Source organism: Castanea sativa, chromosome 12 (assembly GCF_040712315.1).
Source record: "Castanea sativa cultivar Marrone di Chiusa Pesio chromosome 12, ASM4071231v1".
In the NCBI taxonomy this organism is placed as follows: Eukaryota; Viridiplantae; Streptophyta; class Magnoliopsida; order Fagales; family Fagaceae; genus Castanea; species Castanea sativa.
Genome location: NC_134024.1, coordinates 34160537 through 34232625, shown reverse-complemented (window position 1 = coordinate 34232625; position 72089 = coordinate 34160537). Strand labels below are relative to the sequence as shown.

Sequence of the window (72089 nt, the reverse complement as noted above, 5' to 3'; positions counted from 1 at the left end):
TAATTCAAAATTGTATAATTCATGCTTATCCGGAGTTAAAATATAAAGACTATCTACAATATTACCAGAACAGATAAACATTTTATCCTTCTTTATTATAACATTGTCTTTCAGGATAACACAATATCCATGTTTACCTAAATAAGTTGCAGAAATTAAATTCCTACGAACATTAGGTACATACAAACAGTCTTCTAATATTAAAACCCTAGATTCAAAACATAAATTAAACACTCCAATAGCTACTACTGGAATATTGCTCCCATCAACCAAAATAAGAAACAATTCCCCTTCATTCAGCTTTTTGGTCTCTTTGAACCCCTGCAAATAATTGCATATATGATTAGTATAACATGAATCCACACACCAAGAATTCGTAGGATTCTGTACCAAACATATTTCAAGAAGGAATGAACTTTTCATACCCTTATTCTTGGCAGCTTTAAATATTGGACAATTCCTCTTCCAATGTCGTTTCTCACTACAATAGAAATACTTTCCTTTGGTTTTCTTTCCTTTGTTGGCAACTATTAAGACAATTTGTTTACCATTTTGCTTGGCGAAGTCCTTCTTCTTCTTTTTTACCCTTGCCTTTCGAGTTAGGTTGAGAAGTAGAAGCTTCAGCCATATTGTGATGAGAATCAACAAGCATTCAAGGATCCATTGCATATTCCAGTTGGGCCTATTACAAGAGCAAGATCCAAGAAGATCAAAGAAGCACTTAATGGGCTGATTCAAGAGATTTGGGCTGATTCTAACGCAGGACATTCCAAGCTTGGCCCAAAGGAAGCTGAAAACGTAATAAATTTAATTCAAGCTATTTAGGGCTAATCTGGCTTAATTGCGAGTGATTTATGGCATGAATTAATGGCTGATTGACTTTCTAGCTCTATATCAGTTAAGGCAGATTTTTTCCTATTTTGGATCTGCTAATTTCAGACCAAATCAACTTTTATTTAGGGTTTTATTAATGATGCGAACCTCAATCGACATGCTTTGAGACCCAACAAAAATATTGGAATACTTGCCCAAGAAAGCTAAAATTTAGATTTTTGATAGAAACCCTGACCCAACGTTTATAAGAGAAACACGAACCAAATGTATAAGTTGACCTTGACCCAATGATTATAAAGAATCACGAACCAAAGGTATAAAGTTTGAATGCCACAAGGAAGAATCCCTGATAAGTTCACAGTTCTTGAAGAACCAAAAGAAGAGCAAAGCCTCACATTTTCTGATTTTTATTCAATAATATTATCAAAAACGTTTACAAACTTCAGAGCCTATTTAAGGGCTCCATAAAACTTGACAGACAAGAAAATATATTCTAAAATAACTCCTAATTGATACCTTACCATATCAGGAATCAGATTTTGACCTAAAAAGCATTAAATGCACCTAAAAACAAAGAAAATACCAAAAAAAACGTACTAAATAATAAAACCCTAAATAAAAGTTGATTTGGTATGAAATTAGCAGATTCAAAATAGGAAAAAATCAGTCTTAACTGATATAGAGATAGAAAGTCAATCAGCCATTAATTCATGCCATAAATCACTCGCAATTAAGCCAGATCAGCCCTAAATAGCTTGAATTAAATTTATTACGTTTTCAGCTTCCTTTGGGCCAAGCTTGGAATGTCTTGCGTTAGAATCAGCCAAAATCTCTTGAATCAGCCCATTAAGTGCTTCTTTGATCTTCTTGGATCTTGCTCTTGTAATAGGCCCAACTAGAACATGCAATGGATCCTTGAATGCTTGTTGATTCTCATCATATTGGCATCAACACTAGAAGTACCAAGGATGCCTTCCGCCGCTACCAACTCATTCATCAATTCAGACAATGAATAAATCTTTTTGTTCACATTATAATTAATTCTGAATTTCTTGAATGATTCTGGTAGTGACTGGAGTATCATATTCACTTGGGATTCTCCATCAATATCGGCACCTAAAACTTCCAGTGTATTCAAATTAAAGATCATCTTAAGACAATGCTCCCTCACTGAAGTATCTTTAGCCATTTTGGTATTATAAATTTGCCTCATAGTTTCTTGCATTGCAAAACGGCCTTGTCTATCAAACATCTCATTCAGACTTAGCATTATGTCTAAAGCTAGTTCTACATCCTGCATTTGATGCTATAGAACATTTGAGATAAATGCTAGGATATAGCACTTGGCCATCTCATTAGATTTCTGCCAATGATCATATCGCTGTTTTTCTTCAAGAGGAGCATTTAATGATGGAAAGTTAGGACAAGATTGAATTAGCACATACTTGTACTCTTCAGCTGTAAGAACAATGTCCAAATTTCTTTTCCAGTCAACATAATTGGATTTAGTTAGTTTATTTTGATTAAGAATGGTAACAAGTGGGCTAAATGATGCCATAATTTAAATCTGAAAATAACAAATATGAATATAATAAGTAAACCGGACATTATCAATTTAGCATATAAACATATAATATGGAACCTTAATAAAACCATAATATAAAATATGCAACGACAATCCAATCTCATGTCTATAATTCCTTGATAGCAAATGAATTATAAATACTATGATTGATTGAGAACTATTCTCATTATTAATATTATCATGATAACTCTTATCAAACACTAATAATATGCCGTATTTCCTTTAGCCTCTAAGTAATAGTGACATAGCTCTGAAGGGAGGTTAACATTAAACTTAGTCTAGTGTACACGATTGGCTAAATTTGATGTGAGTCATTAAGTAACTTCACAGTAGCGTAGTCATTCTTAATGTAAAAACACATATCATTCATCATTAAGAAGTTTAATGTGCAGTACCATGAATCAAACACCCTTTGAAGGGAGCAAGGCATATACACCAAGGTGAGGTGCTTAATCATACTACTATAAACCGACAATGGAAGCCGTGAGATCCAACCTTTGTATCTCTCTCCCACTAGATATTTGAAATAAAGGTTTTTAATTGAAAATCATGTGTAATCTAATCACAAACAGCCTTGCACTTCATCCATGTGAAAACACTTAGAAAATTCAAAAATCCTAGTTTTCAATCGATCGAATCTATGTCTTGATCGGTTGAAAAAATTAATAAATTCATACTTGACAATCTGCCTGGCTCGATGGTACTTGATTATTGCTCGATCGATCGAAAAAGAAAATTTGATCGATTAGCAATCGAATATCAATCGAATCAAACAGATTGATCACTATTTCACTCGATCGATCAAAGGTAATTTTCGATTGATCGAATCTCGTGAAACTTGAATTTTCTAGAATTTTTCAAAGGCTGTTTTCAATGGTTTTTTAAGAACAAACAACCATCATATGAACATACTGGACAGAGATTGACATCAAAACTGAATTCCATTGATGCTATAGTCTTAAAGTTCAATTTAACATACTTAATCTCAAACTTAAACAACATCATAATATCAATATAAGTTTTTATCAAACGATAATTTCAACAACCATGTAGAAAATTAATTGCATAATCTTCTAACAACATGAAACTGTTGTTTCTAATTCCAAAACTCATAAAACATGTTATATAGATTCAAAATTGAAGACTGCTCTGATACCAATTGTTGAAAAAATACATGTTTGTATCGCATACAAAATATACGCAGTGGAAAATTAATGGATCTACTTTATTTGCAATTGATAACATGTACTATGTAAATTTCAAAATTCAAGATCAAGAGAGCGTACCTTAGTGTGATGAAATTCAAAACAAAAGATCAGAAGTACTTGAGAATACTTTTAATCTTCACTCCAATTCCACTTTACTCTCAAGAAGTGTGGTCTCTCAATTAGTTTCCAATGGAGAATTAGAGAGTGACTTAGGAGGTGTTTGGATTTGCTGTTTTCATAACTCATAACTCTGTTTCTATTACTCATAACTCAAAATATGTGGGTCCCACGAAAAAAAAAAGTCTGTTTAGATTTGTTTTCTGTTTTTGTTTCCATCACTCAATTTTCTGATTTTTGAGTGATGAGTTATGGAAACTGAAAATACATTTTAAATTTTTTCAGTTTTCAATGACATTTTGGTAATTAAACACATTGAAGGACCCATTAGTCAGAGGTCAACTGCAATTTTTTTTTTCCTCACTGGGTTCGGTGAGTTAAGGTCTTCTTCTTCTTCATTTTTTTTTTCCTTTCATACTATTCTTCTTCTTCTTCTTTTTTTCTTTTTCCATTCACACTAGTCTTCTTCTTCTTGGGTCTGGTCTGGTTTTCTTCATCTTCCTTCTTTTTTTTTTTTTTTTTTTTTTTTTTTCTCTTTCTTTCTTTCTTCTTCTTCTTCTTCTTCTTTTCTTTCCTTTTTACACGGCTTCATATCCAAAACCGACATCATACCTTCACACGGAGCTCAGACCCACCATCTTCTCCATCCAACCTGACTCCACCATTGGCACCATCATCTTAATCTCAGACCCATTAATCTCTCTTTCAGTTTCAAATTTTTCATCAATGGCGTCGCTCGTCGATCCGGCTAAGCCACGCTTCAATGGCGTCGCTTGTCACTAGTGGATGATCGTCGGCTTTTTTAGGGGCAAAACGAAGAGAAAATCACAGAAAAACGAAGGGAGAAAAATAGGGGAAAAACGAAAGAGAAGCAGAGAAAAATGAATGGGAGAGTAAGGGGAAAAGGAAAAAAAAGGAAAGCGAAAAGTTTTTATGACATGGGTCAGTGTGTGGGTCCCAGGTTTTATGTGATTTTTTAGTTGTATACATAACTCAGTGATATATGCCAAATGGGTAGTTTTAGGAAATTGAGGAATTTAAGTGATGAGTGATGAGTGATGAAAATTGAGTGAGGAGTGATGAGTGATGAAAAAAAAACCAAACAGCCCCTTACACTCACATACACACCATTTCACAATAGTGTCACACACATAAAAATTCTGTATGTTTCTCCCTTTGTGTCTAATTGATTATCTAATTGGGCTGTCCTTTTGGGTCTTTCCAATTGGGTTTTAGTGTATGGCTTGGAGTGGGACCAAAATGGACCAATATGACACTAACTCCAATGAGTCTTGAGCTTTTCTGTCAACTCTTGACAAGTACAAAATTACCATTAACTATATTTAATACCACTATATAAATATAATTGTACTCTAGGCCTTAAAAAGCTCCAATGGATCTTGAGCTTTTCTGACAACTCTTGATAAGTTTATATAGTGGTATTAAATATAGTTGCACTCTATGCCTTATTTATAAATTATATCCCAAGACTTTATTATACATGCAACCCCTTCATAAAATATTCGTAGTAATGCAAAGTCATGAAAATAGATTGCCACTTTGAAGATTACTACATCTTTAATCATTGAGTACCCGGTTTAATCCTTAATATTATTCATCATATATTTATGAAATCCAATTTCATAAATATATACTTTAGTAACTCCTTACTAAAGTGGCTAGGCCTAACACTCTGAATAACCAAACCCATTAAACTTATCTTAAGAGAATATTTTGTATTTTCGTTAAGAGATTATGAATTCTATCTTGAGAATATACGTTCCATCAACACTAAATGTGGCTGCCTAACATACTGAGGTTTTGATCGTGACTTTAGATCTCACTGCTGATATTTCAAAGCAACTTATACTTCATGATCAAGTCCATTATCCTCTCAGAATTAAGAGTTCATGCAAATAGAAATCGTGAGATTTATTATTCATTTGACAATCGTTAGAAGAATAATAAATCTCACAGCGGTCCAGTTCAATATGTCTTAACTCTTAAAACATATCAACATACCAGTTAGAAGTCTTCACTTCCATGATCAAGGCAAATCATCTTAGTTGATATGTTATAGTCTTCGCAGATGAAATGCCCAATTTCATCACCGACTATGAACTAAAATTCTGAATTTACAAAGAACTTGTGATTTATATCTTCTGTGACTAAATAACATAAATCACATACTATGCATTTTATGGACTATATGATAATGTCCAATATTTTTTTTTGAGAAGCATGTCCAATATTCATGTTACCATTATTTTAGATAATAATAAAACAACTTTATTAATCACAACATTAAGTCATACATAATGTCATACATAGCATCATACAATAGGATTTAAGGGCACTAATCCTAACACCTTTGATGGTTAAGTCAGTTTTCTTTCTATAACATAAGGATAGTTAGTGGATGAATAGTAAGATGTACTTTAGGCTGATGGAGTTAGGTCCCTTTTATAGAGAGCTTTTAGTGGGTCTACTTGTTTGGATCCATACCATCATGGGAGATGTGTAGAATTAGTGGAGAAAATGAAGCGGCTTTCAGGGAATCCTCCTTACGTCTTGGAATGATAGAACGTGGTTCGATTATTTAATGTTTGAAGAAAGTCCTTTGAAATTTACTAAGTGTGATTTGGTCATCCATGTCTTCTTGTGACATGGATGATTGAATTACCTTGGATGATGACAACATTTTTGGACGGAGCCTATTCATTACGTGTGGTACCTTTTATTCAACTCCTATTTTTGTGAACTAGTCTGGACGTGGTTTGGTCATAGATGATCATCATGGATTAATGGAATTTGATTCAGCCCACCATAAGATAATAAACCATTTAAATAATTTTTTGATACAATTTTTATAAAAAATATAAAAAAATTGAAAAAAAAAAACAATTAATTGTTTTTATTTATTTTTCTTTGCATTCGTAAAATTCTTTCCATTTATATTTTATTTAAATTACTGTGCGTGCTAATAAACAGGGATTAGGACCTCAAGCAAAAAACCTGCAACAGATTTAGCTCGTGACGCAATACATACATATTTAGCTCGTGACGTGTCAGTCTAATTGTAATGTATATCTCTAGACTCTAGAATATATGAATCTACCCTCCCAAAATTCTTCAAAAAAATTCAGATCTGAATTTCTCTCTCTATATATATAACAGAAATTACTTACGAGATCGAATAGCTCCGTTACGAGTATTCAAAGAAACAAAAAGAGTCGGCCATAGAACTGTGATCCTTTCTCTCTCTCTCTCTCTAACTCTCAAGTCTCAACCATGAATGCCAGAAGGTTAACTCTATTTCTATTTCTAACTCTTTATTATTAATCTGATTAAGTAAGGTTTATGCATAATAGATCTGATCATCTGCTTAGATTTTTCATGTCTGTACAAAGTAAACTCTGTGTGTGCGCGTGTGAAATTTGCTATGATCTCGTGGAAATGTTATCTTTGTTTAGTCCTCGAAACGCAAACTGCGATCAGTGTGGTTTTTCAATTGGATTGGCTTTCTGGTTGTGTATTTTGCTTTTCTTGGTTGTCTTGTCTTTTACTATCATGAATATTAGGGTTTTGGAGTTGGCTTCAGAGCATTATTATGACTTAGAAAACTAATTTAGTGATTGGATTACTTTTTTATGCTGATTATAGGATTATTTTGGTGAAATTCTATTAGTTGTTCACTTGTTTGTTTCCGAATAGTATTACTATTAATAAACCCGAAGGGATTGGTGTAGTGATTCTTAGGCCCCGCGTGATCCATGATTCTGCTTGGTAATTACCCGGTGTGTGGGAATGGGGGCTGCACAATCCAGATTCCGGGGGATTAGTTAGGTACTCTTAAGATCTCTAGATATCCACATAAAAAGAGTTTATTGATAAAGTTCGATGAAATTTCAGTTGCTTGATTGCTGTTTAGTTTAGAGTATAGACCGCTATGTTAAATAGTTTTAGGTAATTCCATCTAGATGTTGTTGGTGTTGGGTAGGCTTCTTAAATCACGTGTTTACCGACATGGTGTCATTATGATTTAGGTGGGTACTTTCTCAGCTTGTTTATGGGAGCATATTGACTGCAATGGGTGATTATGCAATCCCTGTAATGTGACCAACTAGACTAATGATTAAGTGACGAATAATTGAAAAAAGAATAAAATAAAAATCGATGACACCTCATAAGCTGAGCTATCAAACCGCAGCACAAACATGTCTCACTTAAACAGATCTAACTTTTCCTTGTAGCCAAACAAACCAAATCATTAAATCTCCATACCCATCTGCCTGCCTTCTCAGCTCCACTTGGCCGCTATGAACCCTGTCTCTCTCTCTTCAATGCACAATAAATACAAAAGTAACAAAACCGCACCTCTCTCTCTCTCTCTCTGAAACCTCCCTTTCTCTCTCTAAATCGTCTTCCATGGTGGACCTAGGGATGCGAGTGAAATGGTGCAGGTGGCATTGTTTTGTTTTTTTTATTGGGGTTTGACAGCTCAACTAATTAGATGGCATTGTTGTTCTTATATATTGATTATTATTTGTTGCTTTATCATTGGTCTAGTTGGTCACATTGCAGGATGGCATATTTACCCCATTGTGGGCGATATGCTTCCTCATGTTTATATGGTGTGTTTATATTTAGAAATGGGTGAAAGTATCTATGTTGGTCACATTGTGGTGAATTTTTTTGGATTGAACTTATTATGAATAGCGAATCAGATTTGGGCCGTGCCTCTTGTCACACACTGAAACCAACAATCCAGGATCAGTTGGAGGGAACTTTACATCGTTAGCCTCTGCCAGAATGTCAAGCTAGCAAGAATATGAGCCTCCAACAGATCAACATACCATTACTTGCAGTGGTGCGCACTGTTAGAATAAAACACACAAGGAGTTAATAACCAGCAAACTGCCACAAAGTAAGACAACTCAAGGTCTTCTTTTTAATAATAGAACTCAAGGTTCTCACTTTGGGCTGGGTCAAGCTGGGTGGCCAAGCCCACTAAGTAGTGCTCAATTGGGCTGGGTCAGCCTGACTCTAACAACGATGATGCGTCCTGAACACTTATGTTATCTGAGTATGTAAAATGTAAAATGATCTTTTTGACAATATGCTCTGATGCAGCAATGGGCTAAAGGCTAAGTTACTATTTGTATAGCGATTTTAAGTTATGAAAACTTCTAACTTTATATCTTCAATGCCAGTATCTGCAAGCAAGTGTCTTATGGTTTTAAAGGCCTTGATATTGGTTTCTAGGTTTTAAAATAGTTTTTAAGTTTTTTTTAATTTAACAAGTTATTGTTGATTTTGTAATGAGGGGAAGGTTTATAATTTTCTACAACTACTGCCAGTAAGGGTGTATTGGTAGTTGAGTAAAGTCTAAAATTTCCTAAGAGGTTCTAATTTTCATGTCTTTATTTTATTTGAGTCAAGTAAGTCTTTATTTGGGTTTTATCTTTGGTTCACTACTTTAGTTTATGAGTTACAATGCTACTTGTACAAGAAAGAGTCATCAGTCAGTACACTCAAATAACTCAATATACAAAACCTAAAGCTGTCCTCACCATGACTAACCCCAAGGTCATAACTTTTCCTATCCTAAAGTCCACCAAAAACATAGGTAGGTAGATGTCTAAACTTTTCCTATGTTTTCCATTTATATGTTTTTTGAATTCCATAGAGCATGCTAAAGGCTGCAGTCATCACCAACAAAATATATCTTGAGCATATGGAGAAGAATATTCTCTGGGGATGATAGGCTGCTTCTTAAAGGTATAGTGGCTTTAGTGATATGAATTAAGTTCTGTTGGCCATTCACAACCAGAATTTTCCAACTAGACGGTCACTAGTTGAGGGATGAGTGACTTTTTTGCAGAAAATATTTTAGCACTAATGGTAGTCAAATGAACTGTGTTCTAAACATGTTGGAAGCATGGGACCTGAACATCAAGGTCCTTGACATTGAGGAAATGGGCAAGAGCTCAATATTTTAGTTTTATGTTGGGATACTGATTCCTTAAAATTACCTAGCAAAAATGAATCCAATTTCTCCTTAGCTCACTGAGGTTGGTCAAGTTGCAGATGCCTTTCTCAGGATTTTCAAGACTTAGTCTTATAATAGACATGAAGTCCCTGATTAAAAAAAGAAAAAAAAAAAAGAACAGTGAACAGAAAGTCACAAGAATGATTCTATTTGAAATTTTAAACAATGCTTACAAGTTCTGCAAAAATATCAACTGTTAATTTTAAAGGTAGCATAAATTGTTGGCTGATACACAAATATATTGTATGATCAAACTCATGTTGATGATCCATCAACTATATTATTCATTTTTTCTCTCTATTATTGGGCCAGCTGTATATTATTATTCAATTAATACTTCAGTTATATAATGCTCAGGACATTTGGTTCTAGAAATATGGGTGGGGGTGAGGTTTAGGTTCAGGATCCATTCTTGTGCAACTTAAAAAAAAAAAAAAGAAGCGAAAGAAATCCTAGAAATTGATTTTTTTTTAATCAATTTGTATCACAATATATTCTCAAATTTAACTCGAAGGTTACTTAACATGCTGTGCTACATGAATTGTATTGGATAATGCCTTTTTTTTTTTTTATTTTTTTTTTTACCTTGAATTCATAATATAAATCTGGACTATCATTATATGATTGCAAATATATGGTTCATACTCCAAACTATGCTCTCTCTCTCTCTCAAAATTTGGTATTCGTCAAGATTTAAGGCATTACTGGCACCAAAAGGGTCAAATGTATATTGTAAGTGTAAACCCTATTTTGCTTTTAGTTTGGTTGTTTATATTCTTGTATGTGAAAAAACAGCTTGTATCAGGATCAGGGTGTTCAAGGTTTGTTTGATACATCTCCAAGAGTGTCTGTTTTCTAGAGGACATGTTTCCTTAAAACTTATTAGGACTTTTAACAATATTTAATAACATATTCAATGAGAAGTATTGGTGCTTGACGAATACGAAATAGTTATGGTTCTCCGACAGATGAGTTCATGCTACTTGGATCTCAATACAATTTTGTAGTATCTCAAAGTGCTGAGTAAATGAGTACATTTTATATATTTTCCTCCTAGCGAATTTCTGATCTCTATTGATTTTTTCCATATAAGGAAATTTATATAGTTGAAGTATATCATCTGTTCATTTTGGCCCTGATGATAAGATCCATTTGTGTGCAGAGACTACCGTAACAATAAAGCCGCTCTTTTTGATGGAATTGAGGAGGGTGGCATCAGGGCCTCATCGTCTTACTCTTCCCATGAAATTGATGAGCATGATAATGAAAGAGCAGTAGATGGATTGCAAGATAGAGTCATTCTGCTGAAGAGAGTAAGTTTTTATTGGCCCCTAAGCTGAATTATCTGAGTGTAATTGTGGGAGTTCCTGACTGGCCTGCATGTGCTTTGTTATATGGTCAAAGAATGGACTAGAGCTTTTTGTTGTTTCTTTCAGTCTGTTTACGAGGAGATGGAAAGGGGGGTAAAATGGAAATTTGGAATGGTTCTTGTAACTTCAAAAATTTGGTGGTGGTCCTCCATCTTTGCATTAAACCAAATGGAGCATCTTCCAAAAAATATCACTCTTCTAGATAGTCTCAAGATGGCCTTAAACTATTATTGGAGGAGGCCTTCTCCATTCGTTGACTTCAACATTTTACTGAACATCTGTAATTTTTAAATCTCCTGCAACTATTTAGAATTGAAGCTTAAGTGAGAATTAACAGAACAATGTTTAACTCTGTACATTCTTGGGTCCTAATAGATTTCTTGCTTTGTAAGCTTGAATATCATCCAAGCAAGTTTTAATGCATATTTTGAGAAACAGACATTCAATTTTAATGCGTGTTACCTTCAGTTGTCAGGTGATATAAATGAAGAGGTGGAAAGTCATAATCGAATGCTGGACAGAATGGTATGTGTGTGGCATTTGTAGGTCCATCTTCACTTTGATTTTTCTATTTCTAGTCTCTCTCTTTCTCTGTGTATGATGTGGCATTCTTTCCTTCAGGGCAACGATATGGATTCATCAAGGGGAGTCTTGTCTGGAACCATGGATCGTTTCAAGACGGTAATTAATATAAATAACATCTTCCTATTCCAATAAATGCCAATCTCTCTACAGTTTATCATCTTGTCTTCTCCTTTGTGGTCTTTTCAATATGGTCAATTTATGTCAGGATAAACACCTGTTGCTTCATGGCTGTTCTGATGAGCTTATTTTACATTTTAGGTATTTGAGACCAAGTCAAGCCGGAGAATGTTTACACTTGTGGCATCATTTGTTGTCATTTTCCTTGTCATATACTATCTCACTAGGTAATCGATCTGTGATGGATTTGATACAAGCTTCCAGCTTTATGTTAGAACTGGGAAGACTCATTTTCACTTCATTGCTGTGATCAATGTTACTTCCTGCCTGTAAGATATTCCGGCATGTCCATGTAAAGATATTTTCATGTATCAAATGTGTCTTGAACCAATGGGATGGTTAGCAGTTAATATGTGTTTGCATCATAATCTTTCTACATTTTCTTTGTTTCTTCTCTTGCATGTTTTGATCAAAATTGACATTGGTTTTAATCTTTTACTGTTACCAATGACCATAACATCCTCATCTACAAAGTTGAGTCAACCTTTCTGATTATTGTGAAATGAGTCGCTGACAAGATTAGTAGGCTCTTCAAGCTTTGGCTTGGTAGAATTGTCCTTGGTAGTAGAGTGATGCATGATCTGGAGGCTGGAATTCGTTTGTTCTGCCTCTCTGGAACCTGTTTTTTTTTTTACCAGTACATTCACAGCTATGATGTGACTGCTCCTTTGTTTGAAATCCTTGATTTGAGCAAAAGACTTTGTGGGGAAATGAAATATCAAAGACTTTGCCTTTAAAAAGAACTAGAAATGAGAGGAAAAACTGTGTTTCTCCTCTTGCCTTAAGTGATGAACGTGGTGCGTAAGTCCCTAAGTCAAAAATTTGAGTTTTTGACTTGCATGTGTGTTTGGATTTTGGATTAGGTTTTGGTAAAAAAAGGAATTTTTTTTTTTGCATTTAGCATTATTTTTATAATATTTTAGTTAGTTCTTTGGCTTACAAAACTATTTAGCAAACTAGCATCTCAAGTGTCTAAAACTCAAGTTTCAAAATAAAACTCGAGCTTCTAAGTCTCGATTTGTAAGCAGTGACATCTAATGTGGAAAAAAATTCATGTGGAACTCAAGTTCCACCATTTTATTTCCCTCTTCTTCTTCTTTTCCACCTAGCATCTGTTCTTTTCTAGCCAGATTGCCCAACCAGCGTCTGTTCGTTCTTCTTCGGCGTTGCAGATCTGAAGACCAGATCGTCTACCTCTGTTCTTCGAAGCTCCAGATCATTTTCCTCTTCCTCTGTTCTTCTTCAGATTTGTAGATCGTCTTCTTCCTCTGTTCTTCTTCGTATCCGGTTTTGGTTCGGTTTTATGGAACTCGAGTCTAAGAAACTTGAGTTCCACGTGGATATATTGTTCCACCTCAGTAGTTCAAACTCGAGTCTTTGGGGCTTAAGTTTGTCACCAAACTTGAGTTTCACAGACTCGAGATGCTAGTTTCCTATATGATTTCAAATTTATGCTTATTAACAAAATAGTCTCTAAAAATTATGCTAGATGACAAATTTCCTAGTAAATAAAGACTTCGAAAACCTACCCTGCTACTGCTACCACTACACATAAGCAAATAAGTTAAAAATGTTAACTTTATATTTGACTTGCCAGAACTTGGAGGTTTTTTTTTTTTGGTTTATTGATTGGAGCAACTGAAAGTTGCAATACATCTATATTGCAACCTGGTTGAATTCTTAGCAAAACCTTCCTTAAGACCAAAGTCGGGAAGTAGGACAAATTGGAATGGTATCTGGATCCATTAGTTCATCCCTGTTGGATATTTGTTTCGAAATGTCATAGTTGGTATCTCCCTGACACTTGGAAAGGGTCCAAGTCCAAGATGATAAAAAATAATACATGGAGAACAGACCAGCTGCTTTGTTGTTTACTGGTTCTGCGTGACAAATGTCCCATGTATACTAAAGCAATTACATCATAATCGTGGACATCTGGGAAAATCTTGATCAGTCATTCTCATTGCTAAACAATGTCCTTAACTCCTAATGCTTCTGTTTCTCAAAAAAAAAAAAAAAAAAAACTCCTAATGCTTCTGAGAGTTTCCTTCTTGACATGGGTCCACTTCATGTGGCACAATTTCTGGGTCCCAACAAACTGCATGGATTATTGCTTCGCATAATAGAGCAATAATTAAAATAATGAGTTGCCTACAACTAATCACTTACTACTATATTTTTTTCAAATTAAAAAAAATAAAACTAATAAACTTACTATAAATAATTTATCTTTTGGCGAAGAAATCTAAGTTATAACAACTAATTACTTACTATAATTTATTCATTGGCGGAGAAATCTAAGTTTATACCCCAAAACAAAAATAATTTCTAAATATTAAGGGGTGTTTGGTACACATATTCAAACACACATTTTCAGTTTTTAAATAATATTACATGCATTTTCATACATTTTTTTACCCACACTTATTTTCACACATGTTTTCAAATAACAAAACACATGTTTTCAGTTTTTAAACAACATTACACGCATTTCTTCACACGTATTTCCAAAAAATACAAACAACCGCCTCTAAAGTTTTAAAAAAATTAATATATAAATTAGTGCACCAGCCGGGAATCGAACCCGGGTCTGTACCGTGGCAGGGTACTATTCTACCACTAGACCACTGGTGCTCGTTGATATCGTCTTAGGTTTTAAAATATTTATAGATATTACATTATTGACAAAAATATGTTCCAATGACGCATGAATCACGTGTTTATAAAATTCTCCACTGAAAGCATATGGACATTGACATCTCTCAACGTATCATTAATATTCACAAAACGTAATAGTGACAATTTTTTTTTCAATATTTTATAGGAAAAAGTTAACAGATATTTTAATAGTATTGGTTTATGATATATGTTTTAAAAATTATTATAAAATTTTTTTAATGTTTTTTTTAATATTTTTCATAAAAGTATATCAGAACTTTTAAAAAATGGTTTATTAACAATTATCTTAAGGTCTATTAAAAATTGAAAAAAAAAATTGTACTATGGTCTTTAAAAAAAAGAAAAAGTTATAAGATATCCGTTAACATGACTCATGACCCAATTTAAAAAAAGTAAAGAAAAATATTTGTATTAAATACATTTATATCGATCATAATAGGTCGAAGCCTGGTTTCTGATCCGTTCAGCCTATCGCTCGAGGACTAATTAATGAAGAAAAATGAGAAAAACATAGTCAAAGGCTCATAATGAAGACCATGCAACCGCTCCATAAAATGAGTTTTCAATTGTTTAGTTAATTATTATGTGCATTTACCACACACGCGCACAAAACAAAAGTCCACAGTTATATATATATGATGTGCAAGCATGCATGCATGGCATGACAAATGCTGTATAGCCGTTATTCCAAGACAAGGTCAAGGCTTATTGCTGCATATCTTACCTGCTCTTATATCCTGGACAGTGTTCTTTCCCTTTCGTTAATTAGCTTAGATTCCAATATTTAAAGAAGAACAATATAAAAAAATAAAAAAAGAAAGCTCGGGTTTAGCCGCGGCTAAAAGCATAGCTTCAAGGACGATGAACCAAATTATATATGAAAATTTTTAAATGTAAACTAGTATTTAATTAGTATTAACAAAATATTAGATAGAAAATGCTAAAGTTGTAACTAATTATATTAAAAGTTTACAAACAAATGAGACAATAAACTAATCGTGATGTGGCATAGTTAATATTTATTTAGTATTAATATAGTATCAACTAGGAAAATGCTAAACTGTCAAGTAATTATGCTATTTAGCATTGCCAAGAAGGAAGAAAAAGATCCAAACTTTTAACCTTGAAGTCTCAAATAATGAACAAACAAAGTCAAACAACTTAATTAACAACACAAATTGTTTGATTAAAACCAAATAATTAACAAATATATTTTGAAGTTTACAAAAAGTAAAAAAAATACATGCACCACCCACACCCAGACACCCAGACACACTTGATCTCATGGTGCATGCATCACAGAATATGGAATGCCTACTCTATTGTTGGGTTTTTAAAATTTTTTAGGGGCCAAGTATAACTATCATTAGAAATTGTATGTATATGTGTCTATATATATAAAACTTGTTCATAAACATATTATTATATGTAAGCTTGACATGTCTAATGTTAAAGTCTAAACTTGTGCTTAATTTTGACTTGTTTGCTAGTGAAATGAATATAAATAAGTTTTTTCCCCCCTAAATCTAGGTTGGATTTGTTTTTTCCAAAACAATCCAAGTTCAAATTGTTTATAAAATTGGTTCATTTATTATAAGAGCCTAATATGTAATAGTTAGCTTGAAACATGGAAGAATACATATATAATTAGCTGGTTTAATTAACTTTTTCTTTTGATGGAGACATAACATATATAGGCTTGCATATCAAAAAAAAAAAAAAAAAACATATATAGGCTTGTACTTTGCTCTAGATCTAGGTTTTGGCCACGGCCACCTTTCACTCATTTGCACGCAGCTTGCAAGTGATTTAAATTATAGCTCTCATGCATGTCATTTTATACGTCCTCGATCCTTGAGAGTTTCATAAAAAGTAGAACAAACATATTTATTTGCTTTAACTCTCACTTCCGATTGAGATACACTCTACATGGAACTGTTCAGTTATGCGCGCAGAGCTTGCAATACTTTAGATGGACAGAGCTTGTGGACACTCTCGGTATTTTAATGTGTTCAGTGTATTAATGTACTTGACATAAGTTATGTCTAATTTAGAAGGCCCTGACTGAAATGTAGCATACTGTTCAAGTCATAGATGATGTATATTATTTTATACATTCTTCAATCAATAATAATTTCATATTCATAGTTTATAATAAAGAAAGAAAGGGGTGGCTTTTTTTTTTAGTATTCTCAAAAGAAAGGGGTGCCTTGTATACACAATACCAAATTTTTTTTTGAGAAGTATATAATATCAATTTGATATGATTAAATTATTTTTCTAATCTTGTGTATATATAGTGTAAATAAACAAGACCATACCATGCCACCTTGACAAGAGTAAGGTTTGGGTTTAGTGCCTAGTTGCACTAATCCCATTGAGATAATGTACATATGTCCACTTTGGACATGGGTCACAGATCAATGAGTCTAATGCACCTAAGCCTCACTCCCTTAATAAAGTAGATAAGGATGCTAGCCATTTTAGTAGTGTGTGCTAGACAGTTGGGAAGCCAATCAATTTAATCTGTATTAATTTCATGAGCTTAATTGATGGAATTATTGGACTGTTTTCCATGTCATGTTTGAAAATGGTGAGGCTATAAAAACAGCTGAGCGTTGTAAAAACATCAAACAGAGAAGCCTTGATTTTACAAAAATTAACTGCAAACGAAAATTAATCTTTGCCGAACTTCCTCCAATTATATATAGTTAGACAAATTCAAGATACATTGAACGTGAGCTTCAACTGCAACTTGCTGGACTCCACCGTAAGATGTGTCACCCTTGATTTTACAGGCTTTTCAATGTTCTATTTCATTGAATTAGACATTTGATTTTTTTTTTTCCTTACCTTGTCCAAAAGGGAAAAACAAATTTGAAGAAATAAGAAATTAGTAAAGCTGGTGTAAACATAGGTTAAATAAAATAACTATCATTAAAAATTGTACATATTTCTCAATGGGCCATTTTAATGCTTGATTGCAAAATCTATACTATGGACAATACATCTTATGCACTTGTTGGACACAGAAATTTGTGCAGCCATCTGATATCACTTGTGAGTAAGAGAAATCCTGTTGTAAGGTCTTGATGCCAACATAATTGAGAAGTTCTACGCCATTAGGTATTGAGCAAACGATTCTTAAAAAAAGATATTGAGCAAACCATGTATGTCAATATATTTCTCTGTACTTAATATAGGACTCAACACTTACAGAGTAATTATAATGACACTTTTCCTTAGAATTATATATAACTGCCAGTCTTAGCATCGCCCAATCTACTTGAGTACCAATATTTCATATTTCATACGTACGTAAATTATGTGGATAGATAAATAAAAAAAATCCTTCATTAATTTGTCTATCAATTGTGATATCTTTTCGACACAAGAATATATATATATATATATATATATACACACTCATGAATCTAAAAACAATTTTGAATAAGAAGTCCTAAATTTTCTAACCTCTTTTGTGTGTGTTTGAGGATTTTTAGAGGTATATAATGAAAAGGAATGATGAATTTCCATAATTCCCATGTTTATGAGTTTTGTTCAATAGAGTGTGGGGCCATTTATTTATTTTTTAAAACAGTAAATTGCATTTTTCTTTCCTCAATTTTGGGGGCATGCACGATTTTAGTTACTCAATATTTTTTAGTGTTATATTTAAGTTTTTTTTTAGTTTTGTAAGTGTAACAATTTAGTTATGCGATCAGCTTTCCATCCTAACGGGCATCTACATTAGCTAACTGTTAGCCGCGTGGCAAAATTGGGAAAGGAAGTTGACAGCAGAACTAAATTGTTGCACTTCTAAAATTTGAAAGGCTAAAATAGAACACTTGAAAATTGAAGAACCAAAGTTGCACATGCTTCATATTTAAGAGACAAAATTACGAAAATGCACTTTACCCTAAAAAAAGAAGAAAAAATAGAGAGGAAAAAAAACTAAATGGGAATGAAATGAAAATGAAAGAATAAAATCATATTCTCCTTCTTTTGTTTGAATGTTTTAGATAAAGAGAGGAATAGAAAAAAATTGACCCTTTTGTACTTCTTTTTTATCTGTATCAGTTGGGGACATAATACATTGGCAGGATTTCATTACTCAACTAATCACATTAGTCACACATGAATATTCAAACAAATCTCTTTCTTTATGTGTGAGTCTTTTACTAAGTCAATTATAGCACTTTGGTTAATCCCCACCTTGAACAAAAGACTTTTTGTTAAGGATCCAAATCCAAGTGTCATACGTACATTGTCATCACCAATAAAGTGCCATTTACTCATCTATAAGCTAGTGATGCGAACATGAGAGTTTTCTTACATAACTCTGGGAGTCAGCCACACCTTGTTGGGAAGGTAACACACATTGGAGAGATTCTATTTCATGGGTTAATAATAATATAATTTATAGGAACACCTCTTTATTCAAAAACTTAAACCAATGAGTTTGTGTTCAATTATATTATATTAATCACTTATTCTTATTATTACTATCCAATATGAGACTTCATTATTTAACTAATTACACTACTCACACATGCCAAGAGCTTTGTAATTCAGTTAGTTGACACCTTTCGATGTGTTCTTGAAATTCAATGTTCAAATTCCTTCTCTTTGTTGTAATTATCGAATTTAAAATAAATTTATTTAAAAAAATCACACTATTCACACTTGAATATTCAAATTACACTATCTTTTACCAAAATTTACCTCTTCAAACCCACCCCCTTACCAAACAAAAAAAGATATGTGATTTCAATTAATGAAAAGAACCCAGTATTTTACCCAATGAACAGAATGTTGACAGGGAAATGAAGCTGGCCACGATTCACCCATTTGACTTTAAAAGGCTTCCAAATTGGGGAATGATGAATTTCACCATTTTCTTTCATTCCATTCTCCCCAATTTTCACACTTCCAAAGATTATATAAAAGAAACGAAATGATAAAATGCAATTGTTTTATATGCATGCCTGAGTCTAAATTGTGTAGAATTCAAAGATTCCCCTTATTAAATGAGTGAAATGTCTATTTTTATCTTTCAACTTATAAAAGATACCAAAAAAAAAAAAAAGGTATGATCATATATGATAGTCAAGTCACACGTTACTTTCTTTCGTTGATTTATTTGGCTTGAACATCCAAGCAATGAAAATTAAAATAACCCTCTATTTGATTTCCTTCTCTCTTAATTCATCCATTAATTTGGTTGCACTCATTTTTAAACTCCCAAACACACTCAATTTAATGCAAAATAGTCATGGAATGATCCCTAGATAGCTTTGGTTGCACTCTTAATTTCGATCCCTTAATTTAAGAGTCTTGTCCATTGGCTGAAGAGAACTAACTACGACTTCCATGAAATCATACCTTTCAATTGGCATGCTTTCAAGACACAAGAATTCAAGGTGCATGCATGTCCGTTGGTTTTTCCCATGAGGCATGCCTTTTGACACCGTGAGAGTGTCTTTTTACCCTGGTTTTCACAACATTCATTTCCGTTGACTGTGTGGGTTTACAAATTACAGCTAGTTATCTTTCTACACTCATAGAAGCCCTGAAAAAGAAAAATGCCGAAAGATGCACATGTATTACCTAGTGGTACTAAAGCTCTCTGAATTACATTTAGGTTTAAAAAAAATCAAAGGGAGTTAGCTTCTGTGAAGAATTTAATTTCCATGAATTTATAGGCTTTTGAAAGATGAAGAATACTTTTAATAAGGGAACACAAGATAGTGACAATGAAATCCCAGTAGAGAGCAATACAAATGCATGCCGTACTAATTGATCTCAGGCTCTGGAGTCTGGATATATACCATTAACGGGTTTTCAAGACTGTTAGAAAGAAGAAGCTCTTTTAGTAGTAATCCTATTATTAAATTTGATTTGTAAGTAGAGTTAGATCTAAAATTATCCCTATAAATTTTAGTTTCAAACCCAGGAGTTAATGTCCATAAGCATGCAGTCACCACACACACACACACACACACGTATATAATGGGTTCCTCTTTTGAAAGAGAAGTGACCATATATAATGAATGACCAAACAGTTTGTACTAGAGAACTGACAACATAAATGCATCCGTTTAAAGGAATTGTTTTCGAGACCAATTAAGTTAATGCTCATGAAGCTTGTCACAAATCGTTTGAATTTTCACAGAGAATCGATTTAGTTCACATTTTTAGACATGAGCAAAGAATTATATATAGGCTTCCTTGGCGGATTGATCTTCAAGTTAGCATCAGCCCAGTTTCTTATGCTATAGCTATGAAGCTAAGTTTTCTAGAAGATCATTGGATATAACATGGGAAAATAGCTGACAAGTAATTCAAGTAAGCCCAATAAGTTCTTGCTAAAAATGGTAATAAACTATCAATAGTACTCTAGTAAGTGCAACTTGTTCGAGATCATGAAAGATTTCAAATCCATTAGGCATGAAACTGTATACAAGTATTATTTAGCTTGACATAAGAAAAACATGTACTAGGGAAAGAGGAATAATTAAGAAAAAAAAGAAAAAAGAAAAAAGAAGGGTGGTAGAGAGAAGACTTATATAATATATATATAAGAACATCTTATATATGTAGAACCCTAAATAAGTATAGGGCTTTAACATTAGGAAGGAAAAACAGTACCTTGGATATAATATTTATGGCTAGGAAAAAGAGTACTTGCATAATTTCGGCTTGAAATCCAAGTGGGAATATTTCTTTGCACCTCCTTGCATGCCCTTCCAATCAATTGCCAAAATGGTAAGCCTCAAATCACATAGTAACACATATATTTAGAGTGGAGAGATACGATTAATAACTTCTTCCCCATTTTCCAAGGAATGAAAATTCTGAAATATGTGTAAGGTATATTCCAGAGCTGTACAACGCAAGATATAATATACCCCATTAAAGCTCTTTATCGAATCTCATTAAAATATTATGGATAATGACCAAGTCGAAGCTCCAAGTCCAATTCATCATCTTCTTCATTGCCGTCTTCTCTTCTTTTCTCTCTATCATGTTCCACTACTACATGGGTTGGTCCAACTTGCAAGCTTAGACTTCTTCGCCAGTCCTCTTCGAACAGATTTGGATGCAGTGGATTATTTTGTACATGATCAGTGTGTTGTGTATTTGGGGGTCTCATATGCCATGCAGATACTGGAAAAGTTACTTGAGAACTTACTTGTACCTCAGGAGCTGTGGAATTATAATGTGGTGGATAGCTTTGAATTGATGTGTATGATCTAAGATTCACATAGTTTTCATCAGCTTTGCTTGAGACTGAAGGAACTGAACTAGGCCTTGTTTTGACTCTATCCTTCCTATGAATATTCATGTGACCACCCAAGGCTTGTGCTGTAGTGAACCCTCTCTTGCAATACACACACTCATAGGATCTGCCAGTGCCCATATCATCATTTTGCACAGATCGATCACTTTCTTCACTTGAGCTCTTTGAGTCTTCTTGGCAATTGTATTCCATGGTGAAAATTTTTCAAAAAACAAAGAGTTGTTTAATTTTTTTTTTGAGGAGGATATGGGAAAGAAAATCAAGAGGTTCTTATAGAGAAGAAAAGGGGAGGAGGGTATGAGAGAAGAGACAAAGAAAGGACATAGGCATTACCTATGAGTGTTGGAGTGTAGAAGTTGTGAGGAAGAAAAGTCTTTAGAAGTTTGCTGAGAGAGCCATTCGGTTAGCCGGCTATAGATTCGTCTGTAGCAGACCGTTTTTATTATATGCATTTTTTTTTCAATGCTTTGTCTCTCATTAGAGCTCTAGTAGCTTTCATCTAGGTTTTCTTAACACGGTCTTTAGGTTTGGCATCTCTCTCTCTCTCTTTCTACTTTTATTTATAATATATTTACCACACAATATAAAGACATATATTAACATTAGGTAGACCTGTTCACATTGGGGATTAACACTTCTACGGTTATGAAAACCACCAATTACAGTGTGTGTCACCTTGGCGTATGGAGTACTTCAAAAACTGTCATGAGAAGATATGAAAATAATCTAAAAGCATTCTTCTAGCATTTTTTTTACAGCTTTCACCTCCTTCCAAATCATTGATTCTAGACAAGTGGTGTTCATTAATTACAAAGTGGTCAAAGTAAAATTTTGAATACGAATAAAGAACTCCCATCATCTATAATTACATTTGATCAAGATTCAAGTGAGCTACAAGACTCGGCAATAGTGAATAAACTTTTGTGTCTCTTCTGAGTGATATACTAACAGTATTGCAAATTTTTACCACAAAATGAATCACAAAAAAGTAGTTCAGATTTTTATTTATTATATTGTTGGACTGACACTAATCATATTGCACTGTCACATAAATTTGTAAATATTTTTATAGTAAAACTTGTATGTAACTAGGTATAAAAATAAACTGAGCTGTTTGTATATGAACCACCTGAACTTGACTTTAGAAAACTTGTTTATGTTTGTTTATATAGCAAATGAGTTAGGTTCAAACATAATAATGTATTAGTGAATAAGCTTGTGAGTATAAGATTCAATTTATATATATATATATATATATATATATATATATATATATATATATATATATATATATATGTGCGCGCGCGTATGTGTGTGTGTGTGTGCGCGTGCGCGCGCGTATGTGTGTTTAAACATAAAATTATAATTATATAGACTTGATGTTGAATTGTGTAAGTTTGTAAATAAGTTACTAAGTATATCAAATCAGAATTGATAATTTATTAATAGAAACTATAAGTTTGTTAATGAAAATTATGTATAATTTAAAAAAAATACAAGGTTAGTAAATCTAATTTTATAGGTTTATAAACGAAAACCATTTTGACTAATTCAAATAATATAATTTTAACTATAAATGGTTTATTAATTATTAGTTTAGATTTGTCAATGGATAAAAAAATTTAGTTATATTGTTTATAATATATGGAAAAAGAATAAGTTAATCAAATAACTCATGAACAAATTAATTTGAGTTTATCCAAGAATAAAATGAATTAAGATTGAATATGTAATCTAGTTTATTGATAAGCATGAATTTGGCTCTTGATCAAAATAAATTTAAATGAATAATTCTAAACTTATAATACCTTAGTTTGACTTGTATATGATAATGCTAATAGTAGTTTTAGCTTTTTTTTTTTTTTTTGGTTCCTCTCTTTTCCCAAGTTTTAAAATGCATCATATGTGGTGACCCAAAACTTGGTCAAAATTTCATTAAAGCCACGTACGTAGATGTCCACTTTGTTATGAAAAGAGGTTGACACATATGGGAGCCTATGTTTTTGTGTTGAGGCAACAATGGAACAAAATAGTTGCGGATAATCACCACAAATTATGTTATAGTTTAGAGCTTAGCTTATAGCACTATGAGGAAATAGGAAAGATGTAGGAACCTTCCTACATGATTTACAATGAGCAAGACACCAGTACGTTAGCTTATACTTGTCCTTAGCTTTTTGAACCATGATTAATGGAAACACATCATCTTTATGTCTATCACAGTCAACATCAAAAATCATAATCATGAGTGTGTTACTGATAATTCATTTTGCCTTGGAGCTTGTAGTTTTGTTAGCGTCAAAATACAGAAATGAGATTGGAAATTCTGGAATCCAACAACTCTGCTTATAACCAAAAAAAAAAGAAAAAAGAAGCCAATAATGTGAGATAGATTTTTTTTAATGAATAAAAAATTAGGCTTTGATGTGGGGTCATCGACTTCACGTCACATGACGATATTAAGTAATATCATATGTATAGCCGAGTTTTTGATAGAACTCTTATCATAAACACGACACATTTGTTAAACCACTACTTGATAATGTGAAATAGTATTTCGTGCTTGACGTTGATCTTGGCTTTAACAATAACAAGGAAACAGTGTCGTCTGTGCTGGCTTTAAGTGCTAAATCATAGCATTTGAATAACTAAGAAATTAGTCTACTAGTCTTTTTTGACATGTCTAATCATTAGCTTAATTCAACTTTCACGTAAATGCTACACACAATGATGCATACATATATGGTAGGATTGGGGTTTCCTTTAGCATGCGCATTGCTCGTGATTAATTGACTGCATAGTTTTGAAAATAAAAGCAATCTTATACATTAAGGTGTCATTACATTTATTTTCGGAGTTTATGTAGGTTTTATTTATTAATTGTGCTCCTTCTAGAACAAAATGGATAAAATAGAATTTTTAAGTACTATGCAAAATGAACAGTGATGTTTGACTTGTAAAATATATATAACAATAGTTTTTTCTTAGCTTTAACCTTTGATGGACGATTAACACACTATAAGTATTTTACTTATATAAAAAAACAGTAATGTGTTTTGACCATATGGTACTTTAATTTAAATTCTTTTCTCTTTACAGAAAAAATTTCAGAAGAAAGATTCCTTGTTACTTACTTTTGTTGCTTGTATTTTTGAAGTCTGGCCCACACAAACACATAAGCACTCAGAGATTATAAAATGTTAAAAAAGAAGAAAAATAAAATGTTATAGAGAGAGAAAGAGAGGAAGTAATTAACAATTTACACAATCTACATCAAGAGCAGAAGGTCCTTACTTGTTACCCCTTTACTATATTGAGTCATTTGTGATAGTGGATTAAGTATACGGTAAATATAGGAATTCATTAAGCTTAATATGGTAACTCTCAAACCATGATAGTTTGTGATATTAGAAAACCACTTTTTAGAAAACATGGTCTTCAATTTTTATATTAATATCATGAGACATGCATATAATATTCTAACATATCCTAACATCCCCCTCATACCTAAAGTGAAAGCTTGATGAAAAGTTGAGTTTGAAAGGAAGATTTTTAATGCAAGGAAGATCTTTGATGTCCATCGAGTGAAACCAACTGAAAATGCTTGGAAAATGGAAGAAGAAGAAGTCCGTGAAATGCGTGATGCATGCATGTGAAAGACGAATACACTAAGTAGACACTAAAATACAAAAACTTAGCACAGTGGTGGAAACTGGAAAGAATTTGATGTAGGATACGTTTTCTCTATTTTTTTTTTGTAGATATTTAATTTTAATATTTTTATATAATTTTTGCTATTTTAGATTTAGGTAATTTATTTCCTTGTTTTAGGTGCTTTTATTGTTATTTAGTCAAATTAGGGTTTTACATGCTTTCATAGCCACCCTAAGTTTTATCTTTTACTATTTAAACTCATTGTAGCCTTCAAAGGCAATTGAATTTTTTAGACTATTATTGATAAACACAGACGTTTTGTCAAATTTTCTTCTGGTGGATTCTAGTTTTTATCTCCTTGTGGATTTAGGGAAACTCCTTGTGAATTCGGGGAAACTCCTTGTGGATTCGAGATTTGCTACAAAAAACTAATAGTTTAGTTTATGTTTCATCAAGAGAGTATCGTGTGTGTTTTTTTTAGGCTTCTGCGACATTAGAACTCTAGTGCAAAAGCACAAGTAGGAGTGTCTCTAACATATGAATTGTGTGGAGTAAAGACTTAAGAAAGTTAGATAGTAAATCAAGCACATTGCTAGGATGAAATTGGTGCATGAGAGTTCTAAGCACAATTGTGACATGTTGATATGTCGTTAAAACAGAAAACAACGTTTGCACCCACAACAAAGTGGACATGATCAAAATTAATTAAGACGATTCTTGAGGGTGTGTGAGACACCTACTTTCAATTGAGAGGACTACAGATTGAAGAGTGATGGTATAAATGAGATACCCATGGATCTAGATCTCAAGTGTGGGTTTTCATGTTATGAATAAGTGACAAGTTTGATAATAAACAAAAAACTTATCTCTGATACCATGTTAAAAAATGACTAAATAAATAAAAACAAAAACAAAAACAAATAAACATAAAGTGGGAATATGAAGCAAGAAAGATTCCAATATATATATATATTCTAAATTAATATTTGATTTGAAGAGATAAACAAGTGGCATTAGACAGGTGTCTTTTCCAAAGAATGAAAAGTTTTTGCAAAGGCTAAAACAACAGTTTACTTCCCAATTAAGACATGATTTTTTTACTCATGGCAACTGGATTACAGCCTAAGTGGGTCCACATCTTTAGCCACATCACTGTCTGCAACCTCATAATTCAAAAAAAGAAAAAAAAAGAAAAGAAAAGAAAAAGAAATTATGTGCATGATATGGCTTTCCTGCCACTAGCTGGCTAAGAACATAGCAACTCTTAAAAACATCTGGATTCAGTCATTACATAGACAAAGACATCCTAACCATTCCATGCTTATACAATGATAAAGTTTCTATATTTGTATCAAAATTGTGCAAAAATTAAGAAACAAAATTAGTATGTTGTAATCTAGCTCTATGATACCTAATCAATAAAAACAATTTCCCATTTCTCACGCGGAACGACAAAGAGGTCCATTGTGCTGAGTTGACATAATTCATTCGCTCATTTAACTAAGTTTAAGTTTTCATATTATATTACCAGTGGAGCTTTTTGTCTTTGGAGTTTGGAGTGTTGAATACTACTAGTCATTGAATGCTTCCTTGTATATATAAGAAAATTGGTTCAAAGGTATAATTAGATGTTGGGTTCTTTTTTTGACTTAGTCGGCAAGAAAATTGTAAGAGGAAAAGATAAGAAGAAATGGACAATGGCTAGAACATGGGAATGACAACAACGCAAGTGTGTTGCAACAACTACTTTCGATTTACCAAATCATTCTGTCTTCTACTTTGATCACATTCTTCACCCAATATTGATGTATGAACCACTTTGTAAAACCAATATGGTTGTTTTAGGCTTAGGTACAAAACTTGTCTCTAATTTTTTATCTTTATCTCTCACCTAATTGCCTAGGAAATACGTTGATGATATGAAACAAAATTTGGAACCTTTCACAACTGTTTAAGTTTAAAATAATCGTTTTAGTTTTTCATTCTTCTTCTTTTGGATTTGCTAGCAATTGAAAAGGAGCATTCTTGCACAAAAAGCAAGAACACATAGATATGGTCCTCTAATAAAATCACCAATTAGATATCCATGATCTATCTAACTAAAACTTTTATGGCTAATTAAGTTTCTTTTTGCTTGTCTTTTCCTCTATTTTTTTTCTTGGTAATGATATTGGGACCTGAAAATTAAGGATTATGCTATCTTCATGATAAGGAAAAGAGAACTATGGAAAAGGAAATTAAGGGGAACAACTTGATTAACACTCACATGGTTCTGGAAAGATGGCAAGCCAGTCAAACCATTTGATCTGACCGCTTCTCTGGCCTGTTGCGTCAACTGCAAAATTAAAAAGAGGTTCAAAAAAATAACAAATAAAAAAGAATCCGATTAATGAGGTTACGTGTGCCTTTAATAATGGGCAATTTTTTTTTAAAAAAATATTTCTTAAAAACCAATTTTGGGTGCCCAAGGACCGAGGACCGAGGATGAAGTTGAAGAGTTGCAGTATTGGTGGAGGATGCCATGGACCACGGGCCTAGGGAGGAAGGTTACCCGGGGAGAGGAAGGGATAAGTCAAAAGGACTTCGAGGTGTTCCAAGTGGAAGGAGAGATTTGATGAGAGAGAATTAGAGATCATAGGGGAAGTTTCTAGTTTGGAGTAGCCTATTGCCTCCGCATTAAATGGTAGGCAACAGCTTTATCAGCTGCATTGATGAGGAAGTAACCTGAACAGTGCAAATCACAGCTAAGCAAACTCCTTCCACCACCTTCTTCAGATGCAGAAAGAGACAAGTGTCATGAAAGGAGGCTAGTTAGGTAGGAATAGATGGTTGAGATATGAAGAAAGGAGAAGTATTTAAGAAAAGAAGGGTTTATAGAGAAAGGAGGCGAGACACAAGTACTAAGATATAGAGAAGAAACGAGAAGAACACTAGGAGTAAAGAGAGTGAGCAGTAATACTTCTTATGTAAATATGGCCTTCTCGGGCTAGCTTGTATTGGAAAAAGTGGTTCATCCAATTAAGAATATCAGCCTTTTCTTACTTATTTTCCTCCTCAGGCGGAGCCCCCCTTTAGTTGTTTGTTTTTATCTCTTACAAATTCATTGTTTTGGGCCACGGTTGGACTGATCCAGCCACTATTCTAAGTGGCTTGGGCAACCAGTTTTTATGGTCCCTACAATTGGCGCCGTCTGTGGGAAGCAACAAGGTGTGGTGGATTCGTCCTAAGTTTTTATGGCTAACATAGGCCAGGTTAGGGAGGAATCGGTTGGCTTGCAAAGGGAGAACCAATTCGTTAACTTGGAGCGAAGAAGGGATAGACAACATACCCCAAGCGTTATGGTGGAGTCTTACCACACTGAGCGTACTGAGTGGAGTCATTCAAGGACCAAGAGTCATGATGATCAAGAGACGAGGAAGTTGTAGCAAGAAATAGATTGCCTGCATAGCAAGTTGAAGCGCATGGAACGTGATAGAAAAAGTCCATCCTCCCCACCAAGTGATGGTTCCAAGGGAAGCAAGGACCGTTTGTATTGTCGCAGGTCTAGAAATCCATCCAGTGAGTCCTATTCAGCCTTTCGCGATAGGACAAGTGGGAGAAGAGCAGTAATAAGCGCGAGAAAAGGTCTTCCCACTATGGAATGGGGAATGATGCAATGATTAAGGTCTTCCCCATCAGTTTTCTCAGCTGACGTTTGTTGTTTACAATGGAAGGACTGTTCTCGTGGAGCACGTAAGCCACTTTAATCAGAAGATGGTGGTCCATGCCAACAATGAGGCCTTTATGTGCAAAGTGTTCCCCTCTAGTCTTGGACCTGTGGCCATGTGTTGGTTTGATGCCTTGGAGGAAGGATCAGTAAGGTATTTCAAGGAGCTACCGAGGGCATTCGAGGCTAAATTCATAACATGTAGTAGGGTCCCCAAGCTAGTAGACCCTTTGCTGTCTATGGCGATGAGGGAAGGAGAGACCTTCAAGACTTACTCGGACAGATATTGGGAAACATATAATGAGATTGATGGAAACTTTGAGGATGTGACCGTGAGGACTTTTAAGTTTAGGCTCCTTGTCGAGCACGAGTTGAGGAAGTCGTTGACGGTGAAGTCTGCCTTGAACATGTGCTAGCTTATAGATGCATAGATAAGTATAAGTGGGTGGAGGAGGACCAGATATAGGGAAAAGACAAGGCTAAAATGTTCCTAGAGAAGAGGGACCCTCAGGGAGGAGGTTACTAGGGTAATCACCCCCGAAGGGAGTTTTCTAATCAAACGTCATCCACGGGAGCTTAGTTGGTCAACTTATTGTTTAAAGTGCCAGTGTATCAGATACTGGAGAAAATTAAGAATGAGCCTTATATTAAGTGGCCTAATAAGATGGGCGAGGACTCATCCAAGAGAAACCAAAGCCTCTATTGCCATTACCGTTAGGACAAAGGACATACTACGGAGAATTGTAGGACCCTGCGAGATCACTTGAGCCAATTGGTGAAGACAAGAAAGCTCAATCGGTTTTTACATCAGCCTATAGGACAGTTTGGTTACTCAGGAACTAATTTTCACAGGGATAGCACTCCTCGGCCAGCATTGGGTACTATCAATGTGATCTTCGCCAAGCTAGGGAATAATGGGGGCTCAGGTATCGGGGTTATGTCCGTGAGTGGAGGTTGTGACTTGGAGGCCGATGATCAGGCTCCTAAAAGAGTTAGGGTGATGGTCACCCCTACCTTGGGTTTCTATGAGAAGGATAAGGAGGGAACTCTCCAACCACATGATGACGCCTTGGTGGTTACTATTAGGATTAGGGGTTATGATGTAAAAAGGGTGCTAATTGATCAGGGAAGCGAAGTCAAGATCATGTACCCTGATTTGTACAAGGGGCTAAACTTGAAGCCCGAGGACTTGGAAATGTATGATTCACCGTTGATAGGCTTTAATGGTAGAATGGTGGTCCCTCAAGGAATGATCAGGTTACCCGTACAAGCTGGGGATGAGGAAATGTAAGTTGACTTCATTGTAGTGGAAGTTTTTTCTCAATACACAACTATCCTGGCCAGACTTTGGCTTCACGCTATGGGTGCCGTGTCCTCAACCTTACATCTAAAGGTTAAATATCCTATTCAGGGGAGAGTGGGAGAGTTGGTGGGTAGCCAAGCAACGTTTAGGTAGTGCTTGGTGTTAGCGATTACACGACAGCCTTTAGTTCTCGCTGCGGTGATTAAAGATCCAATTCCATAGCAACTAAAGGGCCTGCAGGGGGCAGCAGGCTGGGGCATATGGAGAGTTGTCCGAAGAACTGGAGAAGGAGGTAATAGGATAGAATTAGGAGCAATATTCCCAGGTGGGATCCCAATTGCCACCCTTGGAAAAAGCAGAGTTGGTGAAGTTTGTGGAGGCCAACATTGACGTCTTTGCATGGAGTACTTATGATGTTCCAGGGACCCTGGGTTTATATGTCATCAACTGAACGTTAATCTCGAGGCTATGCCCCATAAACAGCCTCCTCGGCGATCATCCAGAGATCATGCCGAGGCAGTAAGGATAGAGGTAAACAAGTTGAAGCAAGCTAGAGCCATTAAGAAGATCTTCTATCCCAAGTGGTTGGCCAACACTGTGGTGGTTAAGAAGAAGAATGGGAAGTGGCAAGTCTGTGTGGACTTCACTGATTTGAATAAAGTTTGCCTAAAAGACCCCTTCCTCATTCCTAGAATTGACCAGTTAGTGGATGCCACGATGGGACACCCTCGGATGAGTTCTTGGACGCCTTCCAAGGTTACCATTAGATACCCTTGTCATTACTTGATAAGGAGAATACAACCTTTTGTGTTTCTAATGGGAACTACCATTATCCGGTAATGCCCTTCGGCCTTAAGAATGCAGGATCTACGTATCAGAGAATGGTGACGCGAATGTTTGAATCACAAATTGGGAGGAATATTGTTGGGAAATTTAGACCACGGTTGATACAATTAACAAGTTTTAAACCCAAGGTGTTAATTAGGTTTATTATGAATAAACTTGTTAAAATAAACAAACATCAATATCATGTCACAAATAATATGCAGCGAAAAAGTAAATAAGACAAAATATGATGACTCAGGAAAACCAATGAAACCAACAGTTTCATAGTAAAAAACCTGGGGGGAAACTTTCTCTAAAAGCAATTCACTATAGTAAAGAGAAGTTTCAGATCTAGTACAAAACCTTTGTCCCTAGACTCTACAATACCTGTAGATGAACTCACAGCAGAAATCTTCTACCGCTTCAAAACCTCTGAACTCTTCAATATATGAACGCCACCCTTTGATGCACGGATCCCAATACGTGACTCACTCCTTTGCACGAATCCCAGTACGTGACTCACTCACCAACTTGAGAAAGAAGAATGTTAGCTGCAAAGTTCTTCACTTCATCAATAATGAAGATCAAGAAGCACTTGGTTACAAAACCCTAAGGCGTAAAGACACAGTAGCTTCTTTTTGAGAGAATAAGGCTTCGGTCACCTTTTGCATATGTTCTTCTTGTATTCTTTTCTGTGACAGCCTCTAAAATAAGCCTCATATATGCCTAGGGTTATGAGAAAAGAAACCCTACACAAATACAAAAACTTGGCCCAAAAATCAGATCTGAAAATTCTGATTTCCGTAACCTTGATAGATACCTCGATAGATAGTAGGTGTCGAGCCTCATTAAACCTTGATAGATAGCTATTTGACGAGCAGGTGTCCGCAGGTGTCCAGTTTTAGAAAACACATTTTCTTCACTTGTTTCTTGGTCCAATCTTCATGGCTTTAATACTAGACTTGAATAACATGTTCTTTGAAATATTAACCACATCCTAGATCTACCCAAATACAAGTAAAGTGCGTTTTGTCAAAGGATTAGCTAACTACATAAAATGTGTCCTTAACAAATATGGAGGCATATATTGATGACATGGTAGTATAGAGTAGGCAGGTAGGAGAGCATTTGGCCGATTTGAGGCAGACATTTTTGGTTCTAAGAGAGCATAAGTTGTGCCTGAATGCTTCAAAGTGTTATTTTGGAGATAGCTTGGGTAAAATTTTGGGCTACATGATTACTCATCGTGGGATTGAGGTCAAACCCGAGCAGATTAAGGTTATTAACAGTTTGCATCCTCCTTGGAATCCCAAAGAGGTACAGAAATTGACTGAAATGGCGGCAGCCTTAAATAGGTTCATCTTTTGGTCTGCAAACAGGTGTTGTCCCTTTTTCCAGCTTCTTCACAAGTGTAAGGACTTTTGGTGAACTGAGGAGTGTGTAATTGCTTTTAAGGATCTCAAGCAATATTTGTCAAGTCCTCTAATACTCTCCAGGCTCGAGAAGGAGGAAGTATTGTATGCATACCTAGCAGTCACAGATTATGCTGTCAGTCTCGTCTTGGTCAGAAATGAGGATGGGATCTAGAGGCCTATCTACTATATCAGTAAGTCCTTACAAGAGGCTGAGACACGCTATCTACCCTTAGAGAAGACAGTGTTAGCTATAGTGCATGCCACGAGGAAGCTTCCTTACTACTTTCAAGCTCACACCTTGGTAGTGCTCATCCAGCTTCCTTTGTAAGCTCTTTTAAGAAAATCAGATTATACGGGTAGAATTGCTAAATGGGAAACCATTCTTGGAGCCTATGATGTCAAGTACATGCTTGAACTGCCATAAAAGGGAAAATCTTAGCAGACTTTGTGGCGGAGTTCACCGAAGGTACAATAGAGAAGGTTGGGGGTAATGTTCAAACTGACCATCACTGTTCTCCTTTGGGAGGTTTATACAAACGAAGCATCTAATCGAAAAGAAGTAGGGGTAGGGATTGTGTTAATCACTCCCGAGAAGCTGATAATGGAGAAATCATTACGATTAAGTTTTTAACTACCAACAATGAGGCCGAATATGAGACTCTGTTGGTAGGGGTAGCTATGGTCAGACAACTGGGTGGAGATGCGGTGGAGTTGTATTCTAATTCCAGGTTGGTGGTGGGCTAGGTTAATGGAGAGTTTGAAGCTTAAGATGAGAGGATGAAAGGGTATCTTGCTAAGGTACAACATGCTTGGGCTCAGTTTAATAGTTTTGTTTTGAAGCAAATCCCTAGGGGGCAGAACTCTCATGCAGATTCTTTGGCAATGCTAGTCACTTCTCTGGGGTCAAGTCTTCCTAGGGTTGTTGTTGTTGAAGATATGAATAGCTCCAATCTCACAAGGGTATCCTTGGTCGGGGTGTATAACCTTCATGTGGGGACGAGCTAGATGGACCCCATAGTGGCCTTTCTAAAGTAGGGATTGCTGCCCGAGGACAAGTGTGAGGCAGAAAAAGTGCGTAGAAGCACTCCTCGCTATTGGCTATCTAAAGAGTAGAAGTTGTACAAGCATTCTTACTCAGAACCATATTTATTGTGTGTACATCCTGAGGTAGTGGAGCCTTTGTTGGAAGAGTTACATGAAGGCATATGTGGGAGTCACATAGGGGGTAGGTCTTTGGCACATAGAGCTCTTACCTAGGGATATTGGTGGCTTAGCATGCGAAGAACCTCTTAGGATTATGCGAAGAAATGTGACCAATGTTAGAGGTATGCCCCAAATATTCATCAGCTAGGGGGAGCCCTAAATCCTTTATCTAGCCCTTGGCCATTTGCTCAATGGGGCTTGGATATAGTGGGACCATTTTTCAGAGCTATAGGGAACCGAAGATGGCTCCTCGTTGGCATAGACTACTTTACTAAATAGGTGGAGGCTGAGCCACTTGCTAATATCAAGGACATGGATGCTAAGAGGTTCATTTGGAGAAATATTGTCACAAGGTTTGGAGTTCCTCACACATTGATCTCGGATAATGGTCTTCAATTTTACAGTAAGGCCTTCTGAAGATATTCTAGGGAGCTAGGGATTAGGAATAGGTATTCTACACCGGCCTATTCTCAGGGGAATGGATAGGCTGAGGCCACCAATAAGGTTATAGTATCGGGGCTGAAGAAAAGGTTAGAAGTTGCTAAAGGAAAATTGGTGGATGAATTGCCCCATGTATTGTGGACCTATCGTACTACATCCCGAAGATCAACAGGGGAGACTTCTTTTTCAATGACTTGTGGGGTAGAGGTGGTAATCCCTCTTGAGTCTGGATTCCTAACTTTGAGAACTAATCAGTTCAATGTTGAAGAGAACAACTGTTACTCCTAGACAGTCTGGATGTGGCCGAGGAATTGAGAGAGGTGGCAATGGTAAATATGACACATTACCAACAGAAACTTAAGCAAGGGTATGATAAGGAAGTGAAGTCGAGGGCATCAGCTCCGGGGGACCTGGTCTTGAGGAAAGTGGTGTGGATAGCAAAGAACCCTACCTGGGGAAAACTGGGCCCCGACTGGGAAGGGCCATATAGGATCACTTCCATTACTGGCATTGGGGCTTATTACTTAGAAGATTTGGATGAAAATGTAGTCCTTGGAATGTAAACAATCTACAACGTTATTATTATTAATGTTATGAATTCCTTTGCCACTCATATCTTGATTAGTTGTGTCTAATTGTGGATGTGTTTGCGGAAGTAATCAGTTTGTGAATAATTCTAAGTGTTAAACAAACCTAGGCCTTGTTCGGATCCTCGGGTCACAAGCCTAGGGTAAATTAACATTGCTTGAAAAATTCTAAGTGTTAAACAGAACCTAGGCCTTGCTCGGCTCCTTGGGTCACAAGCCTAGGGTAAATTGACATTGCTTGAAAAATGTTAAGTGTTTAACAGAACCTAGGCATTGTTCAGCTCCTCGGGTCACAAGCCTAGGGTAAATTAAAATTTCCTAAAAAATTCTAGGTGTTAAATAGAACCTAGACCTTGTTCAGCTCTAGGGTCACAAGCCTAGGGTAAATTAACATTGCCTGAAAAATTCCAAGTATTGGCTAGAATTAGGGCCTGATGTGGCTCCTCGAGTCACAGATGGGGAACAAGTTGATCCATGCAAAAGGTTGTAAAAAGTGAATAGTAGAGCTAAGGTCCTTGAGTATTTCCTCAGGTTTCAGGATCAGCGCCTATGGATTTGCTTTGAGATTCCAAGTCCAATTTAAGGTAAGTGTTGGTTGGAATTTCTCTTAAGTTCTATGAGTTAGTCTATTAATTTTATTACAAGTCATTCCAGATTGAATGAGGTGATAAAAAGTGTTTAATAAGTGAGTCACAGGTCAATTTGTTGTATTCGTTACCAGGAAAAGAGTATGACATTAAGTGTAAACTGGTAAGTACAAGTTAAACAGTTGAAAAAGTATAAAATGAAATTTAAATTTTTTCCATAAATGATAAAGGAGTACAATGGAAAGAAAAAGAATGCACTAGCAATACTTAAGCCTAATTACAAAATTGGCTATCTATTTCCTAGTCTAAGGTTGAGCTATGCCGAGGCCTATTTTTCTTTTCTCCTTTTTTTCTCTTCCTTCTTCTTCTTCTTCTTCTTCTTCAGTGGGGCCACTTCTGTTGCCTCAACCGTCTCCACCTCCACCACTTCGGTTGGAGGGAGCTGTTCTTTCTCTTTATCCTTAGTTGGGGGATAGTAGGCGGAATAGAAGCAGGCTGGGCTGAAGAAGGGGCGAAGGTGGAGCTAGGGTCTGAGGAAGGCTGGGAGGAGCAGGGGGCTGGGCGCAAGGCTACACCCTGTACGAAGCCCTAAGCTCTGACTAATCGTTGACCCCGGTTGTAGTTAGGGCTTGGCCCCACACCTTTAGGTAGAAGGCCTGAGCGACATCCCTAAGTTGGGCAGTAAGATTTTCAGCTGTCTTAGTCATGCCCAAGTCATAGGCCGCCTGCTCGACCTTCGCCTTCTCGGCGTCCTTGGCCTCTAATTGCTTCTGTAGTTGCTTTAGCTCCGCCATGTTGAGTGCCAGTTTGTTCTCAGCCTTCCTCTAAAGCCTCTAGGCACTTAGCAGCCTGTTTCTCATAGCTGGCTAGGGTAGTTTTGGCATTTTTCTTGGCCCTCTCAGCCTTGGTCAGGTGGGCAAGAGAATCTTTCAGCTTCTTGTCCACCTTCGTGTGGGCTTTTTTAGCTGCTGCCAGCTTGCCTTCAGCCTGCCTGGCATGGTCTAGTGCGTGGTCCACCCACTCCTCGGCCATAAAGGCAGCTAAGATAGACTGCAAGATTGGTACCAATTAGCTTTTGTGCATGAATGGTTTAAATGAAGCTAAGGAATCTTGAGTTCCCTCTAGAGGAAGTTCGAATAGTAGGAATCTTGGGACAACTACATCAATTAAAGCCAAACGGGAGTCCTTGACTTTAATGACGTTCTTTGGGCTTTGGAAATGTTTGGTGGAGGGCTTGTATTCGAGGATGACGTGAGTAGCTCAGAGTTAGCTGTCCTTGTGTAGGAAGATCTCTGACCTGAGGATCCGGTTTAGGTCCGTGAAGTTCACCAGATGTTTGGCTAAGGCAGTGTGGTATTCTTCTGATAGGAAAAACAATAAGAATCATGAGTAAAAAAAAAGGGGAAGAAAATTTTCATACTGATGAAGTCAGGTAACATCCTATGTGCATCTATGGTCCTTGGGAACCCTACTTGGTTCCCCTTCTTGGGTGGGACAATGCAGTCCATCGTGCCAGTCTCCCAAGACGATGAGGAAGTCCTCGTCCATACCCTTGCTTGAGTTAGGTAGGCAGGAGATTAACCTAATAGAGGGTACTCTACACTTGATGTAATATTTAGTTTTTTCCCCTTTTTGGTAGTTGTATACCCAGTTTATGTCATGCCAGGTAAGGTTGGTCCCCATTTTCCTATTTGGCATATCTACACACCTGAGGACCCTAAAGACATTTGGGGAGCATTGGGTGGGAGACAACCTATTGTTTATTAGATAGTCCCTAGTAACCATTCCCATGGAAAATTCCATCCCGCCTTCAATGAAGGCGATCATAGAAATGACCACGAATTCGGGAGGTTTGTTCAAGACCAGCCATTCGTCATATTCACAATGTCGAATTTCAACACCGTTGGGAATCCTATATTGTGCCCTAAAAACAGCCCTAGCCTCGGGAGTATCCACTAACTTAGCGTATCTACCCATGAAGTTCTATGGTATGAAAGAGTAAACTTGTGCAAAAATTGAAACAGGAAAATGAACACACCTACGAGCAAAGAAAAAAGATTCTCCTCAGGAGGTTGCTTCAACTTAAATTGCCAGAATGCGTAAATGAACTTCAGCCAGCCCCAAACTCTCCTTAAATAGGAGTAACAAGTGGGCGGTAATTTTCCTGCTCATAAATGAGGGAAAATAAGGACTGTAGGATCTTGATCGAGCCATAGAATGTAGGGAGACAAGCAGCCGCTTGACGCCATAAATGTGAGATCATGGATTTCGAAGCGTTAGGAGCATGCTGGAGACATGTGAAAGGACGTTACCACGTGGGAATCGCGTGGCATGTATATAGTTTGCTTGTATAACTAAAACTTTGCTTTTACCTCAGGGTTAATAGCAAAAGTTTTAGGGGGCCACGAACCACAGGCTCGAGGAGGAAGGTTACCCGAGGAGAGGAAGGGATGAGTTAAAAGGACTCTGAGGCGTTCCAAGTGGGAGAAGGGATCTGATGAGAGAGAATCAGGGATCATAGGGGAAGTTTCTAGTTTGGAGTAGCCTGCTGCCTCCACATTAAATGATGGGCAACAGTTTTATCAGCTACATTGATGAGGAAGTGGCCTGAACAGTGCAAGTCACAGTTATGCAGACTCCTTCCACCACCTTCTTCAAATGTAGAAAGAGACAAGTGTCATGAGAGGAGGCTAGTTAGGAAGGGATGGATGGTTGAGATACGAGGAAAGGAGAAGCATATAAGAAAAGAATGGTTTACAGAGAAAGGAGGCGAGACACAAGTACCAAGATATAGAGAAGAAACGAGAAGAACACTAGGAGTAAAGAGAGTGAACAATAATATTTCTTATGTAAATGTGGCCTCCTCGGGCTAGCTTGTATTAGAAAAAGTGATTCATCCAATTAAGAATATCAGTCTTTTCTTACTTATTTTCCTCCTCAAGCAGAGCCCCCCTTTAGTTGTTTGTTTCCCTCTCTTACAAATTCATTGTTTTGAGCTACAGTTGGACCGATCTAGCCACTATTTTAAGTGGGCTTGGGCTGCCAGTTTTTTTGGTCCCTACACCAATGCTCCTAAGGCATCCATTCCATTAACTTTTCTCAAAAAAAAAAAAAAAAAAAACTCTAATTGCTTTCTTCTCACTCAAATTGGTAATTGAACTGAACAGAATTAGGATGGCCGTTGTCAATCTCCTTTTATAGTCAATTCTTTAAAAATGATTGAATATGAACATCTTCAAACTGGACGTTAGACAAAATCATTGAAACAATTTTTAAAAGTCCTAAAGAGCTCATATTTACATATCTGTATCTGCAAATTGACAAAGGATGCATTGTTGAGTTGGACTGTCTGATTTTTCACTTTAGCATGCTGTTTCTTAGAAGAAGAGCTGGCTCAGAATTTGCTAGAGAGGCATCATTACCACCAAGATCCTAATTTTCAAGTTTGTTTGTTTGATTATGTGCATTATGCTGTACACCTTTTATGTTTTTAAGTTTTTATTACATCATTTACCAATAGAAAAAAAAGTAATGAGGAAAATTTTTTTCAACAATGTTACCGATCTAATAAGCTTTGCATCAAATTTCATCATTACTAAAGTAGCCGATTGTGATTAGTGTAATATTACTCTCACATGAGATCATTATTGACAATTCTTTTATTCCACATTAATCAAACTTATTATCTCTGAAATTTGTTGTGGTATTCGAGTTACTGTTTTTTCTTTGTTGAGTTAGCCGCTAGTATAAAGAAATAAAGATAAAGTATTAAGATTGGTGTAGTTGCGGTGAAAAATAGATTAGCCAAAATTGAAAAAGTCAGATTTATAAACAGTGGGGAACAGAACCATCCGAGCCCAAGAGTCTGGCCCAAGTAAATCCCAATAATGATCACTATACAAATCAACAAGCCGAGTACAGTTCATCTGGGCCTAGACCAGCCTAACATTAATAAAAAAAAAAAAAAAAAAATTCACTTGGAAGCTGCAAAGCAAGCCTAACATCAATCATTTCTTAATAAAAAAAAAAAAAACAGAAAGAAAGAAAGTGAGAAAGTGAAAAAAAAAATTCACATAGATAGGGGCAGCTTGGAGGAGCTTGTAGGAATGATGAGAAACAACATGAATGGCTAAGGATGATGATGATGAAGTGCCCCAACTAGCTTTGCTTTAACCCATGCCTGCCTGCTGCCACAATATTCACCTTTCACCAAAACAAGCACTTTGACAGGCCTTGTTCTAGGCCCCAGATGTCCATTTTTCTTACCCTCAAATGCTTCACAATTCACTGATCAGTGACCTCATTTTAAGTTTTTCGCACTTTCATTGAATATATTGCAATGAATATTTTTTTTTACCTTGATTTGGCTTGCAATGACCAAATCATATGCTACTAAGAATGGAAATAAGAAAGGTAAACTCATCATGTTACTGACAAAGACACCCCAGACATCGTGGGGAACATGCAAGATTTCAGATGTTGGGAAATGCATGACACCCCTATTGCTGCTATTTACAGAGACCAAAGTTTCCACTTTGAATCGATGGACAAGGCAATGGAGTATAGTAGAGTGTTACCGTACAAACCAAATTTAATTCTCCACCTTATTCATATTTTGACAATTATATCTTTGGGACATGCATCAAATCAATGATACATCCTGATCCTGACATCCTAATATAAATTGATTTTGTTGTTTTTCACTATTTTATTTATTAAAGTTATTATGTTGGAGTGCATGGAGCCACGTAGTCCTTCCATGACTGTAATCATAAAATGTGTTTGTAGCTCATTTATAACCGAGCAACAACATTACCTTTATCAAATTAGGTTGATTAGATTTTTATCCTTATTGTGTTTTAGTCTTGTTAATTTGGATGCTCATTTCAAAATGTTTTAATAACTTAGAAATAAGAAACTACTTATTTTCAGATATGTGTGATTGTGTGTTATGATTATTTTAAAAATGAGCCCAAAAATGTTTTAACATTTTTTTTACACAGGAATAAAATCATTAATATTTTATTATGGAGATACAATGGAGGTGGCGGAAGCAGTGGAGGTTGTTTAAGTGGTGGCTAACCAAGGTTTTATCTTTGGGGGGGGGGGACCAAATTATGAATAAAAAATTTTGACCACCCAAGAATAAGAAATATAGTAAAATTAAAAAAAAAAAGTATTAATAGATGAAAAATAAATTAGCATCTATTTAGTTTTAATATTAACAAAACATAAATAAAAGAAATGACACAAAAGTACTTTAAAAAAATATATATATTTCAACTCAATCGTAATAGAAGTTAATGTTTTTCTAATCCCAAAAATAATTTATGATTGATTATGTACTAAATTTCATAGCAATTTTCCTTTTAATATACAAAATAAACAAATCTGTTAAAAATCATCTTCCATTTTATTACCAAACCTAATTTTTACAATATTTATTATTAAAAATGTTTATTTTATAGTTGTAGTAAAAAGTAGAAGACTAACTATAAGTACAATCACTTTATAAATAAGTTGATAGGCTATTAATTAAGTTTATTTATCCACACCAGCCATTAGCACAATTGAGAAAATTTTGACCATTTTTTGAGTTTAAATGTCAATTCGCGGATCATAATGATAAGGTTCCATTTCAAACAGTAGTTTTTTTCCCCTTAATATGTAAAATCTCATAGATAAAACTTGCTAATCAACAAACAAATACAATCAATTCTAAAAAATTCATGTGCCTTATGAGTATCTAGAATTGAGCTAAGAATAAATAATTTCAATGCATACTTGCCAAAATTACAATTTTTTTTATAGTAAACAGTAATACTTATTAGAATACATTTTTTAATAAACACTTATTAGAATACATACGAAAATAGTAATACTAGTATTTTAAACCGGGTTTTTAATACATTACATAACCAGAATATAATTGCAAAAGGAACCTAACCAAAATTACTATTTAATTCATTTAGTTGTAGCATAGAAACTATCTATTGAATAACGATATTCAATTGTAATGCAATTTTTTAATGACAAAATCAACCTTTTAACGATCAATATAAGAGCATTCATTTTTGGGCTATAGTTCTCCACATTCTTGTATGGTGATCCAACCTAGACATATATGGCTTAGGTGGCTAGGTAGCTATTTTATTTTTTGGGTTCTTTGGGCTAACTTCCAATTTGGGAGTTAGTTTTTAATTTTGAGAGGCTAGATATAAATAATTTTCATCCAAACTTTCAAATCACACACACACACACACATATTTAAACTTGAAATTGCAAGGAGTCATCAATTTTCTTGGTCACATAGTAGCTTTATCCCTAAGAGCTTTCACATACTAAAATGCAAAATGCATATAAAGAAACGATGGCGGTAACAATATTGGAGACAACATTAATGGTGGCAATAACAACATTGGAGATAATGTCGTGGTAGTACTGGTTGTGCAGCAGCATAGGCAACGGTGGTGGTATTAGTATTGGCAGCAGAAACAAATGGAGGGTTGAGAGAATAAAGAAGTAAAAAACATTTATTTTTTTATTTTTCGGTTTCAACCATAAAAAAATATTGAAAACATTTTTTTTTTTTGCTAACCAAAAATATTGAAAACATTATAGAAGCAATGGGAGTGTACTACCATTTCACCCTTTGTTTTGCTTAGTCTCACTCTCCCTCTCCCATTGTCTCCCACACACTGTAAATGTTGGAGTAAAGCAGAATCATGTCAACGTGCCTTGAATTACATCACCATTGTTATATGTTATACTATACATTTACGTTAACCTGTGGTTTGGTTGATAAGAATTAATAGGAAAATAACATATATAGATCCAAAGTAAGTTTCAAGCTCTTAAAGTTACCCATGAATGAAATGCTCGCCTAATTTGGGCCGAAGTGAGTCAAAACAAGTTGGGTGAAGATTATTTTTCTTAGGTGATTTCAACAAAGGAAAGACTTTTTAATTCATTTTTTTTTTCCAATCTTACATGTGAAATGTTTCACATAATGTTTACCCTTTTATACCAGATCTATGAATTGTTTCACACGATATCTACACTTTTATATCAGATTTTAAATATGATATAAAGAATATGAGCTTGATATTAAATAGTGCATGCTTTGGATGTAAAACAAATTAACTACATATGTACTAATTAAGGGACTTGAATTCAAACAGAAGTTCTAACTTCATAGCACATAAAAATTCGTATACTATAAAGAAGTATATACATGGATATTTGTGCAGGATCGGTTTGCATTTTCAAGAGAACAATCACAAAAAGAGAACATCAATTAAAACATCTCAACTTTCCTAGGAATTATAATGATGAATGATGATATATCAACAACTTCACCTAAGTAATAATTAACCTAACAATTAAGGACCACCTCACCACACTAATCATCATTATAACAAGTAGAACATGAAGATTAAAGATTAATTAAGCTCATAATTAATAATTCATCACATAATTACTATGCAATCATGATAAATTACATGAATTAAATAACCTTAAAATAAAACATAAGAGAACAATGTTCATAGTCAGCCAGTGGAGGAGCAAGAGATAAGAGTACAGTTAATTCTATCATCCATGCATCTCTCCCCATCCACAGTTTGACTTCTCATCAGGCAAGTAATATGCAAAAGAAATTGAAGATTCTACCTAAAGAAACCCAAGTCGAAGCTCTAAATCCAAATCTGCCTGTGGATCCTTCAGTAACCCTATCTCCAAGCCCAATTTAATTGTATCTTCCTTCTTCAAAACCTTAAGCTCATCTTTCCGTGCAAAAGTACCCTTTAATTCTTCAAACCCTAAAACACCTCCAATGATCCTCTTCTTATTCATATTGTTCCTGCCTTGAGGATTCAAAGGATCAAGATGAGGTAGCTCTAGTTTCTTCTCTTCATCAAAAGAAGATGATGATGGTGAAGATAAAAAAGGCAAGGGATGATGTGTGTATGGTAAGAACTTAGATGATGGTGATGAAGTAAAATTAGGGTTATGGTTATGACCGTTGGAAGATGATGAAGGCAGCAATCTTAGCCTTGCTCTATCTTTCCTGTGAACATTCATATGACCCCCAAGAGCTTGAGCAGACCTGAATTGCCTCTTGCAAAAGTTACATGTGAAGACTTGTTTTGCAGGCCATGAAACTCCACATGAATGATCTTCTTCAAAGCCGAAGTTGTTAGAATCCCATTTTCCTTTCCCCTCACCTTTGCTCAAATAGGGTTTTTCCATGTGACTGGAAGTTCAGTTCAGCCTAGAAAGATCAAAACAATAAGAAGAAATATATAATCTAGTTAACATACAATTCTAAATTTAACTAAAAATAAAAAAGAACCCAATTTTCACACAAAAAGGTGTGAGAGAGAGAGAGAGAAAAGACTGATGTGAGAGCAGCTTCACAGTGAAGCTAAGGTCCTAAATTTGTTAGTCAGAAACAGAAAATCATTAGGTATAAAACCTGCAATCTCTGCTACTATATATGGATGTTGCTTCGGCAATACAATGTAGAAACTTGGTAGAGCAGGAGCTTATCCACATGTTCTTTAACAGATGTTGCTTACATTATTCAATGTCTAAATATCATGTACCCATTTAAATTTAGAAAGCATTAGTGAAAAAATAAATAAAGGGAAAAGAAAAGACTAGCTGGATAAAGATTTGAAGAAAGCATGAGAGAACAATTTTTTTTTTCTTCCTATTCTTATTTTCCCTCAAGAGAACATCTTATTACTTTTGAAAGGTTGTGTGAATATGTCTTTACACAAGCATGCTTGGAAAAAACCTCACTTAATGTGGGTGTATCAATATAGTTAGAATATATATATATATATATATATATATATATATATATATATATATATATATATATATATATATATATATTCTTAAAAGAGTTATCCTATCACTTGTCTCTTATTTCATGGATTAAGATCATCTAGAGTTCTTAGGTAATTTTTTTGTAAAGTGCTTAAAATTTTATCTATTCATTTCAATGTAAAATGAGTGAATTGGAATTTGTCATATATCAATAATATAAATAGATATCCAAATAGTGCCAATTAATTTTTATTTAAATGTTGATAATGTGACAAAATTTAATTCACTCATTTCGCAATAAATGAATAATTTTTTTTTTTTTTTAAATTTTATAGTGAAGTCATCTTGAAAACTCTAACAAATCCCAATATTCGTTACAATTCTTGTAACCTTAATTTCTTTTTTATTTCATTCCATTTCATTAGAACTCATCGAATTAACATGATTATCAAAACATGTTTAAAAATAGATTCTAATTTGTGATCTAGTAGCTTTAGAGAACCCTTCCATCAAGTTCTAGAGAATGGTAGTCTAGTTTCTGGAGGATTCTAAAACTGAGATTCATCTTTTATTTTACATCACACTAGTTGCAGATTTCTACGTTGCGCAGAAAAATTTCATAATTTTTTTTCTTAAGTGAAAAATGAAAATAATAGATGAGACATATAAGTGTTAATACCAAATTATTCTTAAAATGTTTCGATTATTTTCTAACAATATATTAGATTTTCAAAATTAAGCTATCTATATTTGTTATTTGGAAGTGTTTTGAATTTTGTAAGTTCTATTTTAAGGAAACATTTGTTTATAGTACTCCTTACAAACGGTTCATCATCTATATGTCTCGAATGACCTAAAGAGGAAATTGATATAAGTAAATCCATCATTTATATTACAAAAAATATATAAAACTTTAATAACATAAGAAAATTGTAATTTTATCAAGAACCTACCAACATTACATTGAGAATGTAATATAATTGTCAATGAAGATATAAGAAAATCCATCATTTATATTAGAAAAAAATATAAGACTTTAACAACATAAGAAAAATGTAATTTTATCAAGAACATATCAACATTACATTGAAAATGTGATTTAATTGCCAATGAAGCTACTCATCTTTCTATACAAACTCTCCTCACAATGCATCATTGAAGTGGACTAAATCGACTGAAGTAAACTGAATGGACTGAATCAAGAATCTACCAACATTACGCAAAGAATGTATCATAATTATCAATGAAATAACTCATCATTGTTCTACACAAACCTCTCCTCACAATGCATCACTAAAGTAGATTGAATGAACTGAAATTGACCAAATGACTAAAGTAGACCGAAATGGAATGAGTAGACTGAATTAGATTGCATTGGACCAAAATAGACCGAATAGACCGAAGTGGACCAAAATAGACAGGAGTGGATTGAAATACTACGCTTATGTTGATTAACGTAAGTGTAATAACAATAAATTTTACCCTTTAGCTTTGAGATATTATATTTAGATTTGAAAAGCACTATATTTGACTTGAGTATATCTATAAATATTCTATAATGTTTATTTATGTAAGGAAGGTGCAATGCAACAAAATAAAAAGGAACCTAAATAATAATAATAAAAATAAATTATTATATAAAAAACTCTATATCCTCCCACCTGTGTGCTCCTCCACCACCAAAAATATTTTTAAAAAAATTATTTGCCTACCTTTATTTCAGAACCTTGCACCCAACAAATTTTGTATTATCATGGTTTCCATCATCATTGGTGAGAGCTATGATATTGAAGCATACAAAATGAAGATACTTTTCATTTCACAAGATTTGAGGGATTTAATCAAAGAAGGTTAGGAAGAACCTACAAATTTAGAAGCCTTCTCAACTTAATTGGACAGTATCAAAGCAGGAATACAAGCAAAATGCCAAAATCAGCAAAGAGATAAAAAGGCTCCTCTTCATCCAACAAGGGCCAAGAAAAAGTATATTTCCTCGAATTTTGTGTGCAACTAAATTTAAAGAAGCATAAGATATAATGAAAAAGAAATTTAGTGGCCATGATAAACTAATCTCTAATAAACTAAATAGTTTTTGGAGAGAATTTGATAATCTGCAAATGAAGAACAATGAAACTGTTTTAAGAATTCTTCTACAGAGCTTTAGCAATAATCAATCAAATCAAAGGCCATGGAGATGCTATAAATGATCAAAAAACGTGTGGAAAAGATCTCGAGAAGCTTGCCATCAAAATTTAAACACGTGGTAGCTGTAAGTCTACTTTAATAACAGATTATTATTATTATTATTATTATTATTATTATTATTATTATTATTATTTGTTGATGACTATACTCAAATGATGTAAAGTCTTTTTCCTTAAACAAAAATCAAATGCATTTACTACTTTTCTCTAGTTTAAAGCACTTACAAAAATAACCGAAGTGGCAAACCAAAAAAGACTCTTAGGATAGACCGCGAATGAAGAATTTATTTATCAACCCTTTAAAGATTATTGAAAAGAACAAGGCATACAAAGACAGCTTGTAATACCACACAACCTCCATCATGGTAGCATAGTAGATTATATGAATCATATGATCAATATATCATATCATGACTAGTTCTCTAGACCCAAATAATATGAATCGATGAGTTAGTTATTAATTCATAATATGGGCCGTCCCTTCTTTTGACTATGTACCCTACAAAAATCAACGAGTCACACACTAAGAACATCAATTATATCAATATAAGAAAAATTAATTAAATTTTTATTCAACCTTATAGAATTGCCTTTTTTATTTATTTAACAGAAACAGAAGAATGCAAGAATCATAGTAATTGTTGAAGTGGCACGAAACATTTTGAAAGGAAAATGAATTTCAATTACTTTTTGGACAAAAATAGCTGATATTGCTATATATATTTTAAATCGATCGCCTACTAAGATCGTTCTCGCAATGAAACCTGGAATGGACGAAAATCTCATGTACAACTACTAAAAGTATACGGTGCCAGATTGATGGGTAAGGCCTGCGATGGGTTGGAACATGTACACGTGTCAAATAGGTGCTAGCAACATGATGTGGTAGTTACCAACAGTTAACATCTATAATACAACTTTTTTACTTAAATGCTTGTACCCTTAATTTTAATTTTATTTATTTTTGATAATTCGATAATTATAATGGAACGAGGAATTTGATTCCTAGACCACTAGATATCATCATTAGAAATACTATGAGGTGTTAGTTGAACTACAAATCTCAACTTTATTTTTAATAAAGAAATGACATTATAAATATTGGGAATCTTCACTAATTCCTAGATTTGTGAGATGCAAAAAGCATTAAATAAATAAATAAATAACATACACAGACGCAATCATACAACATAAGAAATTACATAGTTCAATGATTTTCTTACATCCACATAATTGCAATGATGTGGATATAATTGTAATTGCAATGATTTTACTATTTTCAAGGAAAATATACAAGATGCGATACTACAAATTTTCTCTCTAAAACAACACAACAAACTCTAATGACTACACTCCACACAGCCCAACAATAAAAGTATTCATTTCCACTTCTTTCCATTCAACTCCCAAATCAGGTTACATTCTATTATTTTCCATTCAAACATCCAAACAAGAGATAAATATTTAATTTCTTTCTATTCCTGCTACCCCCTCCCCCCCCCCCCCAAATCCCCCCCATCCCCATCCCCCTTCCTTTTCATTTCTTTTATAATCTCCAAATCATTGTGTTAATGTCATCAAATGCTACTGTATTTAGTATTTTGGGTGGAATTCTGGCCTGTGACACACAGTAAGGTAGCTCTCAGTAACTATACTGTCCGGAGCTAATGAAAGAAGCCCAAAATGGTTAATAACCCCTTCATCCACAGTTTAGTAACCAAAAATGAAAACATCAACTTTAAAAGTTCTTCCAAAATGGAAAAAAATTGAAAAAAGGGCCCAATAGAAATGAATAGAAAATTCTACATATAAATTTGGTGTCGCTCGTAATCTTCCCAGCACATGATGATTGCCAGTGTTGTTGAGCCGTTTGAGGTAACCATTTCCTTTATAAAAGTATATCTCAGAAGCAACAACAGGTTTACATCATTAGATGCTAATTGTGCTACAACAACGTTGTTATGCTCCTATTGAGAATGTAGCTCCAAAGTTTAAAGGAGCTCTGCAGTGTTAGAAAGGATATAGCACAATAATCTGTTATCATGGCAGATTAAACCTCAAAAGAATAGCATATGGTTAGAATTATTCAATAGAAAAAGATGGTTCAATTGATTTGAGTTTATCTCCAATGTAGCACATATTGCAATAAGACTGATGTCCTCTTGTGAAGCCTTGTTGCTTTGCTGTACATAGATTAGAAGGTGATAGTTCTCCTGCTGTTTCTCTACAGTTGATTTTGAGGTCTCTACATCTATAAATGATCTATTGAGTTGATGAAGAGCACCATGCAGATCCCCTCACAATTTCATATTTGATCACCAAGAAAAAGTAAATACAAAGCAGCAAAGAATAAACTATGCTATAGCTTTGAGTGTTTAACGAATATTTTTTTTTTGGGTTGCACTTTTGGACCGTTGTTAGAGTGAGGTAAAATCAGAATGAACGTCAGTGTACTAACATTATTAATCTACAATTACAAAGATGATTTTGTTAAGATTACCTGACTAATTGGTTCTAAAGCATCCTAGAGAAACTTTTATGTCCATCTACGATCTTCTTTAAATTGTATGCCTATTCTAGAATTCCAAAAGGTCCACATTTTATGGAACTAATTACCTAAGCTAGATTGATCAGAAAGAAGTTCCATCAGAAGAAATCATCAAATGCCCTCTCACTTTCAAATCCTGCACAGTGCAACAATCCAAGAGAAAGAAATGTCACGCGGTTACATGGAAACATCCTATTTTCCCGAAAGTAGCAAATAAATGTAGAACATAATAATGTCATTTAAGAAGCCAGGAGAAATTGAGATGTGAGGGTAGCATCAGAGGAGGAGATGTGAGGGAAAGTATTTCAAAGGGAATTTTGCTCCAATAAGTGATAACTTTCAGACAAAGTCAGTACTTTCTCGTTTGCAATAAGCCCAGTAGTCAACAAGCTGGTCCATCATGTGTATGGTTGCAGTACAGAAAATACATGCCTACCCATTACTTTGCTTCCAGGAGTAACAAGGGATAAATTAAGAATTCTAAAATTAAACAGGAATTTCGTTGTTAAATATGACAGTACATGAAAATGAATCGAGATCATAAAGAAGAGTTATTCTATGCTAAGAAATCACCCTATCAAAAATATATATGCACAAGAATCTTTGTGTTTGGTTCACTCCTTTCAAAAACTTAGTTTAATTGCTACAAAATTAAGATAATGAAAAGTATTTACTGGATTAATATGTATAATGGGGAAATCAAATTGCACTAAGAAACTAGAACTGACCTGATAATTCTGCTGCTGAAATATCTTGAATTATCAGCTGGAATGGACTTGGCTTGACAGAAGGAAAGGTTGGTGAAGTTGAAGTTGGAGCTGGAGCTGGAAAAGTGAAATCAGAGCTAGATGATGAAGAATCTGAGTCACTTGAAATGAATTCAATCTGATCATCTCCAGTAAATTTTCCAGAAATTGAACTCAAATTTGATGTAGACAATATCATTTTCAGCTCTGAGACTTGATTTGACATAGAATTTGTCATCCTGAGACACACTAAATTAGATTCAGTATTAGTCAAATGACCTGTGAAAGGTTACAAAAGTTGTCATAACTTGTAAAAAATGCAAATACATAAATGATGTAGAAGAGAGGTTTGCGTCAGGAACATGCTTATTTCCTTATTGCCCAGCCCCCTCTCTCTTTAATGTTTTAATTCATTATTACATTTAAATTCTTTAGGAAAGTTGGGAGAGATTTGTGGACCATGTAGATTTGAGGTTGGAGATAGCAACTACATGAGATTTTGGCATGACAGATGGTGTAACAGTCAAACTTTAAAGATAGCATACCAAAAGTTGTTTGTAATTCCAGCTGACAAAGATGCTTCAGTTGATCCAACCTAGAGGGTCACAGGAGGATGTGTGTATGGAATATCAGACTTAGTAGACATGTCAATGATTGGAAGTTAGAGTCCGTGGATCCATTGATTGAGATTTTGTATTCCAACATGCCAAGTGGAGTGGGCCCTAAAAGATTGAGGTTGAATCTGAATGGCAATGGGAGATTTAATCTTCACCCATACTATGAGGTTTTGCAAGTCTCAACTGATGTGTTTTTCCCTTGAAAGAGCATTTGGTGTGCTAAAGCAACAAAAAGGATTGCATCATTTGTATGGACGGAACCATTAGAAAAGATCATACAAATGATAATCTTATGAAGCTGAGGCTAACATGGTCAATTGGTGCCTTATATGTAGGAGAAGTGGGGATACTGTGAGCGACCTGTTGTTGCATTGTGATGATGCACATTATCTATGGCCTCTTGTCTTCTCTATGTTTGGTGTCCATTTGGTGATCCTGAAGAGTGTTGTTGACTTGCTAAGTGTTAATTGGTTCGGTAAACACTCCACATTTGTTTGAAATTTATTCGGATATTGTGGAGAGAAAGGAATCATCGTACTTTTGAAGGCGGAGAAGTACTAGGTGTCCAAATGAAGTAATCTCTTGTTAGGACGTTTGAATGGCCTTGTGTTTTATTTTTACAACGTTTTAGATTTCATTGAATTTCTTTCTTTCTGAATGTAACTCCTATTCTTTTCACTATATTACATATATGCGTAAGGTAGCTTCTTTTCTTCAATACGATTTTTAAATTATTAAAAATTAAAATTCTTTCTTTTTGTTAATGTTTGTTTTTTTATAAGTAAACTTTTTAATTATTTTTTTTCAAATTTCTATTGCATTCCTCTTCAATCTCTCGCAAATTTCTTTCTATTTCAAATTCCTAAGATCTTGACTTAAATAATTTAATACACTTTAATATTTATTTTAATGCTTCAAGTATCTTTTGCATTCCTCTTTCATCTCTTGGAAAATTTCTTTCTATTTCACACTTAAGTAGGTAGCAAGCTCTTAGATCTAGACTCAAATAACATGTTTCCCTGTCATCAAAAAATAAAATGTACCATCATTTACTTCATTCATTTGCCACTCAGAAGACCAGCATCAAAGGGAAAGAAAAAGTAGAAAAGAGGAAAATGATTGTCACAAAGTACTATGCCAATGTGGGGAGTACGTAAACAATTTTATTTTGATTAATTTGTATTTAAATTTTAGATATTGATTATATTTTTTCTGTCCATTGGATTTTATATTAGGTCTAATTAGCTATGCTAAAAGGTTATTAGTATTTTATTTAATATCCTCAAGTTAAGTTTATTTTCCTGATACAATAATTTGTCTTTGATCCAAGTCAATTGGGATTAGAGTTTAGTCATAATAGTTTATATGAGTGCAATATATACTTCAACAGAGACAAGTTGACAATGGATGAATAAATTTTTTTTTGCTATTATGCCAATGGTTTGGTGCTGATTAGTTCTCTATCCTCACTTGGTGCTGATTCCAAGCAATACTACAAGCTTATTCCTAGTTTTATTCTATTTTCCCTATTTCATTCCCAGCAAAATCCCTTTTGGAAAAATAGTGTGGCATCCGTTTGGTTATTAGAGCATTCATTGTTCTGCATGAACACCTTTTTTTTATAGGTAACAAAAGTTTTAGTGAACAAAAAGTACATTGTGTTCACGATTATGAACACTATATACTTGAAAAAATAACAGATACAGCAAGAAATTTTTTTCAAGATCTTCCAAGTGGTTAACTTCCCACTTGTTAATCTCCCAAGGGCTGAAATTTTCAAGATCTTCAATAAATTTGTGATGTAGGAGAATTTAAGCCCAAAGGACAAAAAGAAAAGGGACATTAGTCCATTGCATTTTATTTCTCTATTATTTATTTATTTATTTGGCTTAGAAGTGGGGAGAGGACATTTGAATCTAGGTTCTACACATGGGAAGAACTAAGTAATGTCACTGAATCACAAAGCTCTTGCCTATGTTGCTTATGTTTAAGTTAATTACTATGTCTTGAGTATTTTAAGAGGTCTTGTGACTAGCATGTGACTTTTAATGAAGTTAGATGTTAAGGATTTAATTTCTATGTGTAAGATGAAGGGCTAGGATCCTAAGGTTGCTAAAGGTTCTACCAAAAAAAAGGGTTGCTAAAGGTTATAATATACCCTTTTCGAGTCATTGTAGGCTGCCTTTTCTTTATATAACCTATAAAATTTCAGATTTAAATTTGTTTTTAACTCTTTGAGCCCATTGAGCCTGGAGATCGATATTTTAGTGTTTTAATTTCAATCCTATTTTCTTCTACGAGCAGTAATCTTGTTTTATTCCTGGAAATTTCTTCTAAACCATTCTTTCTACACCATATTTCAGCTCTCACCACATCATTATGACAGTTTCTTTAACATGACATTCACTCATAAAACCAGTAGGCTTTAATTGGATTTCATCTTCCCTGGGAGGACTGAAGGGAGGAGAGAGAGCTACCTCCCATTAAGTAGTCAGTTGGCCCAACTGGCCTCCAATGCCTCTTTCTCCCTAGCCACCCTCTCCCCACCAAGAAAAAAAAGGATAAAATATGCACCTGCCAAACTATCTTTTTAGAAACACAGTTATGTAGAGAGAATTGCTTCCACAAAATTTAGCAATGAATTTGGTCATAAGCAAGCATGGTTGACCTAATTTATTGCTAGATTTGATTAATTCTCTCGAGGAAGCACCGTTTCAAATTCTACACCTAACATTTTCCATAAAACAATTTGCTAATCAAGAATTGTGAGATTATATCATTCTTATGGAGCATCATACTAATACTACCTGTTGAAGGAGTCCTGAAGTTGATGAACTAATCTTTCAGTTTCTTCTAATTTTTTACGTCTTTCTTCACTTGTTATCTGGGCTTCTACATATTTCCTTTCACACTCATCAGCTCTTTGTTTTTCTGCCCGCAGCAAGGCCTGTGAAATGTAACACCACATCAAAGTTTGACTAACAAAGGAAGTCTGAATGCCTGGACCAGAAAATCTGAAACATTAGTATCAACAAGATGTGCCAACAAACAAAACAAGTTAAACAAGGACACATTCTTCCCCAACTTCTTCTATCAATAGTAATGTTCTTTGTTATGTTTCATGGATGAAGTACATTGTACATGTGCTTCCAATTGGAAGATGATCAATGTAGTGGATATAAAATCAACAAGCCTTGACCGTTGATGTAGTGTGGAGAAGAACGATACACAAAAATGGATGCATAGCAAGTTGATGTAGAAAGAAACCATACATCAATCCAGTCTTGATAACTTGAAGATAGTATGTAAGATGAGGAGAGGTCAAGTGACATAGCATGATCAGGAAGAAATGAAGAGGATGGATATTTTATGGAAACATGAGCCAACTAGAGGCACACAAGTTCACAAGTTGATGACCCACATCATAAGGTAGGGCAAAGGGCAGTTTTTTTACTTGGGTATTTCTATGTCACATGAAACCATCAATCCTGCAGTGACTCATAGCTTGGTCACCGCAGTAACCTCCTTCTGCTTCTGCAGTCGGCTCATATAAAGAAAGCTGTTTTCGGTAGTTCAGTTGTGTTAGCTTGTTGTAAGGCTAAAGCTTAGAGAATCTCTTCTTTCCTTTTCCTTATCTAGTTTAGGCAAAGCGGATTTCACAAGTCAAGTAGGCAAGTCCGGGATCAGAGAAAAAGAAAACTGTAGTTACATGAAGCTTTAAGGTCAGGGCAACGGCCCGTAGTCGGAACTCTTTTTTAAGCAAGCAAGAAAACGGCTGGATTGGCTGGCTAGCTCGTGCAATCAACGAAAAAAGCCTTTGCCAAATATTATGCAGACAACACTGATATAGGAGTAACTTAGATCGTGAAAAAAAGAAAAGCTCTACTCAAACCTCTAACTCAGGTGCAAACAAGTTCAGCTGAGCCAAACCAACTATTTAATAGCTGAAGCTTGGCCATGTCAAAATGTAAAACACTTGAATTCAAGTCATGAAAAAATTCATTCAGCTCCAGTTTGATCTTAGATTGGCAATATTTGCTAATCTGCAAGCCATAACTGAGATATACTCTAAATGTTTTTGTGAATTGAGTTGCCTTAAACCAACACTAACAACAGATTTAAGGTGGGGGGAAAATCCAATTGCTACGGGTGTTAGGGGATCCAATTAAAAGTTAAAACTGTTGGGATAACAGTGTATATCAACCTCACAAACACACTGCTATTAACTTTCCCCTCATGTGTAGGCCCCTCTTATATTGTATACCCAATTGCAGACACTGCACGTGCAGAAATAAAGAAATTACTGGAAATTAGAGTCACCAAGACTTGAACCTTAGAACTCATAGACAAACAATGTTTGAACCATGTTGTGTTGATGACCAGGGAGAGAATGTGAAAAGATTGTGAGAGCAAAACTCTAGAGTTGTTGGCTTCTCTATTTACATATTTTATTAACATTTGTAAAATTATGGGACTGCCTTTAGATATATTGGCTTATAACTTTAAAATGATCTTTTATATACTAAATTCTCTATTGGTGATCCGGCCTTACTCTTCATAAGGAAAAAATAATAATTTATTATATCAGCATGAACATCTTTTGGGTCATAACATTTACATTGTCAGATGCCTAAGATGCAAAATATAAAAATCGATGTAACCTTTTCTTGTCATGGAGGGAAAACAAAAGGAAAATGGAGAATTCTGGGAGCCTGAAACATTTCAAGAAATATAGGCTTAATAAGTATTACCTTCAAATTTTTCACTTCCATGGTGAGAGTCTCAATCTTTTCAGCATCTATGTTAGAATGTGAGGGTTCTCTGATTACTGGGGAAGCTGCTTTGATTGCTTCCTGGACAACATGATAATTTACATTCATTGACAAGCAATGTAGTTTTTTCATTAACTTAGAATTGTGTTTCTGATTTTGCAGTAAATATAATAGCAGGATTTGCACCACTCAGTTTCAATACTAAGACAATTATGTCATGTTCTTAATCCTTAACACAATTCTCTAAGAGAAGTTAACCATGTATAAAAGAATAAGAAAATCATAATTACTAAAAAGTGAGAAGCTAGAGGTGAAAATATTTGAATCTCTCTGAACTATTAACATTTTCAAGTAACAATAATAGACATGTACATCTGGACACACACATAAAAGGAGAGAGAGAGGATGGAAGGTTCATAAAGATATTTTGAATGCATTGAAATGGAACATAATTGAATGGGTTCTATTATCATAGTTTATTTTCATTATAATGTATTTACAGGGAGAAGAAACAGATAGCCCTCATAATGTTAATTGGCGCATATAATCCTGGTAAGGGAGACAGCTCATTATTAATAACAAGATTAGGTACCAGTATAGAAGGTAGAAAGGCATTAGCTACAATGAAACGGTATGCAAAAGTTGCATTGTACTCAAAGTTTAGAAGGATGTTGAACTTTGAAAAAGAATTACTTAATATTTTAACAACAGAACAATAGAAGAATGGTGATATTTACCATCTTTTGTTTACTAAGTTCTCTCTTGGCAATTCTTACTTTCCATCTGAACTGTAAAATGATTGATGCTTTCTTAAGCTTCTTATAGTCTGAGAAAGCTCTATGGCAGCGCCAATTGGCCTGCAAATGTTATTATCATTCCTTGAAAACATCAAAAGCAACAAACTATTTATACTATGCATTACAAAACAACAATGTAATACCTGAATGACAATTGCAGCCTTTGTGCGCACTCTGTATCTAAATTCAATACGAGCAACCATTGACCGTAAACCTGTCTGCAAGACCACTGTAGATAATTTAATTCTGATGTATGCTTTTCTAGTCAGGTGTCTACGCAAATCTCTCTGAATTATGACAGTAGCTATCTCTCTTTTCATGAGCTTATATAATTTGCGAGCCAGTTCCCCTGTAAATTATAACAATAAGATAGAAAATCTAAATGCAGCCAGTAGAAAAACTGCATAAAATGATGGCCCATAGTCACATGGTACAAGCATCAGCCAACAAGTTCCAGGTATACAAACAAGGAAAAAGTTAACAGATGCCCTAAGACATTGATTTAGAATATATTTTTAGAAATTTTTTATGGGAAAAGAAAAAAGCAATTAATTTTGTTACGGCTTTTTATATTTTCCATAAAAGTAGTATCAAAATTTTCCTAAAATGGTTTATTAACAATTGCCCTAAGGACACTTGTTAACATGACCCTATAAATAATGCATTCTAAACATGATGGTACTATATTAGAAGTATGAGGTTAAATGATTAAATTTACCATATCCCAATAGATTAAATTTTTGGGACAATCGGTAATTTAAAATGTTATCAGAGCAGGAGGTCCTGAGTTCGATCCTTATCTCCTCCACGCTACCTTCTATTAAAAATCCTACATGTTGGGTCTCACCTATTAAAAGGGAGTTTGAACCCACACGTGAGGGAGAATGTTAGAAATATGCGGTTAAATAATTAAATTTACCATATCCCAATAATTTAAGCTTTTAGGACAATCGTTAATTGTTAATTTAACAAGTAAATTTCCAAGAAATGAGCATTTGATGGACTTACCTCTCCAGAAGGATTGTATATGAATAGAAGCCTTCCGCTTTTTAACAAACATTTTACGAGTAATATGGGTTCTAATATGTTTTTGGATGACCTTGGCTGAGATGCCAAGTATGCTTGCTCTCTGTGCATCTAACTCGGCCATCTGACCAGCTCTTAGGAAAACCTTTGTTTTACCTATCTGGAAAACCATTTATGGGTCAATTGCCTATACAATATCTTGCACAAGAAGGATGTAAACCAATATATCAGTTAATATGATTATATGCAATTTATAGCTAGTTGAATAATACATCAATAGTAAATTTGAAGTTCCCTTGAAAAAAAAAAAAAAACCGCAGGTGTCCACCAAGTTTTGGCCATAAGTATATCCAGAGCACTCAAAGTATTATGATTTTAATTTTAAGGGTTACCAGACAGCAAGTCTCTCTTCAACCCGTAAAGGGTTCTGGTATTACCTGATAATCTGTAAGCCCCATCTTCTCCAGAATCTTTTTGCATGCTACCTCTTCTTCATAGCTGCTAACAAATGCATAGTTTCAGAAAAGATAATTTTACAATGTAAGATCAGCAAACATGACAAAGAACTTGAATTTTGTTTTTATAAGTAATTTTATTTGTTGAAGAAAAAGACAAGAAAGAACTTGCAGATAGGCCAGTGAAGAAAAAATATGATGACAGAATTGTTATTTAGTTTAGAGCTAAAGTGATACTTACTTCCCTTCAAAAACCTCTGGTGCAAGACTACCAAATCGATTTAGAAAATCATCAAAGGTCCTGTGAATAGGGTATCCAGCGCATTTGATTCTGACCGCTTCTAGAACACCCTACACAAATAAAAATGAGTATAACATGCACCAACATTAATAAATAATAGCGCAACACAACTCCAGATTTCACTTACACCCGAACGTAGTTGTTGCAAGACATTGATATTCTCAAATATTGCAGGTTTTAAAAAATTATTTGGCTTCACACATCTAATGTAGTGGGGCTCTGTGGAATTTAGTGTATCCATCAACTGTTGCAACTGTAGCTGCACCAAATAGATCAGAACATGAGTTGTTGATAATATATTGCAGAACTTGATAAATAGTTTTCCTTCCAATTTCTGTAACTCACTTGAGGTAAAATCACCAGAGTTGTAAAAAAGATGATAGAAAAGAAGATACCTTAAAACGAGAACCAATAGATGAGAATTTGGATGATTTGGCTCCCTCATCAGAAAGAGAAGGGAAAAGGCCTGCTACAAACGGACAGCTGGAAGAACTCAACAAATTTTGATGTTCAGCAACAACATAGTCTTTGTTTTTGTCTAAAAATTGATCCGACTGATACCGAACCTGAAAAGTTCATAAGTGAATATACTTCAACAGCAGCCCACATACAAACAATTAAATAAAACAGCAGAATAGATCATCAAACTTACCTCTCCTGCATAATGAACAATGGTAAAATCTGAGCGTGTCAGTTTTGGCTTGATAAAGCGTCTATGATCTTTGAATGTCTGGTAAAGCTTTTGTGAAAAGGTTTCATGATTTGACTTTGGAAACATGCTGTAAACAGAAATGTTAAACAAATAAGAAATTTATAAAAATAAAATTAAGCCCTCCAAATAAAGAGCACATAGACTGCCTTAAAACTTGATATTATCAAATTCATGGGATTCATTTCCGCTAAGCTTGATGTTGGATTATTGTGTCCTCCTCATGCCCTACCTTGCTTGCTAAATTTCAAAATTAAAGACTGTGTCTTTATATGGTGCTCAAAGCTAGACAAAGAAGTTAATTTATGGATCAGATAGCTTCAGCATCTGATTGATTGTGATATTGAACAAATGGCATTGATTGGCCTAATATACACATTCAAACGTACTATAGCAAAGCAAGAATAAAACAAATGTTTAACATACCAAGCTTCATCCAGCAAAGCAATGATGCCACCTGGTTTCTGCAAAAAGGCTATGCATTAAAGATAGGTGAATGATAGCTAATTCAGAAAATCAAATACTCATATCTGAACTGCTAAATGAACAACCTGGAAATAAACTACAACAAGATATGATGATAAATAGGATCTATGTTAAGTTTTTTATTTAATTGTTGCCTCAATGTTTCCGTTGGATATGACATCGGAAAGACATGATGAGATTCTCTATTCCCCATTATATTATACTACAAGTGACAGACTCTAATTGCATTTGTTTTCTTCGTTACAAACAGTAAAAAGGTTCCTCTAAAATATATTAATTAAAGATTCATTTTGCACTTTTATGAAGAAAAAACGGAGAGAGAGAGAGAGAGAGATTTTAAATGAAAAAAAAAAGCATTTGGCCTTGCACTTTTAAGAGAAAAAAAAAAAATTGTCTTTAAAACTAAAACTAGGGCAATAGTGCTTTTGAAAATTGCAGCTCTTTGAAGGCTTTTTTAAGATAACTAGAAAATTGAATTTTCACACTTTCATAGTAGCACTTTTCAAAGATTTTGCCAACCCTTAATTGTGTTTAAAAAAAAAAAAAAAAGCACACATCTTCAAAACGCAACTTTTAAAATTGCCTCTTTTTTTTTCTTGTCAAAATGCACATTTTCTAAAAGCTAATGCAAATGGACTCTAAGGATTTGTATGAACTAGTGTGACTGAAAGCAAGTGGAGGCATTGAAAGTGAGTTTCCTATCAATGTAAGTTTGCATCAATGATCAACATTAAGTCCATGTCTCTTTGCACTAGTAATAGATGAGCTCACTAAATAAATTCAAGACGGTGTACAATTTTTGCAGATGATATAGTTTTAGTGGATGAAACTAGGCATGGAACTAATGTCAAGTTATAAAATTTGGCAGGTGCTTTAGAGAAAAAAGGTTTTCAGTTAAGTCGGACGAAAATAGAGTAAATGAAATGTAAGTTTAGTAAAAGTAGAAAAAAAGATGAAGGGTTTGTAAGACTTAATAGTCAAGAGATACCAAAGAATGTGAGCTTTGGATATCTTGGATCAATAATTCATAAAAAAGGAGAGACTAAAAGAAATAGAATCATAGGATAAAAGAAAGGTGCATGAAGTGGAAAGGTGAATTAGGATTATTTTGTGATTATAAAATACCTATTTTTGTTACAAATGGTAACAAAATATAAGTATAAATTTGTACTTTTTACTTTGAACACAATAAATTTTTGGTCTCCATGGTAGCACTGCGCTCCTATGTGGCAGAATGCCACATTAGAGCAAGTTCCCCTTGAGTAATTTTAAGTTGGGTAGGCATACCCTCTATAGAATTCGTGCTCATGCACATAGGCATTTTCCTTGTCTTGAGGTGTTTAATACAATTAATTAAGATAACTTTAGATCATTGCCCAAATGAGTGGATAGGTATCAAACTACAAGAAAAAGGGTAAGGAAACCTTTTCAATAAGATCTAAGATGTCTTGATTATCAACAAATTCTATGTAGCTCCAATCAATTTCCTCCTTTGTGTATTCCTCTTGCTCCATCTTGAACACATGCTGAAAGACATCATCATATTTAGATTGTATGTTGAGGAAAATCAGTGAACTGTAAACTGTAAAGTTGTCAAATATGACTAACCTCATACCTGGTTGGAATGTTGTTGCAGCTTTTCATTTGTAAAATTAATGCAAAACTGCTCAAAACTGCCAAAAATGAATATAAAAAGTTAAATCAGGATAATGTTTTTTTTTAGATACCAAGCTCAAGATCTGTAAGTGATTTTATCTATGCCATTCAAACATCCGATTTTCATTTGTAATTCATTAATCAATGTATCAATCACCAATTCCAGTGGCCTCTGTGGGCACTCCAAACAACATCAATTCAGGAAGTCAGTAATCCAAGTCACCCTTTGGTAGGCGAGAAGTGTAAGCTCAGGAGTAATTGAATTAATTGAATTAACTGATCTTCTATGAACATGTACTCTCATAGACACAAATATGCAGTAATGTAACTAGTTAATCAATGATCACCTATTAGTTTTAAAGCTTTCAAAACCATAAATGTCAAGGATCCCGATCAGACATTTTGAGGATGGATCTTGCCCAATTGAGAGATTGATTTTTTCCACCAACCTGGAAGCAATAAAATTCATGCACCTGTAAATGAGTCTTCTTCACAGAAATAAGAGAGTATCCGGGAATTACAAAACCTGAAAACTATGATCCAAATCCAGCATCTTACCAATCAAACAAGCGAGAATATATTGTCTTTGCTAAACCATCCCGACTAACTGCTGCACCATTAGGATCAAGACTTCTCTTTATAATTTCTTCTGGGGTAATCATTACACGCTTACACAATGTATCTTCCAATGCATGAGGATCACACCTAAGAAAAGTACAAGATCAACAAATAAGTCACATGCAAAAGAGAAAGAAATATTGTACATTGATAATAGAAAATCTTCAGTCACACATGAGAAGATCTGCTGTCATTTGAAGACGGAATTTGGATTCTTCATCTTTTAAAATTGATGAATCACTTTCTTCCCCCTTAGCAAAATCAACGTTGCCAAGATGAAGAATTGCTGCCACAACTCTGAAAATTGCATCCTGAGAGAGAGAGAGAGAGAGAGACGTTATTCCTGGTTTTACTGCATTTATACGTTTAACATATGCAGATAAGAAGTGATTAGATCCAAGCACTACCTGCTCTTTTTGACTTATTCCAACAATATCCATGGCTCTCTTAGTGGTGAGATAATCATGAGCATCACTTACACCAACCAGTTCATAGCAATTTGATTGATTAAGATAGTGAAGTGATTTAGGGTTTCCCAACTTGTATCTCTCTTTCTCCTGGTAAGAATTAGAATCTATTAACTCAAATGATTTAACTTTTATGAAATCTTAATCAAGCGAGCAGAGAAAATGACAAAGGCTGAATACAATTTTGGTCCTTAAAAGAAGGCTGAGGTTCAATTTTCATCCCTCAAATTTAAAAATTTCAATTTCATTCCCAAAATATTTTAAAAGGTAGCAGTGTTGTCTTTCCATCCATCAACTTTGATGTCAATTATATTCCCAATCCAAGTCAAGGACCAAGTTTGTTGTCTAATACTACCTGGAGTGCAAGCAAAGAAATCCTAATTCTACTTGGAGTGCAAGTTTTGTAACCCTGGTTTAATGGATTTAGTCTACTGTAAATATCCTATTATGGGTTCAGAGTAATACACATAGCTTGATAGTAAAGACGTAGCCATCAAGGGCTTTCCGCTACAGACTAGGCCGTCAAGCTAAACCACATTGTGCGTTCTCTTTCTTTATCTTGCTTCCACTTTCTCTCTCTACATTATTTTATTTTCGGTGTTAGACACATGTTATATCTTTTCTAATATGGTGTTAGAGCTAGACCCCTATCTCCATTAATTATCAAAGCCAAACTTTTGTGACCAATAATAATCCATATCTCCAATAGCAAAATTCAAGAGCCTTCTCTCACTGCTGCTGCTAGTCACTCTACAGGTCACCCCAATCTACTCCCTACCATTTAAAGCATCTAGATTTGATATTTTCTAACAAGGCAGTCTTAGTGATTCAAACTACATTCAATGGGCACATGCATTTTTCTTATATACCTAATTTTCGACAATCCTTTTAATCAAGTGTCCTCAATCATCTTGGTTAAGTATTAGAGGCCACGCTAATCAGTAGCCTCCTATATCAGCCTTCTTTTTGGTCAGACGTCTTTATCATCTTCAAGCCAAGTTACTCAGACCATGCCTCTTATTAGTAGCCTTTATTGGCTTTCTTTCTCTCTCCATCAACTTCAAGCCTTAATCATTACACAAATCTGGCCTTCATTCTTTCCTGTCCTCTGCACTTCATTTGGTCCAGCCTAGCACACTACACATCCAATTTAGTCAAGATTTCCATAAGGTCTTACTTTTCTCCAAAATTCAAGTTGCCTTCAAGCTTACACCCTAAGTTTTGAGAGTGGGGGGGAGGGGGGGGGGGTGAGGTTAAAGATATCAAGCCCAAACCCAGTCAAGGGTTAAGTCTATTATCCAATCCTACCTGGAGTTCAAGCAAAGATTTCCTAATTCTACTTATATTGCAAGTCTTGTAACCCTGGTCTAATATGTAGTTACTCTAAGATTTAGTCTACTATAAGTACCTAACTATGGATTAGTTTTTGTTAAAATTATGTTTAAAAAATTCGTCTTTTCCTAATAGCTTAAGCTTCTGAGACAAGCTATGGTTTAACATGGTATTAGAACAAGAGATTCTGAGTTAAAATGTTAAAACTCCACGTGTTGGGCCCATTTATTAAGGGGGAGTTTAGGCCCGCACATGAGGGAAAGTGTTAGAATTATGGTTAAATGATTAAATTTACCATTTTCTAATTGTTTAAGTTTTGGGGACAATTGGTGGTATAACAAGTGTAATACAAAAAGTTTGATAATAACGATTAGCCATCAAGGGCTTCCATACCACACTAATTCCTTGCATTCTCTTTCTTTCTCTTGCTTTCACTTTATCTCTTTTTACATTATTTTATTTTCTTCTTTGTATTCTCACATGCTATCATAGCTATGTTGTATCTTTTCTCATACTTTACTTGAACTGCACAAGCAGTTAAAGGAGTGGATGATGCGGCAATGTAACAATCTGATGTGGCATTAATGGCTGATGGATGGAAGGACAATAACTCTAACTTGTAAATTTTCCAAGGCCAAAATTGAAACTTTTTAAATTAGGATGAAAATTGAACATAAGTATGATTTCAAGGACCAGAAATGTATTTCAGCAAAACAAATGATAGAATTAAGGTTAAGTGATCAATTCCTAATAGTTTAAGCTTTTATTTAGTAATTTAACATGGTATCAGACCATGAGTTTTAAGTTCAATTCCTGTCTCCAGTTTACATAAAAATGTTAAAAATCTCACATGTTAGGCCCCACTTATTAACGGGGAGTTTGGGCCCACAAGTGATGGGAAGTGTTAGAATTATGATTAAGTGGATAAATTCACCATTTACTAACAGCTTAAGCTTTTGAAGGAATAGGTCATTTAACAACAAAAATAGTAGAAAAATAAGCTAAGACACCTACCTCAGGAGGAGCTGCACAAAGAAGGTAAAAACAGTGATAGTTGCGCTCAGGATCTGAAATTTGGCAAACACGAGATCTTTCTAGAAGATAAGTTCTAATGGCCGCCCCTGATATTCTTCCTTTCTTATCAAATTGAATCTCGACAAATTTTCCAAAACGACTGTGTAGAGAACATCAGTAGGTACAGACTGCCAACATGTTATGGAAATCACATTGTCTTATATTATGTGATATAAACGAGCAAGAGATGGTTTATCTTGTCATAACATGTGGTGTTTCCATGGGAAATGTTTTATGTGAACAAAAGGAAATGAGAGACAATCTAAATACTTTTGCTATTCCTATTTCCATTAAGAAATATGCTGCAACCTAACTGGCAAATACAGACTACAATGTCAAAACCATACAATGCTCATAGAAATAAATTCATTGCTAAAATTGTCCATATGAACTCAGGATAGATTATGATATCAAAATACATTGGAACCCTTTATGCATACATGCGTGTATGTGTATGTGTATGTGTTAGAGTGTGTGTGTGTGTGTGTACATATGCATGCACATGTATGTATGGAGAGATAGAAGCAGGGTGTTTTTGTCACAGCCAATAAGTCAAAATGTAAAGAAAGGTTCATCAATGACATATTAAAATATATAATATATATTTATAATTATTGACACATTAAAACATGCACAATCTAAAGATTAGTATAAATTTCTCACCTGGAATTGTTATTTTTAACAGTTTTTGCATTGCCAAATGCTTCCAGAACAGGGTTTGACTGCAACATATTAGTTTGTACAAAAGCTTCAGAAATGTCCAAGTTAAAATTTATTAAAAACCTAATTGAAAAAGAGATGAAATTAACATAAATTTATTTATAGAGAAAACCCACGCAAGACTTCAGATCTCAACATACATATTAAGGAGGAAATTATACACTGCAAGTTGGATTATAAATTTCATCGTAAATAGATGAAGAAAGAAAGTCCATAAATAGTTTGAACATAGGCTAACTGCTCTAATATCCTCCAGAATGCCATGAGATTGCTTTTCATGATATAGAGACTGAAAATGGTATAGGAATTCAATACACAACAAAAGAATTTGCTGAGAATAAGTCATATTTTTAAATAATTTTATACTTTTGAGGCAGATTCTAAATGTTTTATTTATCTTCTAGTCCAGCTTACAGGAATGAACTAAGAATAGTGTTATATAATGCCATGCCCATTGTCCAAGCTCCCAGAACGTTAATCATACTGCGGCCACTAGGCCTTGATTCTGCTGATAAAGGTGTAGCTGTGTAGGACTTGATTTCAAATATTGTTGATTAAGAAAACATTAATAATACATTCATATTGTGTCCTTTGAGCAAGGCGTATAACTTCACATCAAGAGCCTTTGTGGGTGATCTATCCAGAATAAGATAAATCATGGCAAACCAGCTGAGATTGAATAATCAAATTGTGGAATTCAAGTGACACTTGTTTAACCCTTTTCCTTTATGCTGCTGAATATCTTATTTGAAAAGATTTCCAAGTAGATGACTTCTTCTACTCAACCCTTATGCCTAATTTACTACTCTATTCTCCTCCACCATACAGATCATATTTTCAAGTACATGCAGATGCCTTGCACTGTACAAATCTGTTGTACAAGCTGATGTGGGAAGTACAAAGAAATATTTATTTTAATTTATTCTTATTTAATTTTGGAGTTAATTGTATTTTTATTTTAGGTATTAGAAGCTAATTACATTTATTAGTATTTTTATTTAATTTCCTAGAGTCGAGTATTTTTGTAATTCAATAATTGGAATTTGCCAAGTCATTTAGAATTAGGTTTTCTTAGTCAATTAGAATTAGGGTTTCTTAAGTCAACTAGAATTAGGGTTTAGTTTTAGTGGTCAATGTACACATATTATTGTAACAGTTTGGTTGATAACAAAATTTATCTTGGAATTCTTCCAATGGTTGGTGCTAACTCCAGCCAACCTAGGTGCTAATTCCTAAAGGTTCTCTCTTGCATGGTGATAACTCCTAGATTGTCTATCCTTTATTTTTTTGTTGTTTATTTTTTGATAAGTTTTATTTTTCTGTTGTTTAATTTGATGTTGCATTGTTTTGGTTTTATCCAATGTCACAAGCATACTAGAAGCCGTTTCTGCAAAGGCATGCAGTGTTTACGACCTGCAAATTATTTTGTGAAGTTGTCTTTCATCCCACAATATCGTCATAATAGGAATTCTGAGAATATATTATATGGTCCTAGCAGTTGAAGATGCTATTTGTAGCCATATAAGCCTGGTTTACCTCTCTTTTTCAGTTTATTTTTATCGTACTCAAAGCGACAAAAGCGTCATATCTTAAGATATTATCTAAATTTGTGAATACATTTAACTTTTACTTACTGGAGTCACACCCAAAACTAAGTAATGATCACAAAAGGATAAGTTTTTTATCTTTTAAAAAAAAGGTATTATATTAGTGCCACTCTAGTACACCAGAGGTATTCATGATAAAAAAAAAATATATATATATATATATACACACACATTATCACAAAAAGATAAGCTTATAATTGTTACAGCCTTCAAATGAATACAAGTCATCAAATATTATAGAGTGAAACCCTTAGCGGTCTACTATAGAATGCAAACATTGAATGTAGAATTTGCTTAAGATTTATATTGGAAGACTCAGCAGAACAAAATTTTTCACTGCTACACCATCTTCAGACATTCAAAGATACTCTTGAATCACAAATTAATATCATAAGTAACTTAATATCCATTTAAATGAAAGATTTAGTGACTTTAGACTCCTAACTAACTTTATTCAATTAAGGTTAAGGTTTCTAGTTGATCAAATTCCAATTGGTAGAAAATTGGTTAAATGATTAAATTCATCATTTTCTAACAGCTTAAACTTTTGGTTCAATCGGTAATTTATCACCAATTATACCTCTTGCATATTTTCTTTCATCAATTCCAATCAGAAAATATTTCAGATTCAAATTGACCAAAATCTTCAATACGCCTACACCATATTGTCTTTGACTTTTATGGGCATGTTTGTCTTATTCATACAGCCCATGTGTTTTCAGACTTCTGACTTTGAATGCCATGTGTAAAAGCATCTACTTAACTCTTGATGCCAATATATATATATATATTCTCAACCTCAGCTACTATAAGGTAGGGTTAGATCATCCAGCTTACTTCTAAAACTTGTCGTTCAACAGTCCGTCCTTCTGCTGCAGTATGGCCACCTAAATAGGCAAGGTAACGCATAAGCAGTTTGGTGGTTTCTGTCTTACCAGCCCCACTTTCACCACTAACCAGAATAGAGTTGCTTTTCCCCTCATTAATCATTTCCCTGATTCAAATTTAAGCAGTTCAGAAGACAAACTGCATCATCTTTTAAGTAGACAATGTAGAATGTAAAATAAACAAAAGTTTACCTATACGCAACATCAGCAATTGCAAAAACATGAGGGTTGAGTTCTCCAAATGCCGCTCCTTTGTAACGTTTCATCATGGAAGCATCATACAAGTGTGAGAGTCTTTGGAATGGATTGATAGAAATAAGAATGTTTCCAGTATAAGTCTGCCATTATGTCAAAAGTATTATAACAGAGCCACCCAAATCTGCATTTAATAATTCTCTTACAATAGTGAACATTAAAAGAAATAAAACTGAAACCGAGTTAATCTTACATAAATTTCATTGATCTTAAATCTAGTTGCCAAATTATGAAGCACTCCAGGCTCATGCAAATTTTCTAGCTTAATCATGTCATCAACTCCACCTTCAGGAATTTCCATGTCTTTGGGATGTAATTTTGACAAATTTGCAACAACCTGGTTGAAATCAAAGCAAGATGTAAAGAAAAAAGTCAGCTTACAAAATCAATAAAACACAAATACGGTAGCAGGATGAAAACACAACACAAGGATTCCCCATTGTAATGAAAACAAATTTATTGATAAAAAAATTGTAAAATTATGAAAATAAATATATTTCCTTTCAAAAGCTCCTATAAGTTTATAAAAGCCTTATTAGTTACTGCAAGACACTAAAAACAATAAGGATTGGATGATAAAAATCCTATAAGAACAGAATCGTGAAGAAGAATGAATATATTAAAACTAAGAAAAGTATATGAATTAGAACTTCTCCATTCACTAACAAGATTAGGCTCACTAAGTCTTGTAAGAAATTTAAGGACATATAGAGCTTTATTATTTAAGGAATACATTTGAAGTGTCCATGTATCCCCAGCTAATAACATGGGCATAGAATTGTTACGGTATTTACCTTATGATTAGTCCAGTAATTTAACACATTTTAGTCTTCGAATGAAATCTTATAATCTTATTGTGAAATGAAAAGGTTACAAAAATATGTGTCTTACTCTTTAAGTTTCGAAATTTTGAATTTAGTCACAAAATTAATACTAATACTAATACTAATAATAATAATAACATAATAATGATAACTCTTAAATAGCTAGAGGGTCAGAAATCATGAAGCTATAAACACATTTGTTAAGCCCTCAACAACATGATTGATCAAACTAAATACATCAATAATATGTAAAACTGTGAAACTTTCAAACATGAAAACTCAAATATCATTTACCTCTACAAGAAGAGAGTGATTGTAGTGTCTGAATAATTGTCATTCTAGATTAAAGTTTATCAATGAGATATCTGAGATATTTCAGACGCCACAAGATTCTTAGAATCTGATAATCTTCATCCAGATTACGATTAGAAAAAAGAAAAGAAATGGAAGAAAAACCTTTAGATGTCCTATATGCATGAAAAGAGTAATTTAACTTTCTAACCTTGTTAAACTAATTGGAATTCAGAAAATTAGACCAGGCGATGACATGTTTCTAAATAGTTGTTAGTACTACATAATATTTCCACATTGTCATGACCTTGTATATTCTTCTTATTCAATCACATGAAAACAACGTGCCAATTAAAAAGCCATTAGAAGGAATGATCCTTCACATAAGTTCATAATATTTGCAAACAATTTAAAGGACACAATTCCAGGAAGATAAGGACATGCCTGGTCCTTCTCATATACTATAGCCTACTCTCTTGACATATAAAATAAACATATTGCAGGAACATATTTGCAAGAAAATGTTTCCCAAACAGCCTATTCACTGGGAACGTGACGAGCCTTTTCTACTATTTTTAATTCCTCCTTTACTCTATGTTCCCTTTTTTTTAGGAAATATTTGAAAACAGAAAATGACCACTCTAAAATTGAAAATGCAAAGGGAGTTCAAATCTCAAAAATTCTTGTACGCAGCGAATAATAGATTCAAAGAACATTGTAATCATAGAAAACTGAACTAGACAATCATAAGATTGAATGCCTGTTAGATTGGGAAGATTATTTAACATCTTATGAACTCAACTTACTGTCTTCCCATTACTAGTTTGAATCTCAGCTTCCTCTCCATTTACATTTATTATTTGTCCATCAATCCAAACTAATTCTGGATCTCCAACCCAAACGTGAGAGCCAATAACAATGTTCTTTGGCATGCCCTGCAGCAGTTGAAATTTACAATATTATACATGCTTAAGATCAAAGCTGATACACAAATATAAATTTTCTCATCATTTTTTTAGGGCAAGAATAGAACACACTCACAAGTAACATAATAGAAAATTGTTATATGCATATACAAATGCTAGCATTGGTGTGTGCCACAACATACATTGATGTTTACATTCGATAAAATGGAAGCTCAAGAGGGATTTCATGTTTTAGCTCATAAATTTCCAAACAAAGAAACCAGGCAGATAGAGAGCTCAATGGGTATTAGCACACTTAGATATAGTTCATTCAAGATTTTATAGCAAAAGTTTAAACCTGTAGTTGAAAATTAACCAAGCATAGATATCATTACGATCATTTTTAATTTATAACATTATCAATCTACTGAGAAATGAGAACCATATGGACATCCCTACTACAGTTGGCACTACTGTCAGCTGGCCCCAATATATTAATTTGAATTCAGATTATGTAAATATTTCAAATATATTCTACTTCAATGGGAGTTTTACAAGAATAGCATGCATACAAAATGTCTGTAAATGCCATCAACCTTTTTTCTTTTGTAAATCCAGCAACCTGATGCTTTTTATTTCTGAATTTTCACAATTTGTTATGGACAAAAATAACAGTGTCATAAAATTCAGAGACACCAAGGTTCTTAATTCAAATAAGCAGAAACATTCACTAGATATCAATATCCCTGATTCACATAAATAAAATAAATGCAAAAAGGTTAAGAAATGGTATTTTAATTTTTAAATAGCATTGATCAGGTAATTTTAGAACTTAAAAGCAAAACATAGTGTTAAGTTAGTCTTCCATAAGTCACTTTTTGCTTAAAATTATTAACAATACAATTCCAAAAACTATGCAGAATATCCAAACAGACTTATAAAACAAACAAAACAAAAAAAAAACCCAAAACGAAGAAAGATTATGAGAAATAGACATTAACCCATGTTATGAAAATTAGAAGTGAGATTAAATAACCATATTTTGACACAAACATTGTCCATTGTTAAAATCCACAACTTGGGAAATCATGGTTAGAAAACAAAACTCACATACCATTTCTATTCAATATGTTGGTCACCTAAACAGAATTTGCTCATCAAATACTATACCAAGAGATTAAAAAATAAGAACCCATTAAGTTCTATGTCCAACCAAACACAATGCTGCCCAGCCCAGGTGTTTCAACCATGAAGTAAAGAATATATTTTCCTATGTACATTCGTTTTTTTTTTCTTTCTAGGATTGGCTATGTTTTTTGGAAGTGGCATTCTTCAAAGACCTGCAGTTTCGTCGCCATTTTTTTTGGAACTTCTTGTGGTTCTGTAACTCTTCTCTCTCTGCCTCTCTGACTTCAATTTTTTTTTTCTTTTTTCTGTTTCACCGTATGATTGAAGTGAGAGAATATCAATACAATCCGGATCATCAACATGGGTCGGACTCCAATCCATGTGTCACTCACGTGAAGGGCCAAATTAACACTTTTGAATTTTTTTTCTTTTAAACTTTGAATATATTTTTTTTTTTACTCGTGTCGTTAAAGTATTTGTTAATAAATTATTTTAATAAAATTTTAATAACATATAAAAAAAGTTTTAAGAAAAATCAATTATATTTTCTTTTCTAATAAAAAGTTTTTAAAAATAAGTTTTAACTTAATGCTTTTAAGTTATCCACTAACATTTTCTTTTTCTTTTTTTTACATGAGTAAATTAACACTTTTGATTGTCTTTTTAATTTTAATTTTTTTTGAAAAAATGTATTTTTTATAATTTGATAATTACAATTAACGAGAGAAGATTTGAATGGGTAAAAGTAGTCATAATGGGTAAAATAAATAAATAATAACTACAATAATTCTCATACCACATAACTAACTATATGAGAACTAGATCCTTGGTATAATATAGAATGAGAAGCAGGGTCTACTCAAGTGGAGTCTTTTTTATTTAAATATTACTAATTTTTATATAAATATACTTTGACTAATTTTTTATGCTTTTTTATATGCAAAATTACTAATTATGTATTTAGAAAAAAATTTCTAACATTTATTTTTCAATTGGTCATATTACTAATTCAATTAATCCTCCTACACCATAATCGATTTTAATTTTATCAATTTTAATTTTGAGAAAACTTATTTTTCCAAAAGCAATTGTAACAACTATTGCCCATTAAATTCTTGTAATATATGCATAATTGGGATGCTGTGGGTTAAAAGAGTATCTAGATAAACTGTGCAAAATGCACCCATCATATTTCTGG

General features: G+C 34.1%; 4 protein-coding genes and 1 non-coding gene across 5 annotated transcripts; 1 reads left to right on the top strand and 4 right to left on the bottom strand.

Moving 5' to 3' along the window:
* Positions 1-6742: 6742 nt before the first annotated feature.
* LOC142621136 (bet1-like SNARE 1-1) lies at positions 6743-12306 on the top strand. Its single transcript, XM_075794447.1, has 5 exons — positions 6743-7049; positions 10959-11109; positions 11635-11691; positions 11788-11847; positions 12010-12306. Exons 1-5 carry the CDS (start codon positions 7036-7038, stop codon positions 12097-12099), a joined length of 372 nt encoding a protein of 123 aa, XP_075650562.1. The 5' UTR covers positions 6743-7035; the 3' UTR covers positions 12100-12306.
* Positions 12307-14491: 2185 nt separating this feature from the next.
* TRNAG-GCC (transfer RNA glycine (anticodon GCC)) lies at positions 14492-14562 on the bottom strand. The gene has a single exon. It is a non-coding gene; the product is annotated as a tRNA-Gly (tRNA).
* A 6528-nt stretch (positions 14563-21090) lies between these two features.
* On the bottom strand, positions 21091-22121 carry LOC142618560 (uncharacterized). The gene has a single exon (XM_075791507.1). The coding sequence runs from the start codon at positions 22100-22102 to the stop codon at positions 21554-21556; it is 549 nt and encodes a 182-aa protein (XP_075647622.1). The 5' UTR covers positions 22103-22121; the 3' UTR covers positions 21091-21553.
* Positions 22122-43302: 21181 nt separating this feature from the next.
* On the bottom strand, positions 43303-43881 carry LOC142620569 (transcriptional regulator SUPERMAN-like). The gene has a single exon (XM_075793927.1). The coding sequence runs from the start codon at positions 43879-43881 to the stop codon at positions 43303-43305; it is 579 nt and encodes a 192-aa protein (XP_075650042.1).
* A 4996-nt stretch (positions 43882-48877) lies between these two features.
* LOC142619834 (myosin-16) lies at positions 48878-71138 on the bottom strand. The gene is made up of 26 exons (XM_075793138.1): positions 71104-71138; positions 69665-69793; positions 67937-68080; positions 67681-67826; positions 67439-67595; positions 64938-64996; positions 64215-64374; positions 61809-61958; positions 61576-61712; positions 61342-61488; positions 61131-61232; positions 60743-60800; positions 60552-60653; positions 59068-59105; positions 58585-58711; positions 58328-58498; positions 58060-58191; positions 57873-57982; positions 57614-57677; positions 57159-57336; positions 56294-56499; positions 56091-56210; positions 55333-55434; positions 53389-53528; positions 49947-50203; positions 48878-49354 (listed from the first exon to the last, which is right to left on the bottom strand). The coding sequence occupies exons 1-26, from the start codon at positions 71119-71121 to the stop codon at positions 49317-49319; spliced, it is 3192 nt and encodes a 1063-aa protein (XP_075649253.1). The 5' UTR covers positions 71122-71138; the 3' UTR covers positions 48878-49316.
* Between the last annotated feature and the right edge of the window lie 951 nt (positions 71139-72089).

Bases quoted from the DNA above. Each gene is read 5' to 3' on its own strand.
- LOC142621136 (XM_075794447.1), top strand. The intron at 11,110-11,634 runs GTAAGTTTTTAT...TGTTACCTTCAG, and splicing joins GAGTCATTCTGCTGAAGAGA to TTGTCAGGTGATATAAATGA. The intron at 11,692-11,787 runs GTATGTGTGTGG...TCTTTCCTTCAG, and splicing joins ATCGAATGCTGGACAGAATG to GGCAACGATATGGATTCATC.
- LOC142620569 (XM_075793927.1), bottom strand. From the start codon at position 43,881: ATGGAAAAACCCTATTTGAGCAAAGGTGAGGGGAAAGGAAAATGGGAT.
- LOC142619834 (XM_075793138.1), bottom strand. The intron at 64,375-64,937 runs GTGAGAAATTTA...TTCTCTACACAG, and splicing joins GTTAAAAATAACAATTCCAG to TCGTTTTGGAAAATTTGTCG. The intron at 49,355-49,946 runs GTCAGTTCTAGT...TGCACTGTGCAG, and splicing joins TTCAGCAGCAGAATTATCAG to GATTTGAAAGTGAGAGGGCA.
- LOC142618560 (XM_075791507.1), bottom strand. From the start codon at position 22,102: ATGGAATACAATTGCCAAGAAGACTCAAAGAGCTCAAGTGAAGAAAGT.